The sequence below is a fragment of the Salmo trutta genome, chromosome 30, assembly GCF_901001165.1.
Source record: "Salmo trutta chromosome 30, fSalTru1.1, whole genome shotgun sequence".
NCBI lineage: Eukaryota > Metazoa > Chordata > Actinopteri > Salmoniformes > Salmonidae > Salmo > Salmo trutta.
This window is the reverse complement of record NC_042986.1, coordinates 16,268,594-16,326,684: the sequence shown is the minus strand read 5'-3', so window position 1 is coordinate 16,326,684 and position 58,091 is coordinate 16,268,594. Positions and strand designations below refer to the sequence as shown.

Here is a 58,091-nt window from a genome sequence, read left to right as displayed (position 1 = left end):
GAAATTTCTGGTTCCAACCGCCGTGTCTTTGTAAGACGCAGAGTAGGTGAATGGATGTTCTCTGCATGTGTGGTTCCCACCGTGAAGCATGGAGGAGGAGGTATGATGGTGTGGGGGTGCTTTGCTGGTGACACTGTCAGCGATTTATTTAGAATTCAAGGCACACTTAATCAGCATGGATACCATAGCATTCTGCAGTGATTCGCCATCCCATCTGGTTTGCGCTTAGTCGGACTATCATTTGTTTTTCAACAGAACAATGCCCCAACACACCTCCAGGTAGTGTAAGGGCTATTTGACCAAGAAGAAGAGTGATTGAGTGCTGCATCAGATGACCTGGCCTCCACAATCAACCCAATTGAGATGGTTTGGGATGGGTTGGACTGCAGAGTGAAGGAAAAACAGACAATAAGTGCTCAACATGTGGGAACTCCTTCAAGCCTGTTGGAAAAGCATTCCATGTGAAGCTGATTGAGAGAATGCCAAGAGTGTGCAAAGCTGTTGTCAAAGCAAAGGTGGCTACTTTGAGGAATCTCAAATATAAAATACCTTTTGATTTGTTTAACACTTTTTTGGTTACTGCATGATTCCATGTGTTAATTCATAGTTTTGATGTCTTCACTATTATTCTATAATGTAGAAAATAGTAAAAATAAAGAAACCCTGGAGTGAGTAGGTTTGTCCAAACTTTTGACTGGTACTGTAAATAAATGTAATCAAATAGCCTAGTACACACAACAAAACTTTTTGAATGTTCAAATCAAAAGGCTATTGCACAGAAAAACGTGGCCACTCGAGTGCATCGCCAATTCAGATCCGCTGGACACATTCATAAATCAAAAGATGGTTTTGTATTTAGTTTAAAAGCTCAGATGATGACCAAAAGAACAATAAACACTTTTCAGTGAGAAAACAGAAATCCACTTTGGATTAAAAAAAAGGTTTTCAAAGATGTAGCCTACGATGCAATACTCATGATCATTTTGAGGAGAACAAAAACGACATAGCCTACACACCACAGCAGAAGTTTCGGGCCTCTTCCCAATTAAGTAGTCTAGATTTTTTGTTGGCTACTTGAAGAGAACTAGGGCCTATCACTCGCAACCCACCTTTTCCAATGCATTGTGGAAAAGTGGGCATTGAATTGTACTTGATGAAGAACCGAAGTTTGGTTTAAATGCCAGGATGTTAAACTTACTCGATTTTCTAAATGTTGCATACTATATGTTCTACTTTCGCATACTGAGAATGCGTCATGCATGAATGCGTTGTTTCCCGCTAGTCGTTGATTTTGGTAGCGCATCCCCATATCTAGCATAATTGATCACTGTTGGAAAAGCATTCCAGGTGAAGTTGGTTGAGAGAATGCCAAGAGTGTGCAAATCTGTCATCAAGGCAAAGGGTGGCTACTTTGAAGAATCTCAAATATAAAATATATTTTGATTTGTTTAACACTTTTTTGGTTACTACACGATTCTATGTGTGTTATTTCATAGTTTTGATGTGTTTACTATTATTCTACAATGTAGAAAATAGTACAAATAAAGAAAAACACTTGAATGATTAGGAGCTGTTCAAACTTTTGACGGTTACTGTATATGATAATAAACATATACCCTTTGTAGAGGCATGACTATATGGTGAGCGTGGACAGTAGATAGCAATATTTCCTAACCAACCCTGAAGAAGCATTTAATGGCCATTTGCACGAGGGAAGCGTTCCCCTTCATGAGTGATACAGTAAGATTTAAAGATAACAGTTAGGTTTTTGAAGCAGACTGAAACCGATGCTGCTGAACGTGAAGGTATGTCCTAAATGGCACACTATTCCCTATAGTGCACTACTAGTGAAAGTCTACACACCCCTTGCAGTCTTAACATTGTGCTGCCTTAAAAATTAAATCTAAAAAGGATTGAATTAGAGTGAAAGAAGTTATAGAAAATGTTCCTAATAAAATGTTTTAATAAAATGAAGACATCTTGATTGTGTATGTCTTCACACCACAGAGTTAATACTTGGTGGAGGCACTTTTGGCAGCCATTACAGCTGTGAATCATTTTGAATAAGATTCTACCAACTTTGCATAATTCTTAGGGGAACATACACTGAGTGTAGAAAACATTCTGAACACCTGCTCTTTCCATGACATAGACTGACCAGGTGAATCCAGGTGAAAACTATGATCCCTTATTGATGTCACCTGTTAAATCCACTTTAATCGATGTAGATGAAGGGGAGGAGACGGGTTACTTGAAAATACAGAGGGTTTTACTCTGTGTTGAGTTGTATTGGATTTGACCCAAACCTGTAGTTTTTAATCCAAAAATATAATTATAATATCTTTGCCGTGTTGTCTTGTAGTATTACTTAACAGCCTTGTTGCAAACCGAATGGATGATTTGAAGTGGACTTCTTTTCCAAATCAAATAAAACAAAATGTTATTTGTCACATACACATGGTTAGCAGATGTTAATGCGAGTGTAGCGAAATGTTTGTGCTTCTAGTTCCGACAGTGCAGTAATATATAACAAGTAATCTAACAATTCCCCAACAACTACCTAATACACACAAATCTAAAGGGGTGAATGAGAATATGTACACGATGAGCGATGGCCGAGAGGTATAGGCAAGGTGCAATAGATGGTATAAAATACAGTATATACATGTGATATGAGTAATGTAAGATATGTAAAGATTATTAAAGTGGCATTATTTAGAGTGCATTGTATAAAGTGACTAGTGATCCATTTATTAAAGTGGCCAGTGATTGGGTCTCAATGTAGGCAGCAGCCTCTCTGAGTTAGTGATTGCTGTTTAGCAGTCTGATGACCTTGAGATAGAAGCTGTTTTTCAGTCTCTGGGTCCCAGCTTTGATGCACCTGTACTGACCTCGCCTTCTGGATGGTAACAGTGTGAACATGCAGTGGCTCGGGTGGTCGATGTCCTTTATGATCTTTTTGGCCTTCCTGTGACATCGGGTGCTGTAGGTATCATGGAGGGCAGGTAGTTTACCCCCGGTGATGCGTTGTGCAGACCGCACCACCCTCTGGAGAGCCTTGCGGTTGAGGGCGGTGCAGTTGCCGTACCAAGCTGTGATACAGCCCGACAGGATGCTCTTGATTGTGCATTTGTAAAAGTTTGTCAGGGTTTTGGGTGACAAGCCAAATTTCTTCAGCCTCCTGAGGTTGAAGAGGCGCTGTTGCGCCTTCTTCACCAAACTGTCTGTGTGGGTGGACCATTTCAGTTTGTCTGTGATGTGTATGCCGAGGAACTTAAAACTTTCCACCTTCTCCACTGCTGTCCCTTCGATGTGGATAGGGGGGTGCTCCCTCTGCTGTTTCCTGAAGTCCACAATCATCTCTTTTGTTTTGTTGACATTGAGTGAAAGGTTGTTTTCCTGACACAACACTCCGAGTGCTCTCACCTCCTCCCTGTAGGCTCTCGTCATTGTTGGTAATCAAACCCACTACTGTTGTGTTGTCTGCAAACTTGATGATTGAGTTGGAGGCGTGCATGGCCACGCAGTCATGGGTGAACAGGGAGTACAAGAGGGGGCTGAGCTCGCACCCTTGTGGGGCCCCAGTGTTGAGGGTCAGCAAAGTGGAGATGTTGTTTCCTACCTTCTCCACCTGGGGGCGGCCCGTCAGAAAGTCCAGAACCCAATTGCACAGGGCGGGGTTGAGACCCAGGACCTCCAGCTTGATGATGAGCTTGGAGGGAACTATGGTCTTGAATGCTGAGCTGTAGTCAATGAACAGCATTCTTACATAGGTATTCCTTTTGTCCAGATGGGAAAGGGCAGTGTGCAGTGTGATGGCAATTGTGTCGTCTGTGGACCTGTTGGGGCGGTATGCAAATTGAGTGTGTCTAGGGTGACAGATAAGGTGGAGGTGATAGGATCCTTGACTACTCTCTCAAAGCACTTCATGATGACAGAAGTGAGTGTTACTGGGCGGTAGTCATTTAGTTCAGTTGTCTTTGCCTTCTTGGGTACAGGAACAATGGTAGCCATCTTAAAGCATGTGGGGACAACAGACTGGGATAGGGAGCGATCGAATATGTCCGTAAACACACCAGCCAGCTGGTCTGGGCATGCTTTGAGGATGCGGCTAGGGATGCCGTCTGGGCCAGCAGCCTTGAGAGGGTTAACACATTTAAATGTTTTACTTACATCAACCACGGAGAAGGAGAGGGGGGGTGCGCAATCCTTGTTAGCGGGCTGCGACGGTGGCACTGTATTATCCTCAAAGCGGGCAAAGAAGGTGTTAGTTTGTCTGGAAGCGTGATGTCAGTGTCCGTCGCATGGCTGGATTTCTTTTTGTAGTCCGTGATTTCCTGTAGGCCCTGCCACATACATCTCGTGTCTGAGCCATTGAATTGCGACTCCACCTTGTCCCTGTACTGGCATTTTGCTTGTTTGATTGCCTTGCGGAGGGAATAGCTACACTGTTTATATTCAGACATGTTTCCAGACCTCTTTCCATGGTTAAATGCGGTGGGTTGCGCTTGCAGTTTTGCGCGAATGCCGCCATCCATCCACGGTTTCTGGTTAGGGTAGGTTTTAATAGTCACAATGGGTACAACATCTCCAATGCACTTCTTTATAAACGCACTGACCGAGTCAGCGTATAGGTCGATGTTGTTCTCCGAGGCTGACCGGTACACCAGTAATGTGGACTGAATGCAACGTTGTTGATCCCATTGTACATGTTATGGGTATGCCTGTCACTCCACTGGGGAGTTCGTTAAGATCAAAATAAAAAAGTTAGAGGAAAACCCACCTCAGTCTTCTGAAAACTGGGATAGAGTTTTATTTTGCAATGAGACAATTGCACAAGTTTTAATTCCAAAAACACATCAGAATGGCTTTCCAAGAGGTGTTGAGTGTTCCTGAATGGTCCAGTCTCAGTCCTGACTTAAATATGCTAATAAACTCAGAGACGAGGTTTGAATATTTCTCTCTATCATGATTCCCAACCAAATTTACTGAGCTTGAGCAATTTTGACAAAAACAATGGAAGTATGTTTCCCTAAGAGTTGTGCAAGGTTGGTAGAATCTTATTCTAAATGATTCACAGCTGTATTGGCTGCCAAAGGTGCTTCCACTTAAGTGAAGCCGGTGTTTGGAGGATATATTGGCACAGGTGTTGTTCGGCCCGAGAGGAAGTCGAGGGCCGGCAAACCATGCCAATATATCCTCCAAACACCGGCTTCGAGGGCTTTATCACTTTTATACAACGGGTTGCTAACATTAAAAAAATTATTGTCATATTTTCATTAAAAAAATTATTTGTATTAATTTATTCATACTATTTCATCCTTCCACGAGATTTAGTCCCGACACAACCCAAGCCAGCTGGTTGCTCGTTCTATCGGTTCGGTTGCCAGAGACGCGACCCAGTCGCTAAGTCTTTTTGTTCTAAATCAATGGACTCAACCCAGTCGTTCATTCTAAATGTTCCGTTGCCATTTTGGCTGGCAATGTTCTTATCCCTTGCTTGCTAGCTAGCCAACTTCAGCTAACAGAGTCACATCAAACAGTGCAGCCAGAATAACAGCAAAGTAGCTGTAAAGTAGCTGCATTTAATTTGTTTAAGCTGTTTTCTAGTGATTCTTGAGCTAATGATGCATGATTTCACCTGGCATACAAAATGTGCTCACTCGCCAGGACACTGTTCATTGGAGCTAGCCAACTACACGGCTAACACAATCACTTCAAACTGAAGTTGGAAAGACAGCATACTAGCTGCATTTTGTGTTTTTCTATTGGCATTTCTTTGTACATAGCCATACAAATTATGCTGATTCATGGTTTTGACTGACTGAGAAAGGCTGCCTGTCTGTCTCCTCCCAACTCCGAACTCCAACACCTTCATTACTATGGGACAGCTGGAGATCAAATTTCAATATTGAAACAATGCTGCAAATGTCGGAGTGACACACAACAAGGTTTATACAAATCTCCGTTGTTGAAAATCAATTGCTAGTCTAAAAGAAATGGGACATAATGTCTAGATGCTTTTTACAGTGGAGATCAAGTTTATATATTGCCTGGCTGGGCTGATGATACAATGAATTGAGCAGTGAGATGGAACAGAGTAAATAGGCATTTCAACATCATAAATTTAGCCAGTGGTATCTTGTGGAATAGACAATGGCTAGAATGAGGTTTTAACCAATCAGCATCCAGGATCCAACCATTGCATAGCAAGTAATATCTCTGGGGTGTGAAGACATTATGCATTCAATACACCCTCTTTTTTCTTTCTTTTTTGAAAGCCTTTCTATATTTTTTCTTTCACTTTGAAAATGTAGAGTAGGTTGTGTAGATCGATAGGAAAATATAAATGTACTCCCTTGTAGATTTAATTTTAAGGGAATGTGAAGACTGTGCAAGGGGTGTGTAGACTTTCACTAGCGACTGTAGGGCGCTATTGAGACTCAGCCGGAGGCTTTCTCCAGGGCCGGGCCTCATGCCAAAACATCCCTGCTAATGACCTCCACATACTATTTACTGTATGCCTAATCCCTGCCTCCAGCCCAGTGGAGAGAAGGGGAAGGGGTGGACCACCCTCCTCAATGAATTTCAGATATTTTTTCTTAAGTGAAAAAGTTATCCTTTTTAGATAAAACTTTACTAAATATATTCATATGTCACTAAATAATTGATTACCACACACTATTTTGCAATGAAGGTCTACAGTAACCTCAACAGCACTCTGTAGGGTAGCACCATGGTGTAGCCTGAGGACAGCTAGCTTCCGTCCTCCTCTGGGTACATTGACTTCAATACAAAACCAAGGAGGCTCATGGTTCTCACCCCCTTCTATAGACTTACACAGTAAATATGACAACTTCCGGAGGACGTTGTCATAATTATTGATTCAAAGAGAGAGAAAGACAATAGTTGAACAGTTTAAAAAAAGTAATTTATTTTAAAATGAAGGAGGAGCAAGAGAGAGAGAGAGAGAGAGAGAGAGAGAGAGAGTTGTCATTTTTTTCACTTTCACTTTCTTTACTAGCAAATGCAGCAAGCTAGTTTAGCCTACTCAAACACCCAGCTCAAACAGAGGGATGCTATGTTAGCTAGCTGGCTATGACTATCCAACACTGGAACTCTTCCAAGTCAAGGTAAGCTTTTGGTTTTACTAATTTATTACCACCGGGCCCACCGGTGTAACTGCTTACTGACTGTACTGCATGATTGTAGCGGGTTTACTAACACATTAGTTGTATTACTCATGTTGACTATGATGTTACTTTAGCTAATATGGTGACAACAATAATGGTGTAGGCTGTGTGTAGCGGTTATGATCTGAAGGTTTAGCTTGTAAAGGTTTTTTTGCCTGGTCACAGACAGCCAATGTGCTGTGCATTGCACAAACAAAGGGAAAAGGTGAGAGGAGGAGAGCGGGTAGATGTGAGAAGGAATACAATGAGCTGTTTATATGTGGCTATGAAAGTGAACTGTTTGCATATGATCAGGGGTGCATTCATTCCGCCGATTCTGTTGAAAAACGTTTCTTAAACAGAAGCAAAGGGAACAAAACGGGGATAAACATACATAAATTTGTCCAATACAAACTCTTGTTTGCAACTGTTGGACTAATGATTACACCCAAGATCAGCTAGATGCAGGCAAGATTGTGCAAGGCGGTATTGAACGTGTCAGTCTGTCCATGTGTCACTGTCTGTCACCTCATATCTTTCTCTCAACCTGTGTGCACCTACATTGTAAACTTTCATTCATAGGCTAGGTTGTAGCAACCTCATGATGGGTATAGGGAAAATTAGAGTATGATGTAGTAGCCTAAACCTATCACTATCATTGAATTGGATGAATGTAATATGAATGACAGTCCTCCCATATGCTGTAATAGAAGGCCATGCTCATCAAAAAAATGATTGTCCTCCCTCATCTTAAACGGCACCGACCGACACTACTCCAGCTTTGAGGAATCCTTTATGAAGGGAGATTGTTTTTTAGATTAGGAAACAAATGCCTTCAATGATTTACTGTATATGTGGGAGGTGGAATACCAGAGCTGTTAGTGTCCTGTTTCTCCTTTATCTTCTCAAGATTGTTTTGCTACTGCTTGAACCAAAAAATGCCAAAAGATGTCCAGCTAGCAGAAATGCAGCGCTGCACAAACACACGTTCCTGTGGGGGAATGTAGCTTCAAATATCATCTTCTAGGCCCTAGGGAATAGTCTGTAGGGACAGACCAGCCAACTTCTCCAAGAGGTAATGAAGACATATTATTGTCTTGGCCATATGGCTCGTGCTCGTGTATTCTAGAAAATGTGTAGCTTCTCCTTGGGAGGAGAATCGGAGTCTTAATCACACACCTCGAAAGGCAGTTGTCAGCGTTAACAACCTCATCATATCTGTCAGAGAGACACAGTGCCCTTGAAACTGTATTGATCTGCTTTGAAGAACTTCGCCAGACCATTGTTAGCCAACCTAGAAACACTTTTTGTTTACATGGAGTGTTCAAAAAACAAGGCTCTAAACCACAATGTCCAAGTAGAATGTACCTGAGACGTCAGCAGCAAGCAAAATTGCCACCGATAATGGAGACCCATCTACGACGTTTGTATCCATCATACATTTCCATATAGTGTTGTATCCACTGGCACATTGGCTCATCACAACGGATGATACACGCATTATAAGTCCACTATTTCAGAAGCATTTATATGTCAGAATGTATCAGCTGCAGTCCAGACATTACATGGTTCTGATATGTAATGACACAGACGTTAGGACTGAGATGGGTGTATGAAGGAGCTCGCAGCAAATTTGTCTCATCATGCCTCATCCTGCATTTCACTTTGGGGCAAGGACAAACCGTAATGCCTCAGTCGGTCTGGTAATTATTTCTGCTCCTCTTCCTTTTCCATGCCCAATCCCAACCATGCACTGGCGGCATCCCAAATAACACCCAATTCCCTAAATAGTGCACTACTTTTTGACTTTTGAGTCCTATGGGTCCTGGTCAAAAGTAGTGCACTATAACGGGAATAGGGCGCCATTTGGGACATGGCCAATGGTAGCCCGGGCCTGCTTCTCATCTCCCAGAGGACATGACACTAGAATAGCTATATAGCAATCTTAAGACTGTGCAAATGGGGATTGGGAACAATCTTAGATTTGATTAGATTTCTCCAAATTAAGAAAAGGAATTCCGTGAAATCGTACAATGTTATCGCTCAGGTCAAATTGCCCCTCACGATTGTGTTCCCCTGATAAACCTTGATGGTGCGTCACATAGTTTGGAACGACCATGCTTTGTTGTAGATTACATCTCTCTCTCCCCTCCCTCCCTCAATCTGTGTGTATGTCTGTCTCTCTCCCTCTATATTTGTGCGTGAGAGAGAGAAAGAGAGAGAGACAGAGAGAGGGGGAGGGAGAGGGAGAGAGGGAAAGGGAAAGGGAGGATAGCGAAAAAGAGAGAGTGGGGGAAAGGAGAGAGAATGAGAGAGGGGGGAAGGAGGGAGAATGAGAGAGAGGGGGGAAAGGAGAGAGAATGAGAGAGAGGGGGGAAAGGAGAGAGAGGGGGGAAAGGAGAGAGAATGAGAGAGAGGGGGGAAGGAGAGAGAATGAGAGAGAGAGTATTTTGTTATGATAGAAGGTGTATAATACTAATGCAAATAGTTTATAGGGGTGCTTTGCATCTGCAATATGAAGGAATGCATATTCCTTTTGATAGCAGTTTGCAACATATTCTGCAATTCCTCAGGGAAGGGATAGATCTTACCCCATGGCACTCCCTATGCAGCCAGTTTCCCATCACATTCACATCATGGCTCCAACATCTCTAAGCACAAAAGCTTTCATGGTAGCCTGTGTTCAACAGATAAAGACAGAACAATGGCACTAATAGGCCACAGAGAGACTCCATAATCACTGTCTCAGAGACACGCATTTGTTCTCACAAAGGCTAAATGTATTTTGAGTGGCAGATTAGCAATGTCGGTCAGGGGCCCAGCATTGTGAGCTATGAAAGGCATGGTAAATGTGGGTTTGGATGATAATTTACACTGTCTCAGACTAAATGGCTGACAAAAAAACATAAAACAAGCCACATTGCATAGGCTTAGTTTGGAGATTTGTGTGTTTCACAATTTGTTGATTATAGGAAACATTGTAATCTCATTATGTATTTTTTTGCATGGCCTCTCAATTCCTTTGATCATTGAAGTAGTGTAGTGTATGAATGTTTGGTGTTGCTAGTCCCTCTTTTGTCTGGGTTCAAACAAAAGACTTTGCTCTCTACATAGTCATGCAATGGGTTTCGCTTGTATTCCCTCAGATAGCAGGACACATCAGCTTCTGCATGACAATTCACCCAGATACTCTACAATACCACACTCAGGGTACTGATGCAGGAAACAGGGATGGTCCTTTCAGGAGAGAAGAGTCACTCAAACAATACTGTGTAGGATCTTGTTCAAACATGTAACACTTCCACAAAGGAGAGGCACTCAGTAGTTTATTTGTAGGCTTAGTATTCCACGTTTCTTCAACCTGGATATTGTGAATTAATCATGTTGCGTAACGTCAAATTTGAATTAATTCAACTATTTCCATCTGGGCATGCATTTGGGTAGTATATTTTAGTTTTTGTAAAAGATTCTTTCCCCGGATGGAGCGCAAATGCCAGAAAATCTATTGACTGAAACATTTATATTGAGAAATTTGCTTTACAGGTTCATTGATTTAGTCTGCCATCTAGGGACTGCCTCAGGTAGCACACAATCTTCACTTACCCAGTTCACGCTGAACACAGTAAATCATTAGAGCCCATAGTACAAGTATTTTGATATGTAAGTATGATAAATATGTATTTATGTATAGAATGCAGCATTCTACGTATCAGACAATGCTCCAGTAAAGGCACAGACAGTGATCAATCAAAATACTGTACTGGCAATCTAACGGGGTCACAGTGTGCTGATTGAACCCTTGAAAGTTGCTTGAATAGACAGACAGTGACACGCCAGACAGTGACCACTTCTCCTGTTCGCATTAACATAAGAACTCACTAAATCCAACCATGGAACATGTTCGATTTTCAGTCTGTCTCACAGTTGTACAGGGTTCTAGAACTCAGTATATAAAGCCTCGGGGTGGCAATCCCATAATGTCCCCAGCTCTCTCCTCTTGGGGTGTAAACACTGTGAAGACAGATTAGTTCTGCTGCAGCAGTTAAAGCAGATTAGCAGAGATTATTAACAAGCATGTTGGATTAGGCAGACAGTATCATTTCATCATTTTCACATATCCAGCTCAAGCAATTAAAGCAGTGGTTGGGGAACAGTGCTGGCGCAAACTTGATCTGTTCATTTCTCAAGATTTTAGATGTGTATTGAAGTGTGGAACCACATTAGAGTAACTACCAGCTGGTCTTTGCTTTTTTAGATTTGACTGCTGTTACCTTTAAGAACTATATTCATTGAGTATGGCTTTGGTGTGTCATGCTGGTGCATATTTTGTATCTTATTTCTTTCTACATCCATGCAATAATGAAGTCCTCGTGCAATGACTCATACTGTAGTCTTCTTGGTATTATATGCACATCAACAAGCATCACAGGAACTGTTACATAAAGTCTATTCAAATTACAGCAATATTGTTTTGTGTGTGCATTTCTTCTAATCTCCTGTCCATCTATCTCCTCCGCCCAAGGTTAAGATAAACCGTGGCTGGGCTCCGCAGTGTCCATCACAAGGAAAGAAGGATTGACCCATCCTGAGAAGCTGCCAGGATCCAATCTTCTGGGTCTCAATTAAAGGCAGATTTACTGACATCAGTACCGGTTCAGTGTGTGTAATTACATACAAGCTGTTCCGTAAGGAGATAATGCAGGGGTTTATCGGAACGGCTACTAATTGGAGGCCTTCACTTTCTCGGTTTGTGCCCATGACTTGAACTGTGGATGTCTGTCAGTGTCCTTAGGGTGTTGTGGTTAACTCTGTACACTGGCAATCAATCATTTACCCATGTGAACTATGATCTACCCTATTTTCTGCATACTTAATACTGCAATAACGACATACTGAGGCATGGTGGCATGGTGTCCTCCTGCATCTAAAGAACTGAAGCTCAAGCTGAACCCTGCAACACCGTGTTCGACTATTAGACAAGACCAAGACCAAGTGCCTAGATAGATCTTTCTCTGGCAGTTACATGTGTTGCTTATCAGATTTCCAGGTTATGATATTACAGGTTATTATAAACCCATTGATTTTCTCTGATAAGTGATTTTCCTTAGACAGAGGTCATTTTTGCCTTAAAAGGATTTTAATGATGAGGATATCTATCTGTTATGATGAGTATTGATCTTCGATAAGGACCACACTAGAAGGAAGCCACTTGACAAAAACTGGTTGAATGAACGTTGTTTCCACGTCCTTTCAGCCAAAAAATCCATTGTGATGACGTTGAATCAACATGGAAAACTGATTAGATTTTTTAAAAGTCAGCAAAATAAGGGAATTAGAATGTTTTTATTGATTCCACATTTAATTCACATTAGTTGACAACTCAACCAAATGTAAATCAAAACTAGACGTTGAACATTGAATACAATAGTTGAGAAGAATATTTAGGGATATTATGCACACCTCCTTCATGTAAAACATGCTTTAAACTAATACGTCAGTAAGATTCCTCCAATAAATAAAATCCTAGGAATTGTCAATTCCTTAGCCAATAAGTGATATTCATTCATTGGTCAATGAAGTGCCAGGGAGATAGGAAACCAGCAGCAGGGCTACATGAGGACAGGAGTACTGAACTCCTGGTTTGCTCTGAGAACCTTGTTTTCTGTAGGAGGCCTTCATTGCCATCTAGTGGTCATAAAGATGTGGGTTACAGCTCCCTCCAAATAGTACTATGACATCTGGTAAACTATTTTATTTGCAAGAATCATAATATGATATTGTATTTACAATGCTTGCCTTTGGGTAAAGACATCATTGCTAATTTGGCAAACAAGACAGTATGGGCCAAAGATTTCAACAAGCACAACACTATTTGTTTAAATAAATCAGACAAAAAATACAAAATGTCAAGATATACACATCAACATTAACCTATAAATAAGCCCATTTCTGCCATTAAAAGGTTTAGTCCCCTGTCCCATCTATCATTTCCTCATCCTTGCTGATTTTAATCTCATTTTCCTTTACTCCTCCCTCCTCTGCTACGCACAGCTTACCAGAGACTACCCCTATGGCTCCACTCTGTCTCTCCTTTTCCTCCGAGTCCAGCTGTTTGTAATTGAAGTAGTTCATGAGTACATGTATTTCTCATCGTCAAAGATATCCACCAAAAACCTTGCAGAGCGAGTAAGCAGCACTCACTGTAGGACCTCCATGGACAGCTCTTTGGCTATCAATTATGCTTACACCAATTAGACTACAATGCTTAGAGTTTTCAAGAACACAAAATGTATATCAAGTACAAAACACGGTGTACAAAACATTAGGAACACCACTTTCCATGACATAGACTGACCAGGTGAATCCAGGTGAAAGCTACGATCCCTTATTGAGGTCACCAGTTAAATCCACTTCAATCAGTATAGATGAAGGGGAAGAGACAGGTTAAAGAAGGATTTTTAAGCCTTGAGACAATTGAGACATGGAATGTGTAGATTTAAGTGCCTTTGAACGGGGTATGGTAGCAGGTGACAGGCGCACAGGTCTGAGTGTGTCAAGAACTGCAACGCTGCTGGGTTTTTCACGCTCAACAGTTTCCCGTGTGTATCAATAATGGTGCACCACACCCAAAGGACATCCAGCCAACTTGACACACCTGTGGGAATCACTGGAGTTAACATGGGTCAGCATCCCTGTGGAACGCTTTTGACACCTTGCGGAGTCTATTCTCTGACGAATGGAGTCTGTTCTGAGGGCAACAGGGGTTGCAATTGAATATTTGGAAGGTGTTCCTAATGTTTTGTACACTGTGTATATTTACAAAGGTATCTACCAATGTATGAATATATTTCCTAAAATGGTCAATTCACTCACCTGAGATTGGGGGACCCAGAAGCACAGGTCAACAATTGATGATGGTGACCAGTCCTACTGCGCTTGAGAATTGCTGTGCTCCCAGCAGATCCATCAGGACCTCAAAGAGCAGGGCACACACCATGCTGAAAACCATGCCAAAGACAGCATACACCACCAGGCCTGCATACCCCAAGTAGTCAGCAAAGAGCAGGCAGAGTAAGTGACACACACCGTTGTATGCCACAGAGAAACTGAAGAAGTACTGGATCCTGGGCCGGATCCACTTGGTGTTAGCGATGAGGCCTGTCCCTGGCATGGCAAACATGTTCACTAAGAAAAAGATGGTTCTGCTCTGCTTCTGCTCTGCTTCACTTAGAAGGCCCCCTGCCTCAAGGTTGGCATTGTCCTCAGTGGACCCTGTCTTTCTCGTGGTTGTTCCATTGGAGGCTGTGACAGGATCTTTTTTTAACTGTTTATTTTAACGGGTCTAATCAGGGCTCCAGCAACACAGAAGTTCATCACTATGGCTCCCAGGATCATGAAAGCTCCCCTCCATCCAAAGTTATCAAACAGGAACTTATTGAGTGGATCCAGAGTGGAGAAGAATACCGGACTTCCTGTGATGGCTAGGCCATGTGCCGTTGGTCATTTGAGCTAGAAGTACTTTCATATGACTGTGAGAGAAGGCTGTAGGGTGAAAGAGAGGCTGGAACCTCTAAAAAGGAAAAGTTACTTTATCAATCAATAAATCAATCTATCATCAATGATGTTCCGCCAAATGTAAATCACACTGGTTGGATGACATTGATGGTGTCACTGAACATTTTGAAGATAAAAAATATATTGCCTGCCAATCTGTCTGATAACATGTCACTCAAACATCACAAAAACTGTCAGACTGAGTACAAAGAGTTCTCAAGCCAAGCTTAGACTCAGCGTGCTGTTGTGTGCTTACTGAGCTCTCTTCCTTCCCGTTTGTCTGACATATGACTTTATTGTAATTTCACCAATCTCTGCCCTATCTGAAAATACTTTAAGGGTTTTAGTGGGGGATGCCTAAAGCATGAGCTGTTTGTTTGCTGGTATGCTAGTTTTCCAAATACTGTGCATGTAAAATTCTTGTCTAATCAGAGAGGGGGAAGAATATCCCAAAGCAACCTTTGTGATCTAATGGTCTAACAGACCATTAGCAGGCCCACATAGTGAAGGTCTGTCGTTGAACTATCCCCAACCTAGAGCATTGACCCTAAGTGATCAAAGACTATTCTTCTCTATGGCGTACATGACAGAATTACTCTAAAAGCACCCTCTTCCATAGACTTACACAGTAATTATGACAACTTCCGGAGGACGTACTCCAACCTATCAGAGCTGACCCAATCAAAAGATCAGAGAATTAATCTTGTACTGGAAGCATAAATACAGCTAGCTAGCACTGCAGTGCATAAAATGTGTCAAGTAGCTGACTCAGAGAGAGAAAGACAATAATTTTACAGTTTTCAACAAATTAAGTTCTTCAAAAATGAAGGAGAAGCAAGAGAGAGAGAGTATTTTATTTTCTCACTTTCACTTACCTACTCAAACAGCCTCCACAAACAGAGAGGGATGCTATGTTAGCTAGCTGGCTATGTCTATCCAACACTGGAACTACAAGTCAAGGTAAGCTTTTGGTTTTATTAATATATTGCCACCGGGGCCAGACGGTGTAACTGCTAAACTGCTTGCTGTACACTGTACTGTATGATTTAGCGGGTTTATTAACGAGTTAGTTCTAGTAGCTAGCTATGTTGACTATGATGCATTAGCAAATATGGTGAAGATGTAGGCTGTGTGTAGCGGTTAGCGGTGATGGTATGAAGGTTTGGCTTGGAAAGGTTTTTTCGCCTGGTCACAGACAGCTGTTGTATTGTGCACTGAAGTCCACAAGTGAAGGGAAAAGGTGAGAGGAGGAGAGCGCGTACATGCAAGAAGGAATTATACAACAAGCAAATGATCATGCTGTTTGTATGTGGCTGCAATGAAAGTGAACTGTGTTCATTCCGCTGATTCTGTTGAAAAACCTTTCTTAAAACGGAAGCACGAGGATAAACATACCCGATTTCTCGTTTGCAACTGTTGGACTAATGACTACACCCTAGATCAGCTAGATGCAGACAAAAGTGTGCAAGGTGGTATTGAATGTGTCACTGTCTGTCACCTCGATTACTCCGTTTTTTCTCTCTTAGGCTAGGTTGTAACAAACTTATTTGTATTTATTATGCATCCCCATTAACCGCTGCCAAGGCAGCAGCTACTCTTCCTGTGGTCCAGCAAAATCAAGACAGTTCATACAATTTTAAAAACATAACAATACATTCACAGATTTCACAACACACCGTGTGCCCTCAGGCCCCTACTCCACCACTACCACATATCTACAGTACTAAATCCATGTGTATGTGTGTATAGTGTGCATGTTATCGTGTGTGTGTATGCATGTGTCTGTGCCTATGTTTGTGTTGCTTCACAGTCCCCGCTGTTCCATAAGGTGTATTTTTTAAAATCTAATTTTACAGCTTGCATCAGTTACTTAATGTGGAATAGAGTTCCATGTAGTCATGGCTCTATGTAGTACTGTGTGCTTCCCATAGTCTGTTCTGGACTTGGGGATTGTGATGAGACCTCAGGTGGCATGTCTTGTGGAGTATGCATGGGTGTCCGAACTGTGTGCTATAGTTTAAACAGATAGCTCTGTGAATTCAGCTTGTCAACACTTTATACAAAAACAAGTAGTGAGCCATGAGAGATTGACATGGATATCATTAATGTTAGCTCCCCGTGTACAGCTCGATCTTTGTGGCACTTAACCACACGACTGAACAGTAGTCCAGGTGCGACAATTAAGAAGGCAGAGCAGCGCTTTATTATGGACAGACTTCTCCCCATCTTAGCTACTGTTGTATCAATAGGTTTTGACCATGACAGTTTACAATCTAGGGTTACTCCAAGCAGTTTAGTCACCTCAACTTGCTCAATTTCTACATTATTCATTACAATATTTAGTGGAGGTTTGGGGTTTAGTGAACGATTTGTCCCAAATACAATGCTTTTAGTTTTTGAAATATTTAGGACTAACTTATTCCTTGCCACCCATTCTGAAACTAACTGCAGCTCTTTGTTAAGTGTTGCAGTCATTTAATTCACCCTAACCCTAGTAGGCTTAAACTGAATATATGGCAAATAGGAGTGGCACTATCGTCCACTATTATCCTCAGTAATTTTCCATCCCAGCTGTCAGACCCCAGTGGCTTGTCATTGTTGATAGACAACAATACGTTTTTCACCTCTTCTACACTCACTTTACGGAATTCAAAAGTACAATGCTTGCCTTTCATAATTTGGTCAGATATAATTGGATGTGTAGTGTCAGTGTTTGTTACTGGCATGTCATGCCTAAGTTTGCTAATCTTGCCAGTGAAAAAAATCATTAAAGTGATTGGCAATATGAATAAGCCATCTGATTAAATGAATGATGGAGCTGAGTTTGCCTTTTTGCCCAACATTTCATTTAATCTTTGTTTCATAGTATAGTTTCTTCTTTATTTAGTTTAGTCACATGATTTCTCAATTTGCATTACCTTTGCCAATCTGTTGTGCTGCCAAACTTATTTGCCATACCTTTTACCTCATCCCTTTCAACCATACAATTTTTCAATTCCTCATCAATCCATGGGGATTTAACAGTTGTTGCAGTCATTTTCTTAATTGGTGCATGCTTATTAGTAACTGGAAGAAGCAATTTCATAAATGTGTCAAGTACAGCATCTGGTTGCTCCTCATTACATACCACAGACTAGCAAATATTATTTACATCAACATAAGAATCACTGCAAAACTTATTGTATGACCTAGGCCCCTTTTTTCTCAATTTCCACCTTAATGATGTGCCCAAAGTAAACTGCCTGTTGCTCAGGCCCTGAAGCCAGGATATGCATATAATTGGTACCATTGGAAAGAAACACTTTGGAGTTTGTAGAAATGTTAAAATAATGTAGGAAAATATAACACAATAGATATGGTAGGAGGAAGAAAAACCATCCTCTTACAATGGCAAGTATAAGGTAATACGGGAAAAAATGCTCCCTGGATGTAATTCCTATGGCTTCCACAGGGTGTCAGCAGTCTATGTTCAAGGTTTCAGGCTTGTAACTTCAAAAATGAATAAGAAATAACAGTTTTAGTAGAAGGACACAGTCTTGGAAATTCGTGTTTGCGATCGCCATGATGACAGGATGCACCTGCTAAAATCGGTTTCCTATTGAACATAATTCTTTCCGTAAGAAATATTATAGTTTGATTACATTTTAGGGTATCTGAGGAGTAAATAGAAACGTATTTTGACTTGTTGAAGTTTAGGGGTAGAATTTCGGATTCCTTTCTCTGCATGTTGAACGAGTGGATTACTAAAATCGATGGCATCAACTAAACAGACTTTTTGGGATATAAAGAAGGATTTTTATCTAACAAAACGACACTACATGTTATAACTGGGACCCTTTGAATGACAAATCAGAGGAAGATTTTCAAAAAGTAAGTGAATATTTAATCGCCATTTGTGAATTTATGAAACCTGTGCCGGTGGAAAAATACTTTGATGTGCGGCACCGTCCTCAAACAATCGCATGGCATGTTTTTGCTGTAATAGCTACAGTAAATGACATATAATGGCGCCGGAAGAAATGGCAGCAGTTTTACGGGCGCCCAACCGATTGTGCTATTATGTGGGGTTTTTTGCATTATTTGTAACTTATTTTGTACATAATGTTTCTGCAACCGTATCTTACGGCAGAAAAGAGCTTCTGGATATCAGGACAGCGATCACTCACCTCGGATTAGACAAAGATTTTTTCAACAACAAGCAAGACTCACATGATATTCTCCAAACACCCAGCATGGCCGACATCCCAGTTATTCGCAAGAGGAAGCGACGCAGGTACAGAGGACAAAGAGCCGGATGCCATCAGGACCTGCAGAAGGCGAGTAGGAAAGCTGCCGTTAAAACCTCTTACATCTAGACGTTCCGCTAGCAGAACACCTGCTCCAATATCCAATGATAGGCGTGGCGCGAATTACAAATTCCTCAAAAATACAAAAACTTCAATTTTTCAAACATATGACTATTTTACAGCATTTTAAAGACAAGACTCTCCTTTATCTAACCACACTGTCCGATTTCAAAAAGGCTTTACAGCGAAAGCAAAACATTAGATTATGTCAGCAGAGTACCCAGCCAGAAATAATCAGACACCCATTTTTCAAGCTAGCATATAATGTCACAAAAAACAAAACCACAGCTAAATGCAGCACTAACCTTTGATGATCTTCATCAGATGACACGCCTAGGACATTATGTTATACAATACATGCATGTTTTGTTCAATCAAGTTCATATTTATATAAAAAAACAGCTTTTTACATTAGCATGTGACGTTCAGAACTAGCATTCCCACCGAACACTTCCGGTGAATTTACTAAATTACTCACGATAAACGTTCACAAAAAACATAACAATTATTTTAAGAATTATAGATACAGAACTCCTCTATGCACTCGCTATGTCCGATTTTAAAATAGCTTTTCGGTGAAAGCAGATTTTGCAATATTCTAAGTAGATAGCCCGGCATCACAGGGCTAGCCATTTAGACACCCACCAAGTTTAGCCCTCACCAAAGTCAGATTTACTATAAGAAAAATGTTATTACCTTTGCTGTTCTTCGTCAGAATGCACTCCCAGGACTTCTACTTCAATAACAAATGTTGGTTTGGTTCAAAATAATCCATAGTTATATCCAAATAGCGGCGTTTTGTTTGTGCGTTCAAGACACTATCCAAGGGTGATGAAGGGTTACGCGCCCGACACGTTTCATGACAAAAAAAATCTAAATATTCCATTACCGTACTTCGAAGCATGTCAACCGCTTTTTAAAATCAATTTTTATGCAATTTTTCTCGTAAAAAAACGATAATATTCTGACCGGGAAATCGTATTTTAGTACAAAGAGAGAGAAAATAAAAACATGGTGTCCCCTCGTGCACGAGCCTCAGTCTCATAGTACTCTGACCGGCCACTATCCAAACGCGTTAATGTTTTTCAGCCAGGGCCTGCAAAGCAACCATTCAGCTTTTTGCCGCCTTCTGGGAGCCCATGGGAGCCGTAGGAAGTGTCACGTAACAGCAGAGATCCCCTGTTTTGGATAGAGATGATCAAGGAGGCCAAGAAATGGTCAGACAGGGTACTTCCTGTACAGAATCTTCTCAGGTTTTGGCCTGCCAAATGAGTTCTGTTATACTCACAGACACCATTCAAACAGTTTTAGAAACTTTGGTGTGTTTTCTATCCAAAGTTAATAATTATATGCATATTCTAGTTTCAGGGCAGGAGTAATAATCAGATTAAATCGGGTATGTTTTTTATCCGGCCGTGAAAATACTGCCCCCTATCCATAACAGGTTAACATCAATATTACTCGCCAATGTGCAATCATTGGACAATAAATTAGACGAGGTACGATTACGAATATCCTACCAACGGGACATCAAAAACTGTAATATCCTATGTTTCACGGAATCATGGCTGAATGACGACATGGATATTCAGCTAGCGGGATACACACAGCACCGGCAAGATAGAACAGCACACTCCGGTAAGACGAGGGGGGGGCGGTCTGTGCATATTTGTAAACAACAGCTGGTGCACGAAATCAAAGGAAGTCTCTAGATTTTGCTCGCCTGAAGTAGAGTATATTGTGATACATTGCAGCCCACACTACTTGCCTAGAGAGTTCTCAGCTATACTTTTTGTGGCTGTTTATTTACCACCAAAAACAGATGTTGGCACTAAGACCGCATTCAGTCAGCTGTATAAGGAAATAAGCAAACAGGAAACCACTCACCCAGAGGCGGCGCTCCTAGTGGCCGGAGACTTTAATGCAGGGAAACTTGGGGCTACGGGTTAGCAATGAACCCTGAGACGGGATTGCTAGCAAGGCTGGAAATTCAAAACATCAAAAATCTAATAATTTCAATTTCTCAAACAATCAACTATTTTACACCATTTAAAAGATAAACATCTCCTTAATCTAACCACATTGTTCGATTTTCAAAGAGGCTTTACGGCAAAAGCATAAAGTTAGATTATGTTAGGACAGTACATAGCCACAAAAGTACAAACATCCATTTTCAATTCAAGGTCAGGCGTCACCAAAAGCAGAAACCAGCTAAAATTATGCACCAACCTTTGACAATCTCCATCAGATGACACTCCTAGGACATTATGTTATACAATACATGCATTTTTTGTTCCATCAAGTTCATATTTATATCCAAAAACAGCATTTTACAGTAGCGGTGAAATTCAGATTTTTTTCTTCTCTGAAATGCTTCCGGTGAACAACGTTACAATTTTCAAAATTACTATTCGAAAAAATTGGTAAATTATAATATTGTCATTCAAATAATTATAGTTTAACATTTCGTAAATGCTACTGTATTGCCAGATTTCAAAATAACTTTACTGGGAAATCACAAGTTGCAATAAACCGGGTGCTGTACTAAGAACAATAGGCTAGGCTATATAGGTTAGCATCATCTTGTAACCATGTAATATCAATAATACTATTGTCAATAATCCCTTACCTTTGATTATCTTCATCCATTGGCACTTCCAGGAATCCCAGGACCACAACAAATGTGGTTTCTTTTGACAAAGTTCATAATTTATGTCCAAATAACTCCAAGTTGTTCCATGTTGTTAGCGCTTCGGTGGCTACTAAAAAGTAGCACGGGGGGGTGTGAAGTCACGGCAAAAAGTTTAAAAAGTTACAAAAAATAATCTATTTACGTTCGTTCAAACATGTCAAACGTTGTTTAGCATCAATCTTTAGAGCCATTTTTAACATGAAACATCAGTAATGTTTCAACCCGACCTCTCCTATGTCTAGAAAAACATTTTTGAAAAATGTCTCGTGTCTCATGATTGCGCAGGTGCAGGCAATAATGGAAGTGACGACATCCCAGGGACGTCAACTTCACTGCATTCTTATTTGCTCTCTGTTCATCATAGACGCTTCAAACAACTTTATAAAGATCGCTGACATCTAGTGGAAGCCGTAGGAGTTGCGAAATGAATCCTTTCTCACTGTGGTATCTAATAAACAATGACTCTAAATAGTACAGCCACAAAATTCTCATTTTTTTTAAATCTATTTTTCTCAGGTTTTTGCCTGCAATATGAGTTTTGTTATACTTACAGACACCATTCAAACTGTTTTAGAAAATTAAAGCAGGAAGCACCAGTGTCCCGAACCAGAAGCCATGGATTACAGGCAACATTCGCACTGAGCTAAAGGGTAGAGCTGCCACTTCAAGGTGCGGGACTCTAACCCGGAAGCTTACAAGAAATCCCGCTATGCCCTGTGACGAACCATCAAACAGGCAAAGCGTCAATACAGGGCTAAGATTAAATCATACTACACCGGCTCCGATGCTCGTCGAATGTGGCAGGGCTTGCACAGTATTACAGACTACAAAGGGAAACAAACAGCTGTGAGCTGCCCAGTGACACGAGCCTACCAGACGAGCTAAATCACTTCTATGCTTGCTTCGAGGTAAGCAACACTAAGGCATGCATGAGAGCATCAGCTGTTCCGGACGACTGTGTGATCACGCTCTCCGTAGCCGACGTGAGTAAGACCTTTAAACAGGTCAACATACACAAGGCTGCGGGGCCAGACGGATTACCAGGACATGTGCTCCGGGCATGTGCTGACCAACTGGCAGGTGTCTTCACTGACATTTTCAACATGTCCCTGATTGAGTCTGTAATACCAACATGTTTCAAGCAGACCACCATAGTCCCTGTGCCCAAGAACACAAAGGCAACCTGCCTACATGACTACAGACCCGTAGCACTCACGTCCGTAGCCATGAAGTGCTTTGAAAGGCTGGTAATGGCTCACATCAACACCATTATCCCAGAAACCCTAGACCCACTCCAATTTGCATACCGCCCAAACAGATCCACAGATGATGCAATCTCTATTGCACTCCACACTGCCCTTTCCCACCTGGACAAAAGGAACACCTATGTGAGAATGCTGTTCATTGACTACAGCTCAGCGTTCAACACCATAGTACCCTCAAAGCTCATCACTAAGCTAAGGAACCTTGTGACTATACACCTCCCTCTGCAACTGGATCCTGGACTTCCTGACGGGCCGCCCCCAGGTTGTGAGGGTAGGTAGCAACACATCTACCACGCTGATCCTCAACACTGGAGCTCCCCAGGGGTGCGTGTTCAGTCCCCTCCTGTACTCCCTGTTCACCCATGACTGCATGGCCAGGCACGACTCCAACACCATCATTAAGTTTGCAGACGACACAACAATGGTAGGCCTGATCACCGACAACAATGAGACAGCCTATAGGGAGGAGGTCAGAGACCTGGTCGGGTGGTGTCAGAATAACAACCTATCCCTCAACGTAACCAAGACTAAGGAGATGATTGTGGACTACAGGAAAAGGAGCACCAAGCACGCCCCCATTCTAATTGACAGGGCTGTAGTGGAGCAGGTTGAGAGCTTCAAGTTCCTTGGTGTCCACATCAACAACAAACTAGACAGTCGTGAAGAGGGCACGACAAAGCCTATTCCCCCTCAAAAAAGATTTGGCATGGGTCCTGAGATCCTCAAAAGGTTCTACAGCTGCAACATCGAGAGCATCCTGACCGGTTGCATCACTGCCTGGTACGGCAATTGCTTGGCCTCCGACCGCAAGGCACTTCAGAGGGTAGTGCGTACGGCCCAGTACATCACTGGGGCAAAGCTGCCTGCCATCCAGGACCTCTACACCAGGCGGTGTCAGAGCAAGGCCCTAAAAATTGTCAAAGACCTCAGCCACCCCAGTCATAGACTGTTCTCTCTACTACCGCATGGCAAGAGGTACCGGAGTGCCAAGTCTAGGACAAAAAGGCTTCTCAACAGTTTTTTACCCCCAAGCCATAAGACTCCTGAACAGGTAACCAAATGGTTACCCGGACTATTTGCATTGTGTGCCCCCCCCCCCCACCCCTCTTTTACGCTGCTGCTACTCTCTGTTTATCATATATGCATAGTCACTTTAACTATACATTCAGGTACATACTACCTCAATTGGCCCGACCAACCAGTGCTCCCGCACATTGGCTAACCGGGCTATCTGCATTGTGTCCCACCACCCGCCAACCCCTCTTTTTACGCTACTGCTACTCTCTGTTCATCATATATGCATAGTCACTTTAACCATACCTACATGTGCATTCTACCTCAATAAGCCTGACTAACCGGTGTCTGTATGTAGCCTTGCTACTGTTATTTTCAAATGTATTTTTACTGTTGTTTTCTTTCTTTACTTACCTACACACACACACCTTTTTTTTGCACTATTGGTTAGAGCCTGTAAGTAAGCATTTCACTGTAAGGTCTACACCTGTTGTATTCGGCGCACGTGACAAATAAACTTTGATTTGATTTGATAAATCGGACAGTGCAGTTAGATTAACAAGAATTTAAGCTTTCAACCGATATAAGACACTTAAATGTACCTAAATGTTTAATATCCATAATTTTAATGATTATTTATTTGAATTGCGCGCCCTCCAGTTCCACCGGAAGTTGTCTGATAACCTGAAACAGGTTGCAGGCACTGGTTACAGTTTGAAGCATTTTCTTGAGTGGGCACTTGATGAAAGACAGTCAATATTGAAAATCACCCAGAAAATATACCTTTCTGTTGATATCACATACATTATCAAGCATTTCACACATTATCCAGATACTGACTGTTAGCACTTGGTGGTCTATAGCAGCTTCCCACAAGAATGGGGTCACGGTATTTCGAGAATCTTCTAAATAAAAGTCCCCCATGTCATAATAGGCCATGTCATTAACCTGTGCTTATTCATGATATATGAAAATAATTGTCTAAACATTAACAATGATTCATATTTAAGTGCTTCCCCACTTTCACCAGAAGAACTACTTCCTGTTCATAAGCAGTACAGGCCATTACAATTAACAAGTGTGCCCTCTGCTGTCAAGGCGGGGAATATCAACACCATTACAACTAAAATTTGAATATGGCTGTTTGCTAAACAACATGTTTTGTTAAACTTTCTTTATCTTTCCTCTACAGTGACAATGGTGCATCTATGCTGTTTGTGGTGGCTCAACGTATGGAATGCCATATAACACTGGCGTGTCATTCATGGTCGTGCCCTCCCGCATGATCTACACAGGCTGTGCTGTTCAGAGCTACTTGATTGCGTATGGGTGGAGTCGAACTAGGGTGAACTCCAGAAAGTTTGTCGAACACCTCGCCGACAATCCATCACAGCAATCGTGGATTGGTATTTTATAGAAATCAGAGACCATGTTTCATAAGTCTGTAAGCTAGTCATTCATATTTGACATTCGTTGCCTTACATAATCGTAGCCTTTCACAAGTGGTGCTTTGCAACATTAGTAATTTCATCAATTGATTCGTCAGTGACTGAAATTGAATATTTATCCATGCTTTGCGCTCAGTCGACCTACTACTGCCTTTAACTGTCATAACTCTTGGCATTTTTGTTTAATCTCGTCATTAACAAAATGTCTTCCATTTACTTGACATATCGTATCAGTCCCTGCAATCAGTTTTATCTCGAATAATGGAAATATTCTCCATCCTCTCAGCTGCAAGCTGTGGCAGGGTGGCCATCGACAGTAATATATCAATCAAGAACTGTGGCTTTCAGCTTTAGTTATGTTGCCCGTAGCTTATTAATGCTAATTTCCTGGTTTTGTCATTCAAAAAAATATATATTGTTACAGGTGAAGCTCCAGTCTTTTAAAAACCGGGTGACATCTTGCTGAACTGAACCAGGGAAATGCTTCTTTATGTAAATTTGAATATCCTACCCTACTTACAACGGTTTGGTCCCATTGCCACCACCTTCTGGATGAAAATGAAGGCTACCCAGCAATGGGTTTACCACGCTGTTTCCTTTACTGCTAGTCTGCAAGGTTAATCTGGCACCTGCACAGGGTTTGGGTTGCACTCAGTTTTTCATAACACTTTTACTCAAGCACCTTTTTACAGCTGGTCATGTTGAAATAGCGCCTGATTTCAGATCTCATTATTATCTGAGAATGGGTTTACTACAGACTCTTCACCAGTGGTGGAAAAATATTTTGAAGTACTACTTAAGTAGTGTTAGGTTCTTATTTCTCAGAGTAAATAACCCACGGACACTAGAGAAGCTTTAACCAAGTGTAATTCTTCCCAAAGGTTCTGTACAGCTGTAATCAGACAGCAAAACATTTCTCTCCATTGGTTATATACATCCTACTTAAGACACTCCCTCTCTCCAATCCTTAGTTTATGCCCAAGAGAAAGAAGGTAACCAGATACTAACCCTGATTACTCCCTTACGGGGAACTGACCTCACCCCTCACCTCCTGACCTCAACTCCTCCTTCACCTAATCCACAGATATCCATCTGTCTTCCCTATATCAACACATTGCTCTCCTCTCCTCCATCAAACACATTCCAAAGCCTTCTGTCTTTCTACAGAAAACCCTTAACTTCTGACACAAAACCCAGTCTCTTCCACTCTTTCTATTCAAGGCTTCTTCTCTATCATTTATTTAATATCTCAATGTTCAAAGTTTAGCCGATTCCAACAGTAGTTTTTTGGGGTATCTTTACTTTACTTTAATATTGATATTTTTACTTCACTATATTCCTTAACAAAAGAATGTACTTTTTACTCCATTCATTTTCCTTGACACCCAAAAGTACTTGTTACATTTTGAAAGCTTAGCAGGACAGGAAAATTGTCCAATTCACACACTTATCAACAGAACATCCCTTGTCATCCCTACTGCCTCTGATCTGGTGTACACACTTTGTAAATTATGTTGGACTGTGCCCCCGGCTATCCGTAAATAAAAACAAGAAAATGGTGCCATCTGGTTTGCTTAATATTGTAACGCCCTGGCCATAGAGAGGGATTTTTGTTCTTTATTTTGGTTAGGCCAGGGTGTTACATTGGGTGGGCGTTCTATGTTCATTTTTCTATGTTTTTGTATTTCTTTGTTTTGGGCCGTGTGTGGCTCCCAATCAGGCACAGCTGTAGTTCGTTGTTGCTGATTGGGAGTCACACATAAGGAGCCTGTTTTTCCTTTGGGTTTTGTGGGGGGATTGTTTCTGTTTAGTGTCTTGCACCTGACAGTACTGTTTGGCTGTCGGTTTTCTTGTTTTGTTGTATAGTGTTCGTTTGTAAATTAAAACCCAAGATGAACACTAACTCCGCTGCACCTTGGTCTACTTCCACAGACAGCCGTTACAAATATAAGGAATTTTAAATGATTTATACTTCTACTTTTGATACTTAAGTATATTTAAAACCAAATACTTTTAGACTTTTACTCAAGTAAAATTTTACTGGGTGATTTACTTTTACTTGAGTCATTTTCTATGAAGGTGTCTTTACTTTTACTCAAGTATGCCAATTGGGTACTTTTTCCATCACTGTTCTTCACATCTGTGTACTTTTGGGGGGACTTTCAGGCTAGTAGTCCACAGCATCAGTTTTATGTTAAGGATAATTGGTTAATCTTTAGTGGGCCTCAACTCATAGGCCTAGCATCAACATGTCGCACACTAGGCAAATCAAATTAGTCAGGCATCTACGTCTAGTTGCTTCGTCTCGTGCCATCTTTTCCCATTTATATCCAATCAGCGCGACTGTTCATCACAGTTTTAATCTCTGCCCTAAGCTACTTGCTACTTCCTATTTTCCAACATATACTCTCAGCCTCAAAGCCGGTTCCCTCTGCATTGACGCCTCCGCGACATCGTCTTCTTTCTCCATGGTTCCGTCAATGGCGAGTTCACAACTCCTATCACTATTTCCTTCACGTGATTTAGGGTTTCTGATCTGGTCTTTTAATCTTAATCACTAGTCTCACACCTAAGCATTCTAAATTGGGTTCCTGTGGTATTATCATGATAGCTCGCACTTACACTTAATCCTTTCTCTTGCTTTGTGTTTATTTATTCACAGTCGACCCTGCTCTGCACATCATTTTCTTTTCATCCCTCCTATTCAACACTCCTCTGTTTCACTTCTCTCCTTTCTCAAGTAATATAAAAAGGTGCTATCTTCCCCTCTATGCTATACTGGTATTTTGTTCAAAACTGGAGCCGTAGCCACTGGAGCTACATTAGGCATAATTCCAGCATCGATCTCCAGCAGCTAGGTGCATGGTTATGCTCTGCTAAGTCTCGCATGTTAGGCCCAATCTATTTGACATTTTCTCAGCAATGGCTCCTTACCATGGCTATCAATAGCTACTTTAGTTGGGGAGTTTCCAATGGCTCCTTACCATGGCTATCAATAGCTACTTTAGTTGGGGAGTTTCCAATGGCTTTTGGGTCAGTTGCTCGTTTACCGCATGCACAACTGGGTTGGAAGCAGCAAACGCATCATATTTTATAAAGCGCATTATAGCATTTGTGGTAGGGTTCTACGTACCATCATACATAGCATTTCTTGTAAACAAATCAGCGTGACAATGCGAGGCACTCAGAGGTCAGCATTGGGCTTAGACTTGGGAAGGTGGCCATATCTTTCTGCATTTCTATGTGCACTGTTGGGCCTGACACTCGGTTAGTGTTTCATGTTAATCATGCATATCTCTTACAGCATGCATGGCTGGGTAGACGTACATGCAAACGTCTCGTTTTTCATCGGGGGGGTTCAATACCAGCTGCCCAGCATAGGGCAACCTGTCATAAGCATATGGCTCTGAAAAGCATTCCTCAGAGACAAGGCCATAACCCAAACTATTTAATACAATTCCATATTGTATTCTGTTTGTCATTCAGTTAAGCATATATTTGATTGAATAGCCATAACTATGAAATACACACATACACAGTATACACTTACCTCCTGTGTACATGGCAGCCAGCATGATTGAGGACACCCATGCAATCTCACTGTAGAAGATGTTGAAGTACTTCTGAATTTCCTTGAATTAGATGGTGAGCGATTTGGGGAAGGCATATGAGAACCCGATGGCGTATAAGGAACCACAGCCCAGTCTCAATCTGGTGGGGTGAACCCCAGGTTAGTGATTGCTGCATGGTGAATTAGTGACTGGGCTGTGGAAACAGGATATCGTTGTCTAAAATTACCAGTTGTGACTTGGCTCAAAAGAACATTTCAAGTGACTGGAATAATAGACTGCTGTCACAGGGATTTATACATTCAACAAAAACAGAGAAAAGATACACTCCTTTCTTCTATTATATTATTATGCATTCATATTTATCATCATGCAACAATCTAATTAATATATACACTATATATACAAAAGTATGTGAACAATCCTTCAAATTAGTGGATTCCGCTATTTCAGCCACATCTGTTGCTGACTGTATATAAAATCAGGCACACAGCCATGTAATGTCTAGGAGTAACAATGAGTGTTGCAACTGTTGCCCTCGGTTGCAACACTCACTACCGAGTTCCAAACTGCCTCTGGAAGCAACATCAGCAACATAACTGTTCGTCTGGAGCTTGGAATTCAGGCCAAAGAGTTCAATCTTGGTTTCATCAAACCAGAGAATCTTGATTTTTATGATCTGAGAGTCTTTAGGTGCCTTTGGAAAACTTGAAGTGGGCTGTCATGTGCCTTTTACTGAGGAGTGGCTTCCGTCTGCTCACTCTATTATAAAAGCCTGATTGGTGGAGTGCTACAGAAATGGTTGTCCTTCTGGAAGTTTCTCCCATCTCCACAGAGGAACTCTAGAGCTCTGTCAGAGTGACCATCGGGTTCTTTGTCACCTCCCTGACAAAGGCCCTTCTTTCCCGATTGCTCAGCTCTTGGTGGTTGGTGGTTCCAAACTTTTTGGTCGTTCCAAACTTCCAGCTCTTGGTTGTTCCAAACTTCTTCCATTTAAGAATGATGGAGGCCACTGTGTTCTTGGGGACCTCCAATGCTGCAGACATTTTTTGGTACCCTTCCCCAGATCTGTGCCTCAACACAATCTTGTCTCTATGGACAATTCCTTCGACCTCATGGCTTGGTTTTTGCTCTGACATGCACTGTCAACTGTGGGACCTTACATATACAGGTGTGTACCTTTCCAAATCATGTCCAATCAATTGAATTTACCACAGGTGGACTCCAATGAAGTTGTAGAAACATCTCAAGGATGATCAATGGAAACAGGATGCACCTGAGCTCAATTTTGAGTCTCATAGCATAGGGTCTGAATACTTATGCAAATAAGGTATTTCTGTTTTTATTTTTAATACATTTGCAAACATTTCTTTATGGGGTATTGTGTGTAGATTGAAGAAATAAATGAGCAAGAACATTGTCACGTCCTGACCAGTATAAGGGTTATTTGTTATTGTAGTTTGGTCAGGACGTGGCAGAGGGTATTTGTTTTATGTGGTTCGGGGTGGTGGTTTATTTAGTAGGGTGTTTGATTTATTATTTCCGGGTTTTTGGGTACTGTTCTATGTTAGTGTATTTCTATGTTCTGTCTAGTCTTTTGTATTTCTATGTTTTGTTTATTGGGGTTGGACTCTCAATTGGAGGCAGGTGTTTTCTCGTTGCCTCTGATTGAGAGTCCTATATATGGGTATGTGTTTGGTTTAGTGTTTGTGGGAGATTGTTCCATGTATAGCTTATGGCCTTACAGGACTGTTTATTCGTCGTTGTGTTCTTTTGGTGTACATGTTTATTTTGGTTTTTCCTTCTTTCCGTAATAAAAGAAGATGAGTACACATATACCCGCTGCGTTTTGGTCTCAATCCGACGACAACCGTTACAAACATACTAAAATGCTGACCAGAATTAATGAATTTCTCTTCATATCTGTGTATATAAAATGATTTATCTATAATCAAATTATTTACTTTCATTCATTTCTATATTTTTCATTTCTGTATTTATTCCTCAAATAGGATAATGAGGGGTGTCAATCAAACGTCTGTGGATAGTAACACACCATTGCTTGATCAATGTCACGATCGTCGTAATAACATTTGGACCAAAGCGCAGCGTGATATGGGTTCCACATGTTTATTGAATGAAACACACAAAAACAATAAAGAACGAACGAAACGTACACCAAATGACGTGCTCACAGGCAACTACACATAAACAAGATCCCACAAAACACAGTGGGGAAATGGCTGCCTAAATATGATCCCCGATCAGAGACAACGAAAAACAGCTGCCTCTGATTGGGAACGATACCAGGCCAACATAGAAATAAACGACCTAGATTACCCACTCTAGTCACACCCCGACCTAACCAAAATAGAGAATAAAAAGGCTTTCTATGGTCAGGGCGTGATTGCTCGATTGCACTTGCCTGGCACTGATGGTCCAAATGTCACGACTCCTGCCGAGGGTGACTCCTCTCCCTGTTCGAGTGGCGCTCGGCGGTCGTCGTCACCGGCCTACTAGCTGCCACCGATCCCTTTTTCCCTTTTCTGTTGGTTTTGTCTTGATTGTTTGCACCTGTATATGATTAGTGTTTAGTTGAGTATTTAAGCCCGTTTCCCCACCTGTTCTGTGTGCGGGCTTGCTTTCTGTTGTCGACTCTTGTTTATGCAGTGGTACGTGTTATTGGATCATTGTGTTTGTTGGATCACACCCAGTTGTGTTTTCGTGGGTGTACTTTTCTTTTACGGTGCAATTCATTAAAAGCCCGTTAGCAACTACTCCTGTTTCCTGCGCCTGACTCCACACCCACTACTGCAAGCGTTACACCAAAAAGTAAACAATCAAACTACACACACTTGAGAGACTTAGCTACAGTAGCCCAGTTCTCCTGGCAAGTCTGCATTAACACTGAACAAAAATATGAAATGTAACATGCCACAAATTCAAAGATTTTACCTAGTTGCAGGTGAAAACTGTAACCCGCTGTTATACATGTCGATCCTGAGCATCCCAAACATGCTCAAAGGGTGATATGTCTGGTGAGTAGGCAGGCCGTGGAAGAACTGGGACATTTTCAGCTTCCAGGAGTTGTGTACAGATCCTTGTGACATGGGGCTGTGCATTATCATCTTGAAACATGAAGTGATGCCAGTGGATGAATGGCACGAAAATGAGCCTCAGGATCTTTTCACGGTATCTCTGGGCATTCAAATTGCTATCCATAAAATCCAACTGTGTTCATTGTCCGTAGCTTATGTCTGCCTATACCACAACCCCACCCCCACCCCCACCATGGGGCACTCTGTTCACAATGTTCCACATCAGCAAACCGCTCTCCCACACGATGCCATAAACATTGTTTGCAATCTGCCCGCTACAGTTGAAACCGATATTAATCCGTGAAGAGTACACTTCTCCAGCGTGCCAGTGGCCATCGAAGGTGAGCATTTGCCCACTAAGTCTTTTACCACACCAAACTGCAGTCAGGTGAAGACCCTGGTGAGAAAGATGAGCAGGCAAATGAGCTTCCCTGAGATGGTTTATGACAGTTTGTGCAGAAATTCTTCAGTTGTGCAAACCCACAGTTTCATCAGCTGTCCGGGTGGCTGGTCTCAGATGATCACACAGGCGAAGAAGCCAGATGTGGAGGTACTGGGCTGGTATGGTCTGCGGTTGTGTGGCCAGATGGACATACTGCCAAATTCTCTAAAACAACGTTTGAGTATGCTTATGGTAGAGAAATGAGCATTCAATTCTCTGGCAACAGCTCTGGTGAACATTCCTGCAGTCAGCATGGCAATTGCATGCTCCCTCAACTTGAGAAATCTGTGGCATTGCAGTGTGTGGCATTTTATTGTCCCCAGCACAAGGTGCACCTGTGTAATGATCATGCAGTTTAATCAACTTCTTGATATGCCTCACCTGTCAGGTGGCTGGATTATGTTGGCAAAAGAGAAATGCTCAATAACAGAGATTAAACTAATTTGTGCACAAAATTTGAGAAATAAGCTTTTTATGCATATGGAACATTTTGAGGATGTTTTATTTCAGCTCATGAAACATGGGACCAACACTTTACATGTCGCGTTTATATTTTTGGTCAGTGTATTTATTTATCTAATTACATGTGAATGTATTTATTAATGTACTGTATGTATATTTATGTGTGCATTTATTTATTCATTTATTTCTAATTATGGCAGGTTTGATCCTCCATAGTCACTAGTTACCACAGCCACAACGTCCAAATTGGCTATATGGTAAAAATTCATATTTAAGGTTAGCAGTGTGGTTAGGCTTAAGGTTAGGTTTAAAATCACATGTTAAGAACATTTATTCTGGCTGTGGTAACTAGTAATGACCCTACTTTTGAGCGTTTGTTGTTGTCTGAATGAGGGAATGCTGTAAATTGAGAGGAGTCTAGACATTGTTCTGATGAGACGTTAATGAGACGTTGAGGATTATAATAAATACCGCTGTGATGTCATACAAGCAAACCACACACCTGAGTCCAAATGTTCACTTCAGTCACAAGAATTTTCAATCCCAATGATAATAACTAACAATCAATAAGCTTTGACTAATCCCCAAGGGTGGTAAGCCACTGGGTTAATAATAATTAGTCAAAGACTCAGCTTCTGCAAAAGGTCTGTACAGTTTATTCAGAGAACGTTCTGAAGTCCATAATACAAAGTCATCCATTTTATAATTCACTCCCTACTTACGCACATACATACACACGAACAGTAGGTATCCTACGCACATACATACACACGAACAGTAGGTGAGTTGTATCCACTGTTTATTACCACCAAGCCGGCAGTTCCATTCCCCCGAGATTAGAGGAACCTTGAAAATACTCCCTGTCCTATCATAAGTTTCTCAGAGTTCTAGCCAGGTCAGGTCACACACAGTTTAATTGTTCTCCGTATTTTCTTAGACACACACACACACACACACATTTCTCTCCCTCACATGTCTTTACTGAACCTTATTGGACTTACGTTTAGTACTTTAAAAAATTATTATACATGCTACATAATCGAATGATTACTAATAGTTACCTTTTTCTAATTATTCATTATATCCGTTTCAGGGTGGAATTTGTTTAGTCATTACCTTTAAGCATATAATTTCCTTATCAACTTCACATTTCCATATTTGAAAACTCAGGTAATTTACAGTATCAACGTTCATGAGCACTATGTTTGATCCACAGTTACAAGGATGACATGCGTTATACCCTGGGTTGTCCTGAACCGAATGAGCCTGTTTGTCCTATAGTGAAGAACATTAGCTGACGAACACGCAATCGAATGCACTCATGATTCCATTATATGGACAACAAAATTACAATCTATTTTTCTGAAGTGTAAGATCATATTTTATCATTTAGATAGCCATGTTGGCAATAGTATAAGCTTTCAAATGATACCCCCCTTACCCAGATTGTGATTTATAATGGAACGTTTTTGGATTACTTAATTAATGATAATGCCAGAGAAGCCGGTGTTTCGATGATATATTGGAATGGGTGTTGCAAACCATGCCAATATATCCTGCAAATACCGGCTTCGAGGGCATTATCACTTTTATACAACAAGTTACCAACATATTCAAATAATGATTGAAATATTTTCATTAACGTTATGTTAATGAATTTATTCACACTATTTCATCCTTCCACAAGTCTAGGGTTGCTACCCAAGCCGTCTGGTTGTTCGTTCTATCAGTTTGGTTGCCAGACACGCGACCCAGTCGCTAAGTCTTTTTGTTCTGTATCTATGGACGCGACCCAGTCCTTCGTTCTAAATGTTCCATTGCCATACTGGCTGGCAATGTTCTTATCCCTTGCTTGCTAGAATAACCACGCCAGAATAACAGCAAAGTAGCTGCATTTGCATTTGTTTAAGCTGTTTTCTAGTGACATTTATTTAGAGACATCCATAACAATGAGCTAATGATGCGCGATTTCGCCTGGCAGAGAAAATGTGCTCTCTCGTCAGGACACTGTTGTTCAGAGGAGCTAGCCAACAACACAGCTAACACAATCACTTCAAACTGAAGCTGGAAAGACCGCAAACTAGCTGCACTTCGTTTCGTTATTTCTAAGTATCTATCCATTTTGACTGGCTGAGCAACGCTGTCTGCCTGTCTGTCTCGTCCTGACTCCTGACACGTTCATTACCATGGGACAGCTGGAGATCGAATTTGAATATTGAAGCAATGTTACAAATGTCGGCGAGACAGACATCAAGATTTATATAAATCTCCGCTGTTGAAAACTAAATGTTACTCTAAAAGAAATGTGAGATAATGTCTAGATGCTTTTTATAGTGGAGATCAAGTTTATAAATTGCCTGGCTGGGCTAATGAGACAGTGGATTGAGAAGTCAGATGGAACAGTGTAAATAGGCATTTTAATGTCATAGATTTAGCCGTGGTACTTGTGGAATAGACACCGACTTGAATGCGGTTTTAACCTTTCAGCATTCAGGATTAGACCCACCTGTTGTATAAACAACAACAGTGCTTATTGTGTGATAGTGGGGACGCAGGGCTGTGTTCCAAACAAAAAACTACAAGTGTGCTTGCTTCAGTTCCTCAACCCCAAAGCTATGTGAGCTATAAAAAAAAAACACCTGATTGTTGAAGGCTTTTTCCTTGTCAGAAAAGTGCATGGAAATGGCTTAGGAACTGTGCACAGTGTTGAGATGTGTGTGGCCACTACAACAGACCTCTCACTCAAACCCTTGTTATCGTTTTTCTTATGTTGCACCTATCCCAAAATGTCAATGAATATTCTTATTATGTTACTGATTGTACAACGTAGACTTGGTTATTGACAAATGCTGTGAAAGTTACAGGAAATGTAAAATGCACATTTAATCAATAGTGTAATGTTTGATTTTAGTCTTGTGTCAAGTGAACTGTCACACATTTGGTTTGATAATTTCCCCATGTCAAAAATGTTCCCTTTCAATATCCCATTACGACTGTAGCTACCAGCAGATTGGCTCGATGTCGAAAAAAGCAGGTTTGTTGCATAACACAATTTACCGGCAGCCGTTTCAGGGGTGTAACACCAGAGAGGAAGAGTATAGTTAATCTTTGGTATCACCTTCTTCCAGCCAGGGCCAGTTGTACTGTTAGAGGGGACAGTTACATTAGACGTTATTGTTGTCATATTGTTTTCTTTACTGCATCGCAGGCATTAGCAGGCAAAATACCATGTTCATAATCATTAGTGTTCCGCGTTGCCACTGTCTAATAACGGATGTAAAAAAAAGAACGATAGCAAAAATTTGTTATGTAAAAATGATTTCATACTCCACATTTAGGGGGGCCACAAGGGGGTCCAGAATTGTTGTCACAGGGGCACTGTGACCGCCCCTGCCATCTTCTGCGTACATTGCTCGGGTATCAGACATTCTGTTAGCTGAGGTGAGGCCAATGACTATAGTAGATTATTGGCGTTCACTCAAGTCACGTCATTGGCCAACATCGGGACTACAGGTCCCAAAACGGACTTCAAATCCCAGAATAACCTGCGACCACGTTTGTTATCAAACATGCTAAAATGTTGCTGTTAGCTAGTCGTTAGCCAGCAACTGTCAAAATATACTTCCTTCGTTGTTATTTTATCTTAGTTAGCTAGGAAACAATTCCATGAGCTTACTCTTACCTGCCATGAAAAACGTTAGCTTCCCTACAGCAATGCTAAAACTAAGTACCATTAGCTAAACTATCAACAATGCTAGCATTTTCTACTAGCTACAATGCAGTTGTGTAACGTTTGGATTTTAGTGTCTGCCAGTGTTATTGAGAATCACAGCTTGCCAGAATTGGACCATCCTCTGCTGTTTGGTAAGACCAGATCGCATACTTTGTATAGTTAAGGTTTATTGTCTATTGACTTTGCTAGAATGACTAGCTAACCTGGTAGCCAGTATAATTAATTCTCTACAGTATGTTGTTATGTGACAGTATCTAGCTAAAGCAAATAACGTTAGCTAGCTAAACCACTCATACATTATTTTTTCACCTAGCCAGTAATCCAGTAATTCTAAATATTTATTTGTGTACATTTAGGGGTAGGTTTTGGTCAATGTATTTGTTCTACAAACTCACTATGTATGGAAACAGAAGTTGAAAAGTATGGTTTTAATTTAATTTAGCACAAGCAATAATCACAGCTATCATTAATACTTTATATTTCCTGATTTTATATTCCCGGGGTCCAGACTGTTGCTTCAGTTAGTGCGGTGGCTGCCACAGAATGCTGTCTACTGTGAGGACATTGTTGGCTAGAATAGCCAGTGGTGTGAGTTCAAGGTCTGTGATTGGTTTGACACGACCTCTCTGCAGCCATCGGACCTATTCAACGGACCCTGCTGCTGTCAGGGTAAGATAACTCATGTTGCATATCCTGGGCTCCAAAACAAGATTAATGTCGACAATTATATTAAATGCAAATGCTACGCTACAATAAGACAGCTAACAAGACTGAACTGCACAGGAACATTTTGAGCAAATAGGTAGCTGGAGATCAACTGTCTATGAAATACAGAAACTGTTTTTCCTCCGATCCACTCAATCACAGGTGCTATATGATGGAGAATGCCCCATATGTGTTAAAGAGATCCAATTCCTGCAGTATCTGCAGAGAAATCGACCAGGGAAAGTAGACTTTGTGGACATCTCCCTGCAATGCTTCGATGAGGAGAAGTATGGGGGAATCAGCTATGAGATGGCCATGGACGAGATGCATGTGATTGATGAGAATAACAAGGTAAACAGCTTGAGTTGGAATGACACTGCAAATATGCATAGTCAGCATTGAGCATTGCAAGAATGGCTATGTTGTTTGTCTTTTGTTTGCTGAACAAAAATATAAATGAAAGATACCACAACAAAAAGGTAGGGACGTGGATCAGAAAACCAGGCAGTATCTGGTGTGACCACCATTTGCCTCATGCAGTGCAACACATCTCTTTCGCATAGAGTTGATCAGGCTGTTGATTGTGGCCTGTGAAATGTTGTTCCACTCCTCTTCAATAGCTGTGCGAAGTTGCTGGATATTGGTGGGAACTGGAACACACTGTCAAACACGTCGATCCAGAGCATCTCAAACATGCTCAATGGGTGACATATCTGGTGAGTATGCAGGCCATGGAAGAACTGGGACATTTTCAGCTCCCAGGAGTTGTGTACAGATCCTTGTGACACGAGGCCGTGCATTATCATGCTGAAACATGAGGTGATGGCAGTGGATGAATGGCACGACAATGGGCCTCAGGATCTCAAGCTCACTGCATTCAAATTGCCATCGATAAAATGCAATTGTGCTCGTTGTACTTAGCTTATGCCTGCCCATATCAGAACCCCACCACCACCATGGGGCACTCTGTTCACAATGTTGACATTGTTGACAGCAAACCGCTCGACCACACGACGCCATACATACTGTCTGCCATCTGCCGGGTACAGTTGAAACTGGGATTCATCTATGCAGAGGACTTTTCTCCAGCGTGCCAGTGGTCATCGAAGGGGAGCATTTGTTCACTGAAGTCGGTTACGACGCCAAACTGCAGTCAGGTCAAGACCCTGGTGAGGACGACGAGTGCGCAGATGATCTTCCCTGAGACGGTTTCTGACAGTTTGTGCAGAAATTCTTTGGTTGAGCATAGGGCTGTTACAGTGACCGTGTTACAGTGACTGTATTACCGCCACAACGGTGGTCATGAGCGCAGTCAAATTCCACGTGACTGTTTAGTCACGGTTATTAGGCTTCTCCAAGTTCTGATGCTGCTGATGGTCATTGGTAGCCTACCAAACTTGCTAACTGCCTGGTACTCAGCACTCTATTGTCCCTCTAATCACTCTGACATCAATGCAAATATAATCGAAAATCTAATCATACACCTCATGAGAGCCCATGAGCTCTTGTCGCGCAACATTTCTATAGCATATGCAATTGCGTGAGAAAACAGAGTTTTGATGGTCTCTATTAAAATAGGATGATCCCATCAGCTTTCTGTAGGCTAGGCCTACTGTATTTATTTCTCAACTTTCCTAATATGAAGCACATTGCTTCTCTTTACAACAGGAGTATAGCCTACCTGGCTGGCATGAAAATGAGAAAAGCGTCCTCCATTTGCTATTTAAATGCATAGATAACATGATCTCCCCCTGCCCTTGTTTGGAGACAGGTGCATGATAGTGGTCCATTCTAAATCCAAACTAATTTCACACATATATTATTTTGTATATGTGAAGACAAGATTAAATCAAAAATAGTCTGATGGGTGACAATATTAGCCTGTCACTTGTGAATGATAACCAGCTTGTCTGGGACTTTTTCAAAGCATAGGTGCACACCTTATGTAGCTTAGCCCATAGGCCTATATGTTTTGATAAGGTTTGTATCACAACTAATGTGGCCAAATAACTTCTTAAAATTAATCACATTAATCCACTTTGCAACAGGTGTAGTGCCTAACTGGCATGCAGTTTGTTGCAATTTCAATGAGTTCTCTTGTTCAGATATCGGTAAGTGGACTGGAGGCAGGGCATGAAAAGGGATAATGAATCCAGTTGTTTGTGTTATCCATTTCGGGAAAGTACCTGCTTAATTTCGCACCCAACTAACTCACTTAGGTGCTTCGCTATATCACATTTGACATTGTCAGTAAGCTTGAGTTCATTTGCTCACAAAAAAATCATACTATGATGGAAAGACCTGTGTATTGTCCTTGTTAATGCAGACAGAGAAAAGCTCCAACTTCTTAATCATAGCCTCAATTTTGTCCCGCACTTTGAATATATTTGCGGAAAGTCCCTGTAATCCTAGATTCATATCATTCAGGCGAGAAAAAACATCACCTAGATAGGCCAGTCTCTCGTCATCATGCGGTCAAACAAGTGAAAATTATGGTCAGTAAAGAGAACTTTAAGCTCATCTCTCAATTTAAAAAAATGTGTCAATACTTTGCCCCTTGGTAAAAGCGTTACATTGTCGCTGCCCATACCATTGCATAATGTAGAAAATACACGAGAGTTCAGGAGCCTTGCTTTAACAAAGTTAACCCTTTTCACTGTAGCTTCCAAAACGTCTTTCAAGCTATCAGGCATTCCTTGGCAGCAAGAGCCTCTCGGTGGATGCTGCAGTGTACCCAAGTAGCGTCGGGAGCAACTGCTTGCACGCGCATTACCACTCCACTATGTCTTCCTGTCATGGCTTTTGCTCCATCAGTACAGATACCAACATGAGCAGCAGCTACGTTTGGCTACATGCGGACCGTTTGTGGAATTCCCGCGAGAGAGTAACGGTTAATGTGATTGGATGTTAATGATTTGACTAGGCTACCTGTATTTGACATTGTGTTATTTCGCTGAACACTAGATGGTTTCATTTTATTTTTGGCAGTGAAACGAGGCTACTCAGGCGAGGGGGGGGGGGGGAAAGCTCACCCAAATGTATATCCCCGTTGGAAAATATAAATGGACTGTTTTGAAAATGTAAAATAACGTATATATATTTTTAAATGTGAATCACATTTTAATTTGGCTTACCCCCGACGGTTTGGGAATACCTGTGGTAGAGAAATTAACATTAAATTCTGTGGCAACAGCTCTGGTGGACAATCCTGCAGTCAGCATGCCCCTTGCACGCTCCCTCAACTTGAGACATCTGTGACATTGTGTTGTGTGACAAAACTGCACATTCGTGGCCTTTTATTGTCCCTAGCACAAGGAGCACATGTGTAATGATCATGCTGTTTAATCATCTTGTGATATGCCACACCTGTCAGGTGGATGGATTATCTTGGCAAAGGAGAAATGCTCACTAACAGGGATGTAAACAAATGTGTGCACAAAATTTGAGAGCAACAAGCTTTTTCTGCTCATGAAACATGGGACCAACACTTTATATGTTGCGTTCATATTTTTGTTTAGTTAAACACCCACAGTATGTATCTCTTCTTTCACTAACTCTGCCACTTCCTCTCACCTCCCTCCAGGTTCACCGTGGAGTTCCAGCCTTTACAGTCATGTACAGTGCAGTTGGTCTAGGCTGGCTGGGCTGCTTCATGTCATGGCCTCTCGTTAGACCAGTCATGGACAAAGCCTATGCAATCTTTGCTAAAAACCGCCTGAAATGGACCGGACGAGAAGACTGTACTACAGGACGCTGTGTGAAGAAAGAACCTTGACCCGGGAGGTTAAAAACAAAATGTTTTAAAACGAACCCGTGAACAGAGACAGCACCTAATTACAGGTGTGGCACCTCTTTACAGTCAATATAAACTCTATTTCCTCTTTATATCAGATGCACTTGGGCACTGAGTTCCACCACTGACTGAAACTTAGTAATAGAGCTTGCTTGCACTCCTTTTGCTGGAACACATGCAGGAAATGTACACTATATAAATTCCCTTCTAGCCTCATTTCTTTTTGCCATCTGAAATCTTAAGGCGTAACTACTTCAAGCTACCACTAGATGGCCTCCTTATCTGAGACAAGGCTATTGAATAGGTCCCAGTACATTTAAATGTATTGTTTGCAAGTCACCCATGAATAAATCATTTGCTATGATCCTCAACCAGTTTCAAGTTGGCATGTTTTTTCATTAGGTTGTTTGACACAAAGGATGAATAATACAGTAACAGAGATGGTATAATATTGTATGTTAGTAGTTTGTATATTTCTTAGTCATTCACTATTCACTGTCATTCAAAAGTAAATATTGTTGAAAATCCTCCCAAAATGATGGTGAGGATCGTCCTGAGAAAATAACTCAAGATAAAGTTAACTTTGATGCCTCAACTATTATCTTTCTGATTTTCAGAGTGCTCAAGGAGTCTCTGTACATCATGTGCCTGACAAAGGTTAAGATACTTAGTGATGATCTGTTGTTTACCAAACATGGTCCCAGTATGTGACAGGGTTATTTTAGGTTGGTTGTAGGGTACATTGTGATATATATGAGTTGGGCTCTTGCCTATGCACCTGTTGACCTATATTGCTTTACAGATCAGGCTAATGCAAATTTACAGTGCATTCAGAAAGTATTCAGACCCCTTGACTTTTTCCACATGTTGTTACGTTATAGCCTTATTCTAAAATTGATTAAATAGTTTTTTTCCTCATCAATCTACACACAATCTGCCCAAATGACAAAGCAAAAACAGGTTTATAGAAGTAAAAAAAAAAAATTACTGAAATATCACATTTACACAAGTATTCAGACCCTTTACTCAGTACTTTGTTGAAGCACCTTTGGCCACGATTACAGCCTCAAGTCTTATTGGGTATAACTCTACAAGCTTGGCACACCTGTATTTGGGGAGTGTCTCCCATTCCTCTCTGCAGATCCTCTCAAGCTCTGTCAGGTTGGATGGGGAGCGTTGCTGCACAGCTATTTTCAGGTCTCTCCAGAGATGTTCGATCGGGTTCAAGTCCGGGCTCTGGCTGGGCCACTCAAGGACATTCATAGACTTGTCCCAAAGCCACTCCTGGTCTCACGGTCCCTGCCGCTGAAAAACATCCTCACAGCATGATGCTGCCACCACCATGCTTCACTGTAGGGATTGTATTGGCCAGGTGATGAGCAGTGCCTGGTTTTCTGCCAGATGTGACGCTTGACATTCAGGCCAAAGAGTTCAATCTTGGTTTCATCAGACCAGATAATCTTGTTTATCATGGCCTGAGAGTCCTTTAGGTGCCTTTTGGCAAACTCCTATCGGGCTGTCGTGTGCCTTTTACTGAGGAGTGGCTTTTGTCTGGCCGCTCTACCATAAAGGCCTGATTGGTGGAGTGCTGCAGAGATGGTTGTCCTTCTGGAAGGTTCTCCCATCTCCACAGAGGAACTCTGGAGCTCTGTCAGAGTGACCATCGGGTTCTTGGTCACCTCCCTGACAAAGGCCCTTCTCCACCGATTGCTCAGTTTGTCTGGGCGGCCAGGTCTAGGAAGAGTCCTGGTGGTTCCAAACTTCTTCCATTTAAGAATGATGGAGGCCACTGTGTTCTTGGGGACCCTCAATGCTGCATAAATGTTTTGATACTATTCCCCAGATGTGTGCCTCCACACTATCCTGTCTCGGAGCTCTACGGACAATTCCTTCGACCTCATGGCTTTGTTTTTGCTCTGACATGCACTGTCAACTTTGGAACATCATATAGCCAGGTGTGTGTGTGTGTGTGTGTGTGTGTGTGTGTGTGTGTGTGTGTGTGCCTTTCCTAATCATTTCCAATCAATTCAATTTGCCACAGGTGGATTCCAATCAAGTTGTAGAAACATCTCAAGGATGATCAATGGATACAAGATGCACCTGAGCTCAGTTTTGAGTCTCATAGCAAAGGGTCTGAATACTTATGTAAATAAGGTATTTCTGTTTATTTTTTTTCATAAATTCGCAAAAAAAAAAAAAATCACTTTGTCATTATGGAGTATTGTGTGTAGATTGAGAAAAACTGTAACGTAACAAAAAGTGGAAAAAGTGAAGGGGTCTGAATACTTTCTGAATGCACTGTACATAGCAAATATTTGGAATGTAAATTTTAACAATGCTAGTGAAATAGGAACTATAATAGTAACTACACTACATTTTTCAGTTCTGAGAAGCTCTGCATACTGTCAATATTATGTTAGTTCTGAGAAGCATAACAAAACATCACTTGACACCCACATCTGTCTAAAATATGTACTGGCTAGAATGGAAGTTGTGACTTTCTCAACTCACTCTGAAATCCCTATCGCCCCTTCTCTTTATTTAGACATGTACTTCACAGCCTGTAGTCAGTCAGTGGTAACAGCAGATGACCTTAAGCAGAGGGATCTACGGTCTTAAAGAGGATTGGTCAGTCAGAGGGCTGCTATGTCCAACCCTTTCCGCTCAGACCAGCCAATAGTAACCAGACCCTACAGGAAGGTAGGATGAGATTAAGTATCAAAACAGAAACAGTGTCGGTTCTTTTGAAGGGTTGCCCTGCAGGGCATCTAATAAGAAACTGTTTCAGGATAGAGAGCAAAACATTAAAGGAAGAAAACGGAGGATAACAGGAGAAGAGTTGCCCCAGGTAAATGTTTAATCTATACCTGCCTCATATTTATCAGAATCTACTGTATGTTGTCTCAAGGTTATAGTGAACATTGTCCAACCATCCAGTACCTGACTGGACAAATCTGTGCATTTGACCTTCCTTGGTGCAAGTTGACAATATTTCTTGATGTTCAATGTACAAGTTGCTATTTTCAATGAAATTGTGCTCCTTTTTTATGTACCGCAACTACGCTGCATTTAGGAGGGACACGGCTACATATAGAAGCACAGTCATAGCTTGTTTTTTGTTTTACCATAGAAATGAGGGCGCAATGAGGTAAAAACTATCCTCTCTGCTTCTTACATTTCTGTCACGTTAAAGGGATACCTCCGCTAAGTTCTTTCCTGGGTCCTAATAGTTGACTTAGTAGAAAGTGTTTTATTAATACATGTCCCAGTATTCCCTCTCTTTTTAGATTGACATTGGTGTCATGTTACAGTTACGAGGGAAGAGTGGGACAGCATGTCTATTTTGTCAGAGGTGTTTATAAAATGTAACCAGGACCACACACACAATGTATCAAAACAACCCCCCCTCCCCACGAGTTGTTATTGTGGCACGTTAAGATATACCTCTCCTTGCCAGCTACCGTATTGTAGGGACATTGATATGCTATAATGTTGAGGGCACATGGTTGCAGGACAGGATGTTTTTTGACCTCATGCCTCTGTTGTCAGGATGTTGTCATTTAAGAGAAGACGGTGTTGACCTAATTATTTGAATGGCAGATAGTTGTCTTCCTAATGTTGTGTTCTGTAGCTTGTTTACAAATAAAGGCTCCACCTCAACACAGACATTTGACATTGTTTCCAGCTCAGATTGAGATGGATTTTGATCTGTTTAGAATAGTCAGCCAGCCACTCTTGATTGTTGGTGGGAAACAGACCTGCTGGGCAGAAAATAGTTATATTTTGTAGTTTAGGTAGATATATATAATTTATATAGTTTCAACTAAAAGGCAATTATTTTATTTTGTTATTCAAATACAGGTTGCAGAAAACCAAATAATATTTGAAGATATTTGAATATATGGAAGTTATTTAAAAACAACAAATATTTCATGAAGAACCAAAAACTACAACAGTTGAATTAGTGTAAAAATATGATCATAAGAACATGGTTTGGAGGGCTCTTAGATATTAATGTTAATATAGCCTATAGTCTAGAATTAAATACATGAGGTACATATATTTTCATAATGAGTGAGACAAGATAATACAGTGACACTTAACACCAGCTATACTTGGTGTAATAGCATTCAAGTGATGTTCCAAAATATTTTTTCTCAAGGAATTGTTTTAATCTATGTACTACTACTACTACTACTACTACTACTACTACTACTACTACTACTACTACTATACTGTATCAGATAAAGAAAGACAGACATCCCTTTTATTAAAGGTAGATCATTCAAGTGATGTTGACCATGTAAAAAAAAAGTGTAGTAACTTTGAAACCTGTTTCATAGGACTTTGGAAATGTCTTTAATTGCATAATAATTGGATTATTACATACATGGAATAAGGAACAGTCAAACTCTCAGCTCATTGGTAGGCAATTCAAATGCTATTACCAAAATATTATGTAACAACATACTAATAAACTTTTGCTCCAAAAGTAATTACAGTTTTATTACAGGCACAATAACTTTTGAATGTTTTGTCTTGCTGAGAATGCTAACTGTAACAATATGGCTATGTCGAAAGGAAACTCAATATCCCAAAACTGCTTTCTTGAATCAAATATAAGGTAGGTTGAAAATCATGTTAGTTTGTATGCTGAGTAAACTATCCCTTTAAATATGGTGTTTGAAACGAGAACAGTTATCTGTACAAAATATATTCGGGAGAATGGACATGTACAAAATGTTCAGATAGAAATCTATTGAGTAGATCAAATATTTAAAAAAAAAAAACAGAAATGTTGGTGAATTAACTTTTATTGCTTTTATTGTTTAAAGAACTTTGAAAAAGATGGAATGGATTTGTTCAATGACAGACATGAATTTGTTTGAAATCTATCACTTGATGGTTTCAAAACGCCATCTGCCTCACTCTCAGAGAAATAAGTAGTACTGCTAGGAGCTTTTACACAGTCAAATGTGACAAATAACAATATTTTTAAATAAAGAACTGTACAAATTATACATTTGTGACATCAATATTTTTTTAATACAAAAATGAATCAATGCAGTAATGTGAGATCTGTATGTAAAATATTTACATTGACATTTTAGTAATTTAGCAGATGCTCTTATCAAGAGCAAGTTCCAGTTAATGCATTCATCTTAAAATAGTAAGGTGAGACAATCACATATCAAAGTCAAATACACATGATACGAACATTCCATTTCAGCCAAACTGTGGATATATAACATTTTGCAACAAAACCGATAGTAATACATCTAAAATCTATAAATTAAGAATCTTTAAGAATCTGAGAACAGTAATATTTTACACACACAAAAAAATACTGAAGTATAGCTTTGTGTAATGAAACTCTTCAAATATATCTGTCAGATTGGAATAGTATAGGATATTGTGTCCTCTATTCATTCTATTTCTATATTCAACATGCAGTTCCAGATACAGCCCTGCCGTTAGTTGAAGGCAGACAGTCCAATAGTTTCAGAAAAGCAATCACTTCCTGAGATCTGTATTCAAATCATTTTAAAAAGTAGTTACTCTCTGAGATCTGTATTCAGATAGTTTACAGAAGTAGTTACTCTCTGAGATCTGTATTCAGATAGTTTACAGAAGTAGTTACTCTCTGAGATCTGTATTCAGATAGTTTACAGAAGTAGTTACTCTCTGAGATCTGTATTCAAATAGTTTAAAAAAAGTTGTACTTTTTGGGGTTCTGTTATTCAAATAGTTGTAGTCACCTCAAAAGTAAGTATTTGTTCCCCTGGGACAATAGTTTCTTTCCAGAAAGCATAGTTAAAACTAGAGTTATCCCAGTTTTGGTGGGCGCACCTACTTACCTCTGCCTCTTGTATTTTACAGGGACCAAATGATTCTGATATCTAGGCCTAAGCCAATACAGGCCCAGCTCCTAGCCCACTGTTGGTTGTCTTTGTCCCCAGCCGGCTACATCCAAGCTAAAGATGGGTCGGTTCCTCAACATAAACCTGTGTGTGAGTCACCTGGGAGGGAAGACGTTAAGACTGTTCTGCAAGCTCAGGTACCTCATAACCATCCTTAGAACATTCCCTCACCTGTCCAAGACACCCTTAGCCTTGGACTTCCGTAGCTGCTCCTTGCATTCCTCTCCCCTGCCTCCCAGCTTTGCAAGGAAAGGAGCCCCCAAGAGCTTGAGGTTCAAACACAGGAGCTTGACCGCTGAGTACCTCCTTGGGGGTGGTACCAGAGGGGTGAGATGCTCCCAGACGGCCCGTGTCTATTCAACCTCTAGTAGGGATGTGTTGAAGGCTGAGGCCCCCATCGGGGTCCTTCACGAGGACAGCCTTCAGGAGGACAGCCAGACACCCTTTCAGCTGAGCATGCTTTGTCTGGGTGATTCTTTTAATCGCCTCTCCAGACACATCAATATTTACTTCAAGAGAAAGGATGTGACCCAGCTGTCCTCTGTTGCTGGGAATGTGGGGTTTGTCGTCACAACTCAGGAGAGTCTGGGCAGCAGGCCACAGAGGCGTAATCAAAGTAACAGGGCAGCCAGGGAGAGAAGAGCATCGGAGGACAGTGAGACAACAACACAGCAGCCTTTGGAAAATGAAAACGATCTTGAGACGTCAGACAGCCAGACAGAGACAAGCTCCGCCCCCCAGCGATATGGGGGACTCCAGTTATTTCACATCAGTTCCATTGCCACCAGGTTTGGGGAAAGTTACAGTTATGTTGCTCATCACATAAACTCATCACATGAACATCTAAAGTCAGTGTTCACCAAAGGTTTGACACAGGACGTCCTAGGTTCAACTCTGGAGGATCTGGCTTCAAGCAGAGTGTCGAGGAGGAAAACAATAAAAATAAGTTACATTGAAAGTGTAAAGGAAACTGAAGTGGCTCATTTAAAGACTAGTGCAGCTGTAGCTCAGACTACAGCCATTCAGAAACCAGCCATTGAAAGTGCTAATATCTCCAACAACTGGGAGGGAGAGGCAGAGGGCTACCTTCACTTTGCCCAGCACGTCAACAGATACTTTGGAGCCAAAACAGTTACAGACGAAACTGAACTACCACCACCTCAAACAGAACATCTGGTTGCGGACCACATGCCAAACAGCAGGACGTATCAACAGCAGTGTTCTAAATCTTCTACCTCCAGACATGAACAATCACCCACAGGGCTAAAGCAGGAAGATCCACCCATCCGTCCCAAATCCCTTTTCCACATCAGTAACATCACAACCAGTTTCGGTGAGAACTATGCATACATGGCTAATTACGTCAACAGCTATTTCAAAGGCAGCTATGATGCCGTGGAGGGGGAGGAGTTAGAAAGAGGTCCCATCGAGGAACGCAGGGGAGAATGGGAGATGGAGTATGGATCCGTTAGGGTCCCGAAACGAAAGCCTGCTGTATCCTTCATGGAGTGCCTTCTCAATCCCAGTAGTGCCATCCCCAGCCTCCTGGGAGGGTATCTGGGGGGCTCCTGGGCTCAGAGCAACCAGGCCCAGCCTGCCTCTATGCTCAGTGAGGCCACACTTAGAAGAATGGTGAGTCACCTTCAACACAACCAGGAAATGCAAATTATCTGTGTGCTTGCTTCTGCTTTTAGATTAATTTACATCAACCAGATTAACATGAACATGTTTTTTGCTATTGTAGAACCAGATACTGAAATATTGATATTACCAAATGTTACCTGATTGAATTTAAAACAAACAGAGAGCATATCCTCCTTTAGCTCTCCATGTGATCATTCCTTCCTCAGGTGATGGGCAGGAGACAGGCAGAGGAGCTGACCCGTGCTTTGGTGTTCAGTCTACAACAGGCCTTCTCTCCTGAGGCCATCACCGAAGTTGTCGATGAGCTCAACACACACCTCATCCGACACCCAGGATGCAAAGCAGTGGTGTGGCAGGTTTGTACCTCAGTGAATGTCTTTACAAGACCAGGTACTTTAAGAGTTTGCATAGGGTTGTGACGGTAATTGAATAACCATGTAACTTACAGTTATGGATGAAGAAGGCCATGAAAATAAAATAACCAGTAAAACCATTTAAATAAGTCTACATTCATTTTTGATTTTGTTTTTATTAAAGTTTATCTATATGAAAATAAAGTTATCTAATAGCGGGAGTGTTTAGTAATGATTATAAGCAATAGTTTTGCTAACTTTGTCTACATCTCCTCCTCTTTCCAACTGTCGTTTGATGCTCTTTTATACAATTCACGTTGTCATCGCTTGCTCGTAAATAAATAAATCGGTCTTCTTTTAAAACAGGTTGGATGTGTCTGACTATTCATCATTAGGCTGTGGACAGGCTCATCATTAGGCTGTGGACAGGCTCATCATTAGGCTGTGGACAGGCTGATCATTAGGCTGTGGAGAGGCTCATCATTAGGCTGTGGACAGGCTGATCATAAGGCTGTGGACAGGCTGATCATTAGGCTGTGGACAGGCTGATCATTAGGCTGTGGACAGGCTGATCATTAGGCTATGGAGAGCAGGGGCGGTTCTGTGGGGGGCCAGTGCCCCTGTGACAACAATTTTGGACCCCCTTGTGGCCCCCCTAAATGTGGAGTATGAAATAATTTTTACACAACAAATTTTTGCTATCGTTCTTTTTTACATCCATTATTGGACAGTGGCAACACGAATGATTATGAACATGGTCTTTTGCCTGCAATGCAGTGAAGAAAACGATATGACAACAATAACGTCTAATGTAACTGGCCCCTCTAACAGTACAACTGGCCCCAGCTTGCCCCCCCCCCCCCCCCCCCCCCAGTTGAAATGGTCTAGAACCGCCACTGATGGAGAGGCTAATCATTAGGCTGTGGACAGGCTGATCATTACGCTGTGGAGAGGCTGATCATTAGGCTGTGGACAGGCTGATCATTAGGCTGTGGACAGGCTGATCATTAGGCTGTGGACAGGCTGATCATAAGGCTGTGGACAGGCTGATCATTAGGCTGTGGACAGGCTGATCATTAGGCTGTGGACAGGCTGATCATAAGGCTGTGGACAGGCTGATCATTAGGCTGTGGACAGGCTGATCATTAGGCTGTGGACAGGCTGATCATTAGGCTGTGGACAGGCTGATCATTAGGCTGTGGACAGGCTGATCATTAGGCTGTGGAGAGGCTGATCATTAGGCTGTGGAGAGACTGATCATTAGGCTACGGAGAGACTGATCATTAGGCTACGGAGAGACTGATCATTAGGCTACGGAGAGACTGATCATTAGGCTACGGAGAGACTGATCATTAGGCTGTGGAGAGACTGATCATTAGGCTACGGAGAGACTGATCATTAGGCTACGGAGAAACTGATCATTAGGCTACGGAGAGACTGATCATTAGCCTGTGGAGAGGCTGATCATTAGGCTACGGAGAGACTGATCATTAGGCTACGGAGAGACTGATTATTCGGCTGTGGAGAGACTGATCATTAGGCTGTGGAGAGGCTGATCATTAGGCTGTGGAGAGACTGATCATTAGGCTGTGGAGAGGCTGATCATTAGGCTACGGAGAGGCTGATCATTAGGCTACGGAGAGACTGATCATTAGGCTGTGGACAGGTTGATCATTAGGCTGTGGAGTCGCTGATCATTAAGTTGTGGAGAGACTGATCTTTAGGCTGTGGACAGGCTGATCATTAGGCATTAGGGCCAGCTGTGGAGAGGTTTCCTGCATGTTCTTCTATTTTCGAATGGTTGTCAATTTCATCTTCATATCCTATATCACAGCTGCCTCCATCTCCCCCTTAAAACGTTTCTCGTCAATTTATATTATAGACTACATTGATTAAGCGTCATCCTATAATGTAGACATTTTTTTTGAAATCCTACAGAATGGATTTTTACTACTTTTTTTCATATGTTTTTGGGAAAGGACAATTGTTATTTGCTTATGTGTCTGAATGAGATGCTGTTCGTTGATTGATGGATTCTTTTAGGTCAGTGGGTTGGTGTGCGTGTATGAGTTCACAAATTCTTTATGTCCATTCAGAAGTTTTCCTAAAATAGGCCTTCATCTCTTTAATCAGAAAGAAAACTGTCTTGTTGCAGGGGCGGAGAAAAACAACAGGTGCCAGTTTTGCGTTTCCTTTCTTATCAAATGTGGTGCAACTGAATGACACGTAGCCAAGCTCCTTTCATGATTCATCAAACTGTATAGGATGCATAGCCTACATCTTAATATTTTCAATAGCATATTATTTTTCCAGTAGTATATGACTTTTTGCTCATTACTGCGTCCTCTCTAGCCACTTTGAACAACATTTTGCCACAGAGAATGACCACAGCAGCATTGGTGACGTCATACAAATTGTTCGGAAAAGTGGATGGAAACACGCATCAGACTTGGTGTGTCAAGACGTGCGTCAAAAACGGAATCTGGATTTTTTTTTCTCAGAATTCCTCTCCAATCTGACATTGTATACTAGACTAATATTTAGACCTAATAATAACTTGAATACTAATAATGAAATGCTACTGATAATAACATAGTGTAATGGTAATAGTAAAGTTGCTGAGACAAGTCACGTGTCCCCCCCTCACAACCAAGAGAACCATAATCCAAGAAGATTATAGATGATGATGCCTATGTTGTGATTTTTTTCATCAGTCATGTACTACTTCAATCATCTCCAATTAAATATTATGTCTTTCATTCCAGGAGAAAGCTGCTGTTCAGCTCTTAAGACAACGGCGCAGCCATAGAGAAGACCAGGAACTTCAGTGTGTCATTAGGGAAACCTTGGCTCTGATTGGCTATGTGGATCCAGTCAAAGGTCGTGGAATCCGAGTGCTCTCAATCGATGGTGGTGGCACAAGGTACTGATCCTTCTCCTCATGGTTAACCTACTGAAGTATTACAATGAACTGTAACTGTTATAAAGGCATACAAGCACTTTTTATTAAATGGGAGTTACATTTTTTTTCTCTTGAATCACTTTTCAGTTTTCTCTCCTGTCTCTTTTCAGAGGGGTGGTGCCACTGCAGGTCCTCAAGCAGCTGGAAGCGGAAACAGGCAAACAGGTTCACCAGCTGTTTGACTACATCTGTGGAGTGAGCACAGGTAAGAAAAACCCTGACTCACCTACACATCTAGGACTCCCAAACAACACCTGAGCTTGAATCATTTAACCATTGTCATGCAACTGATTTGTCTTTTCCTGTCTGTTTGTCCGTCTTTTGTGTGGCAGGGGCAGTGTTGGCCTTCATGCTTGGCCTGGCCCGTTTCTCTCTAGAGGAGTGTGCAGATATGTACCGTCGTTTTGGCTCGGATGTGTTCCGTCAGAACCCCTTGGTGGGCACAGTGAAGATGGGCTGGAGTCACTCCTACTACAGCACCGAGACCTGGGAGATGATACTGAGGTAGGCCAGTTTTTACTGTACAGTCAACCATGCTTGAATCATAATGAAGAATTCCTGAATTCTTAAAATGTCAAACAATGGTTCTGCTCACATCTGTGTACTGTTTGTATTTCATTGGACCTTCTACAGAGAGAAGATGGGCGACCGAGTTCTGATTAAAACAGCCAGAGATGAGTTGAGCCCCAAGGTAATGTCACTATTCACTCTGCCCTTTTACGCAATTGTTAATATTATGTGAATGTGTTACCCATTCGTAAATTTATATGGTGAAAATTGACCATGGTGTTTTTCTAAATGGTTGTTCAGGTGTCAGCGGTGAGCGCCGTGGTGAACTGGGGGACCAGTCCTAAGGCCTTTATCTTCAGGAACTATAACCACAGCCCAGGCCGTCTCAGCCGCTACGCAGGGGGGTCTGGGTACCAGATGTGGCAGGCGGTGAGAGCGTCGTCCGCCGCCCCGGGATACTTCCAGGAATTCCCCTTGCACAGTGACATCCATCAGGTAAGACTTTATTGGCTTCTTCTCTCTGTTTCTGATAGCCTATGCTGACTGAGACTGTGGTTTAATAGAGCTATAAAAGCACTGCATAGATCAAGCTAATGCCCTTACACTTTCTGTTGTTTGAGAGGGGTGTGGAATTCACGACCCTTGATAGGAAAGATATGTGCAAAACTGTAATGTGTTTTTAATTCAGAGTGAGATGCCCCATGTACAATGAAATTCATTGCGTACCAACAATTCCTGACTAATAATGCATGTCCCTTTGTAGGACGGTGGCCTCATTCTAAACAACCCTTGTGCCCTCGCCGTCCACGAGAGCCGTCTCCTGTGGCCAAACCAGCCTTACCAGTGTGTCCTGTCGCTTGGCACCGGTCGCTATGACAATGCTAAGCGGAGCCCGGGCACCTCCACCAGCCTGCGTGCCAAGATCAACCACCTGATCTGCAGCGCCACCGACACAGAGGGGGTCCACACCCTCCTGGACGACTTGCTGGCCCCAGATGTCTACTTCAGGTTCAACCCCATGCTGAGTGCCGAGGTATCCCTAGATGAGAGTAGCGTCAGGGTCATGGAGCAGCTGCAGGCTGACACCCAGCTCTACCTGGACAGGAACAAGCCCAAGATGGCCAGGCTGTGTAAGGTGCTGGGGCAGGAGCGCACTGCGCTGAGCCACACCAAGGACTGGGTCAGTGAGAGAGCCTGGGAGATGCAGCAGAGCTGGGTTTGAGGGTCATAGGTTAGGTTAGGTTTTGTTACTCAGCGCCTGTAGTTTTATACCCTGTTTTTATTTTTAAAACGTTGGAGCAAACTCTTCCTTTCTCCCAAATGCACACATACCTTTCTGTTTAAATTACTGTGTAAGTACGTGTTTCTATATATGAACACCAAAATGAGGAAATACATAGATGGAGCTCTGTTACTCCATGCAAAGGGCTCTGTCTGTCAGGCATTTATGTATGCAAAATCAAAACTGCATAGTAATTGATATATATTCAGTACTGTATATGTATTGGTATGAATGAGGATGCACTCCTTTATGGACTAAGATTTACTGTGAATCAAATGGCTGGAATATTGTTAAGTGTATTTGCACTTCCAGACCTGGGTTCTAATACTATTTAGGGTATTTAACTTACTTGTAAAGACATGTGGAAGTAACTATTTCATTTTTTGTAAAACAAAAATTAAGACAAGTAGTTGAATATTGGAGTTTATTTGGAAATTCATTTGGAAAGTATTTGAAAATACTCAAATACACTCCCATTCATTTAACTGCAGTATTTGAAAATACTAAAATATACTCCCATTCATTTAACAGAGGTATTTGAAAATACTTTCAAGCAGAATGCTATTTATATGGAATAATTTGAAAAATAATTCCAATAGAAGTAGTTGATTCCGGCCACGTTATTTGAAAATACTCAAATACACAGAAAATAAGTATTTAAATCGCATGTATTTGAAACCAGGTCTAGCACTGACCGTGTATCGAAGATGTTTGCACTGAGGGAATTCGTGTAGCTGCTAGTGATATGTGTTATCTCATGTTATTATAACATTTTTGTAAATGTTAAATCTATTTATATATTTAAAAAAAACACATTATTATTGAAAAATTATATGCTGTGTTTTGTAAGATGCCTCAGCCTCTTAAAAGCTATTAATTACTCTGAAGTATACAGCAAACTAGTCCCTCACATAATTGTGAAATATCTGCCCTCGTGATGTGCTCAGCCGAGGCCTTTACATTCAAGTAGTAACTTATCTAACTTCTCAGACCCAGTAATTCCCCACCCAGACTTGGATTGGAGTTGGTGATGTAACAATTGAGCAATTAAAAAGCAGCATGTCATGTGTGATATTGACTTTGTACTGCTGGAGTTTGAGGGGTTAATGGCAGCCTGCCTGCGTCTAGAGGCTGTACCCTCCCTGGTCAGTCAGTATAAAGGACACACTTTGTTTGGGACAGAAATGCCTTGTTAGAGAGAGGAGGAGTGTGTATGTGCCAGCCAGAGAGAAGGCACAAGTTCCGTAACCCCCAGCCTTTCACTCAACAAATGCACAGATAACAAAATCAAAGAAATTACTTTAGACATCAAATCATCTTCGATCTATGCCATATGATAGTCCTCTTCCCCATTTTGATTGATTGCTGTATGAAGAAATGACATGTTATGATGACATTTTGTCTCTTTTCAGCTGATGCGTGACAGCTAATCTGTCACAATGGATGGAGATGATGCTATGTTTGTTGTATCCACATTACACATAATATGGTGCCCATTTAACAAGTTGTGGGACCAGAACAGGGTTTGACCTGATTTTAACCTCTGAAGTCCTCACGAAGTATTGACACATGTCCTGCATGTGGTTGGAAAGAATGCCAATTTTTCCTGATAACACACATACACATTAGACCAGAGAAGATCAGAGTCCACTGAGAAACCTATGGAGGAAAAGGGCTGTTCAATGTAAGAACTACATCTGTCAAAAGGAAAGAGAGATGACAGGAAATACAGCAGGTAACTTTGTTTTATTTCCTTGTATTTCATCTGTCCTTTGATTATTTTGAATGCAAGAAATCTTGATGAAACCTGTAAAATGTTCTGCTGCTCATTGGTAACTAACTAATGTAATACCCCATGTTGAAGAATGTGGACCAGAATGTGGACCATGAGCTCAGTACAACACTATTGTTTAGGTTTTTGTTGTACTTTGTAAAGAAACAATTTATAGCTTGAAGAAAAAGTAATGTTTCTCTCATGGAATGTCTTTACTTGACCAGTAGATACATGAAAGGCTATTGGCATGTGCACATAAGTCCTACATGGACATGATGTAAAGATCTTATTCTCTGATGAACACACCATGACAACTGTTTGTATCTGACTGAGACCTCTTATAGTCGTAGGCAGAGTCAAGCTTTAAATGATCTCATCCACTTTCAAGAACAGGGTAGGTCCATCTTCCACTGAATCAGCACTTTTGTATCAGACAAACGGAGTGAATACCGTATTTAGTTTAGTTCCCACGATTCTCCGTGTAGGTCTAAGCTGTTGGCGTGCTGTCAGAGTTTTGCCAATGGTCTTTTTCTCAAGGGAGATGTACTCCTCATTTGCAGAGATATTTGCTTTGATTTGAAGATTTGTACTTCAAATGAAAACATTACATGCTCTTCATAATTTATACTTAAACCGATTTTCATGGCTCTTGGAATGGTTCAATATTCAGCCAGGCCTAAACCTCCAGTTATGTAAATGTGCAGTGCTGAGAGTCATTGATACTGGCAGTTAAAAGCAGTAATTGATTATGTATTTAATACGGCAGTGAAGAGATACAGTTATTTGTAATATAACATAAGTTCTTGATTTCTAAGCACTGTTACAGAGTCCAAATGAGAATGATGAGAACAACAGAGCGGTCCCTCTTAAGTGGAATTTCTCTCCTCCCAACCCCTACTTCCTGCTGATGGCGCTGTGTATTAAGTGATGGGTTGTGTCTGTTTCCGTTCCTGAACAGGCAGCTTGTGTAGAGATGGAGAAATCCTCCTACATGCCATCTGCTCCTAGCCAAGCCCTGGCCACACATGCCAAAGGGGACCCACGGGACATAGAGACCTTGTTGTCCTCACGGAGCTGTGCTTCTCTCGAGCCCTTCACACAGTGCAATCTGGTGCATGGCACTGGTCAGACTGGAACCCTGCTCAAGTCAAATACATGGGAAGAACAAATCCATGCCAAGAGCCAAGTAGCTGAACATTTTTCGCTTTTGTTTCCTTTTTGAGGGGCCTCAACTTCTGTTCAATCACAATGATGTGGTGGGAAAGACGAGCACGAGGCTGAGCCATACTCAAGTTCTGTTCTCGTCCCTGTGACATTGTTATATCTCTGTCACTGCGAAAACCTCAATGGTTTATGTCAAGGTCATCGTCAGAGCTGATTGTGATCTGTGACTCCAAGCCCCCTTAGTAAAAGATCATTTAAAACCCTTTAGCGTCTTTTGCACAAACAAGCAGATATCATTTATTGGTTTTCATGTCACCCTTGCCATTTGTGATTGTCCATTCTAACATAGAGTGCAGTATGCTGTATATTCATGCTTTTGTGCTGTGTCTGGATTCTTTGGCACCTACACAGATCAGAACTATGTGGAGAGTCTTGAGATGGCTTTTGTTTCCCACAGAGACAAAGGCCTCTTCAAGGGTCCTGTGCTGTTTCTAGAAAAGAAAGCATTTAGTTTGACTGAAGGGTCCTCGCCTGAATGGCTTTGACCTTCCCCCTTTTTGAAGATGTCAGTCTGAATGATTTATCTTGCTTGGGTGTACTGTATCAGAGTGGTCCAGAATAGGAATAGAAAACGCTGATTAGCTACATATTAGAAGGAGAAAATAGTGGGAAGATGGCCGGAGTGCAAATAAGTGTTTATCGCACAAAAGGAAGTTTGTTTGTCTGCATGTTTAGACACCATAAAATCACATTCAACACAGTTCACAATCAGACAAAACAGACACAGCTTGTTACAAATATGCCTCTGATTTGGCTGTAAATCAATATTGTTCATCCCCTGTAACAGCCTTTGTGATAAGGTCATATGCCAGAGTTTTTTCTTGCATGTAAAATTCATGTAAAATAGTTTTCAGCAGCCAACAGTAAGGCCCATATCCCTGATGTCATCAAAAACATAAGCATGCAAACTATGTGCATACTATGGGCTGGCTGGTGAGTTACAGAGTATTTCGGTGTAAACACTAATAAGCCCATAAGAAGCGTGTGGAACTGCAATGCAGATAAAGCATTGTTGTTTACACAGCTTTGAGGTGAATACAAAATATGATGTCTGGCTTCCCTCATAATTTCCTCCACATAGGCATCATATTGAGTCAGCATACAAGGTTGTGACCACAGACAATAAAC

At 41.4% G+C, this 58,091-nt stretch overlaps 2 protein-coding genes across 4 annotated transcripts; both read left to right on the top strand.

The window, feature by feature from the left end:
• The first annotated feature begins 36,592 nt into the window (after window positions 1–36,592).
• LOC115168113 (uncharacterized protein At5g50100, chloroplastic) lies at window positions 36,593–41,664 on the top strand. The gene is made up of 4 exons (XM_029723039.1): window positions 36,593–36,926; window positions 37,304–37,464; window positions 37,663–37,851; window positions 41,084–41,664. The coding sequence occupies exons 2-4, from the start codon at window positions 37,339–37,341 to the stop codon at window positions 41,273–41,275; spliced, it is 507 nt and encodes a 168-aa protein (XP_029578899.1). The 5' UTR covers window positions 36,593–36,926; window positions 37,304–37,338; the 3' UTR covers window positions 41,276–41,664.
• Window positions 41,665–43,866: 2,202 nt separating this feature from the next.
• On the top strand, window positions 43,867–55,273 carry LOC115168112 (calcium-independent phospholipase A2-gamma). 3 transcript variants are annotated; one of them, XM_029723038.1, is made up of 9 exons: window positions 43,867–44,141; window positions 47,174–47,351; window positions 49,065–49,214; window positions 51,977–52,134; window positions 52,284–52,378; window positions 52,506–52,677; window positions 52,807–52,864; window positions 52,984–53,178; window positions 53,447–55,273. In XM_029723038.1, exons 2-9 carry the CDS (start codon window positions 47,181–47,183, stop codon window positions 53,903–53,905), a joined length of 1,458 nt encoding a protein of 485 aa, XP_029578898.1. In that variant the 5' UTR covers window positions 43,867–44,141; window positions 47,174–47,180; the 3' UTR covers window positions 53,906–55,273. The 3 variants fall into 3 exon arrangements, with proteins under 3 accessions (XP_029578898.1, XP_029578897.1, XP_029578896.1); XM_029723037.1 differs by having other exon boundaries at window positions 47,174–48,846; window positions 49,065–49,205; XM_029723036.1 differs by having other exon boundaries at window positions 47,174–48,846.
• Window positions 55,274–58,091: the final 2,818 nt, after the last annotated feature.

Excerpts from the sequence above, each read along its gene's own strand:
- LOC115168113 (XM_029723039.1), top strand. The coding sequence starts at position 37,339 with ATGCTGTCTACTGTGAGGACATTGTTGGCTAGAATAGCCAGTGGTGTG. Across the intron at positions 37,465-37,662 it reads CGGACCCTGCTGCTGTCAGG|GTGCTATATGATGGAGAATG; the intron begins GTAAGATAACTC and ends ACTCAATCACAG. Across the intron at positions 37,852-41,083 it reads TGATTGATGAGAATAACAAG|GTTCACCGTGGAGTTCCAGC; the intron begins GTAAACAGCTTG and ends ACCTCCCTCCAG.
- LOC115168112 (XM_029723036.1), top strand. The coding sequence starts at position 47,275 with ATGGGTCGGTTCCTCAACATAAACCTGTGTGTGAGTCACCTGGGAGGG. Across the intron at positions 48,847-49,064 it reads AGGCCACACTTAGAAGAATG|GTGATGGGCAGGAGACAGGC; the intron begins GTGAGTCACCTT and ends TTCCTTCCTCAG. Across the intron at positions 52,678-52,806 it reads ACCTGGGAGATGATACTGAG|AGAGAAGATGGGCGACCGAG; the intron begins GTAGGCCAGTTT and ends GACCTTCTACAG.